Here is a 66,995-nt window from a genome sequence, read left to right on the forward strand (position 1 = left end):
GTAAGTCCTTCTGCTTCATGCTATGTGGGACACCACCTCAGCATGGCTTGATGAGCGGTGCCATGTCCCAGTCCAGGATTTGAACCAGCAAAACTCTGGGCTGCCAAAGCAGAGTGCTTGAACTTAACCACTCAGACACAGAACCGTGCCTACTTTCTTTCTTCTTTATATCTCTGTGTGTATCCACACCACCTTTATTAGCTTTTATATGCAAGAACATTCAGCCTTTCATACTTATGAATTAGTACCGAAGGTCCATATGGAAGGTCTCCAGCTCAGCGTTGCTGCAGTTCCTGAGTCCTCTTTTCCTCCTGGCGGCTCATGATGTGTAAGCTCTCCATATGGCAATATGGGGAGAATTCCTTTCCATGCACATAGGTGAAAGAGTGGGGGAAATAGTTTGGAGATGGGAAAAATCTTTCTTCAAGTTGCTTTCAGTCCAATTTCCCTCACCTCAGTGGAACGAAATTCAATTTTGACTAATTTAGTTTAATATATCTAGATGAGCTCCATTCAATAAACCACTATTAAATCTGGCCTGTAATAGGTTTTGCCAAGTAGTTAGATTCACAATTGAAGGCTTAGGGTCTCTCCGTAGGACACTGAGTCTAGAATCTTTAGATTGAGAACAGGATGCAACAAGATATGAGAGCAGGAGAAAAGAAAGAATCAGAACATCAGGTATCAGGAAGAATTTTGGGGGCTTAAATTATGCTTGAAATCCTATGGGAGGAAAAGTATATTCTGTCACTCTCAAAGCTGAAAACATCGTTCTCATTCCTTTGAGTGGCTACATATTGTAAGTAGAGCTGTTACTGGAGCCAAGGACTTCTGAATAAGAACTTTTAAGTAACTGAAAATGGGGCAGGGGATAGACAGATTATATTGATGCTAATGAGAATGCAGTAACAAGGCAGAAGTAGAAATGGCATGCACATTTCCTGGGAGTCCAAAGATAAATAGTCATAGAGAGGACATCCACAAGGAATCTGGTCTGTCACAGTGAGAAGAAAAATTGCTTGGAGCTTTTGCTCAGTTTTGGAGAGTTGGTACTAACAATGCCAAGATTCCAGGTCATAACTTTATCTTACACCACTTTCATACATTCCTTAGGACATAACCAAAATTATGAGTAAGAGTGATGGTTGAAAGAGTAAAGGGCTGGTGATCTTTTTCCTGGAAGAAAAGTGTGAGGCATCTGGATATGAACCAGCTGTGGAAGTGATGGCCCTGGCTTCACTTCTAGGATGACAACACAAAGCCTACACTTCTGTGGCAGAAAATAGGGAAAAGGGCAGAATGCTAGGAATCTCTTGGAGAAGAGTGGCACCCTGGAGATTTAGAGGGAAATCAAGAAGGGGTAAAGGATGGCTCCCTGAGGAGTTCAGTCAGCATCTCCTCAGTTTGGACAAGGCACAGTTGCCCTGGGCTCTGGAATCTTGGCCTAGTTTCACCACAACACCTCATCACTGGGAGAGCAATTGTTTCTTTTTCCTTAACATTCTTGAGGTATTGGTGGACTGTATTTGCAGAATCCCACTTAAAACCTTCTCTCATCCTTAGAGAATTTTGTCTCTAAAATTTTTTACTTCAGAATGATACAAACTCATTAAAAATGAAATAGGCTAAAATTATGCATTTGAAAGCCAAGGAGTGAATCTGGATGACTCGGCACCTGATCACAAGAGAAGGAGCCTAAAATTAGCTTCACCAAAGACTTTGATGAAGGAAGGATGATAAGTTTGGACTTTGATAACTAAAAGATTAATAATAATACAGAGGACCAAGGGAATATAGGATCTGCACAGACTTGAAGAAGGCACCAAAAATGTCTGAACAAGTTTTAATGACCACTCTTGCTTGGCAAGGAAGCAGCCTCTCTGGTAGAAGGAAGAAAGGAGAAAGTTAGTCTGAGGGAACAAGAAATAAACCTGGGGGAAATGGCTTTGCCTAAAAATAATTTAATAAAACAGTTTAAAATGGCTTTGCCCAATTCTTCTTCTGGAACATTGGACTGTCACTATCTAAAAAAGAAAAACCTACAGAGATAACCATAAAGTGATTATCTTAGGCTCTATTTTCCAACCCATCATCCATAAATCAAGTGGTCAAGACACTACAAAAAATTCCTTTGGTTTTCTATATAAAGTGAAATGGCCATTTCATTTTTCTTTTAAGAACAAATAAACGGTACAGACAATGATATTGTACTATAATTATCAAACTTGCTAAGAGACTAGAACTTAATTATTCCAACCACTAAAAAGAAATGATAATTATGTAACATGATAAAGGTGCTAATTATCACTACAATGTCAATCATATTACAATACATAAGTGCAACAAATTTTAAAAAATTCAATGAGACTCTACTCTATGCCAGTCTCTGTTACATTTTAGATATACAGCAATAAGTGAAAGAAATATGGTCGCTGCTTGCAATCCTGACTTCTTTTTCAGTTATATCATTTTTGTGTTCAGAGATATAATAATGCATTTCTTATACAATTATAGCCAGACAACTAAATGAGGGTCCAACTGACAAGAAGCAGGTGGCTTCTTCAAAATTGAATTTCTGAATTGGCTCTGATGGTGTGGTTGTGTGATTGTGTGGGAGGGAATGTAAATATTCACAGTAGATCCTATCTCTATTAATAAAGAAAGTTATAAGGTTGAAACTTAAACAAATAAACAAACAACAACAAACAATAGAATAAAAAATTTATTGTAGATGTAAATTGGTGAAAAGAGTCACTGGATACATTTCCTCTTACATATTATGATATTGTCTTCAAATTTCTCAGTGTCTTTCTGTTAAAATGCATATTTTATAAACAACAAATAATTGGGCCTTCTTTATCCAATCTGGCAATTTCTCTCTTTTAATTAGAATTGTAGTTTTTTGGTTTTTGCTTTTTTTGTTACAGTTAATGTAATAATTAACAGGGTTGAGTTTAAGTGTACCGTTTTGCTATTTGTCACTTTTGTTCTTTGTCCCTCTATTCTTCCTTTTCTGTCTTCTTTTTGAGTTAATTCTCTCAGTTTCTAGTATTCCGGCTTCCCTGATATCCACCTTCCTCAGTCTAGCAATATTGCCCCTTTCTCCTTGAGCTCAGTCCACTGTACACTGAATGAACTGGTCTCCAGGGGGAAAGAGCTGTGTAAATGTAGACATAATCCAGTGCGCTTCCTTCTATTGAGTAAAATTCCCTCCGTTTTCTTCCAGCCTTTGGTCACTCACCAGTGGTTTTTAAATAGTTTACATTTTCTTCAGGGTTTTAATTATTATCAGCAGGAGAGCTCATCCAGTACAAGTGACTCGATCATGACTGGAAGCTGTAACTCCTACACGTAGATTTTATCAGATGATTAAAGTGAACATCCGTAGAACCACCAAAGAGGGCAAGATGGAACATTATTACACCCTCAAAATACCCTGTGTCTTTTTCCAATAATAATGTTCCCTCCAACGGAAGTAATAATTATGTATTCTGATTCCCATGGTAATCACATCGTTATCTTTATGATTTTACTAATTTAGTATGCATTCCAAATATTATAGACTTATCTTGGTTGTTCTTAACCTCAAATACGTTGTCATACTATACGTATTTGTTTATGATTCCCTTCTTTTTGGTCACTATTATACTGATATGATTTTTCATATTTTTGCTTTATCTAGTTCATTTATCTTAATTGTTATACAATATTTCATTATTTATTTATTCTATTAATTTATTTTCTCATGTATATGCAGGGGATATAGAGGAGATGTAGTAGTGAGAATAATCAACACTGGCTGCTGAAACAAACATCTCCAGGATTTCTATGGCTTATCTCAATGCACAATAAAATTTATTTCTTGCTCATGCAAAGACCAATTCAGATAGTATGGCTTTGTTGGGTAGCCCTTCTCCATGTGGTAACACAAGTATCCAGGCTGCTTCTAGTTTCTATATCCTTTACCTCTTAGTGCTTCACTTCTATCCATAATGATTCAAAAACTTAGGGAAATCACACTATGCAGAAGATTCTTGGCCTACAAGTTACTCATATCACTTCTATATATATTCTATTGGCCAGAACTAACAATGTACCCAAAGGAGGCTGGCAATTATGGAGGCACATGTGGATACTGTTGAGCACTAACAGACTCTGCCATTTGGATCTTCAAGTCTATTAAATAATACCTCTCTGTTTTCCAAAGTAGTTGCACCAATTTAATTTTCACTACAATATATGTGAGCTATTGTTGTTCTAAATTTGTAGCAATAAATTGTTTTGACAGAAATATTTCTTTTTCTCATATGAAGTGTGTACATTGGTATGATACTGTGATTTTTAATTCCCATTTTATTAATTGCTAATGAGTAAGCACCTGTTCAAATGTTAGTTTTCCACTTGGATTTCATTTTGTTTGAGGTGCTTGCGCAGGACTTTTGTGTATTTTCTATTTGGTTATTTGCCTTTTATCAGTAATTTTTAATAGTTTAAAATATAATTAACATAGTCCTTTGACAGTTATATGCATTGTAGATATCTTCTCTATCTCTGCAGTAACTTTTTATGGTGTTTTTTGATAAAAAGAAAATTTTAAATTTTAGGTATTTGTCTATATTAATTCTTCTAATAATACTTAGAAATGTTTGTACCTTTGTTTAAGCAAATTTCCATTGCCGAAGCCAGAAGTTAATTTTCCTACAGTCTCTCTAAAATCATATGCCTTTCACATTTTATTTTTAATTCCTCTTTCTGTAAGATGAGCTCTTGAAACATTCGACGTAACAATAGCTGTGTAGTAGCACTTAAGGCTCTGGAGATTAAACATTTGAGCATTGCAATATAGATAATTAGTAAAAGAAAGATTTTTGTCAGTGTTTGCAGCATATTTTTAAAGTTATGAATCATATGTATCTAAATTAAACCAGGAGAACAGACCTCAACCCAATTTGAAGTGTTCACAAAGTCAATGTGGACATAATAGCTAAACTATCTACTTTTTATTTGTTTATTTTTTGAACTTTTAATAATATTTGTGATCCCAGAAAAGTCTATCAGGATGCAAGTATAACATCCTTTGCCTGAGACAGTACTTGTTTCATGTCAATGTCAGTATTATATCAAAAGTGGCTCTATTTCTGCCCAAACTTAGGAAAGCTAAATCCCATGAAAAGTCACCAGTGGTGTTTGATGGAGATAGAAATCTCCCTTTCTGGGTATAATGTGACAGGGAATTTGGGAATTTTGTTTATTATCTAAAAGGTCACTTTGTAGTTAAGTCCAAAGTTCTACGGAACCTCGTCCTATATCAAAAGGAGCAGGCACCAGAGACGTTGGGTGGGATCCAAAGGAAAGTGAGTACAAATTCAGTAGTTGGTTTAATTGTTTTTTTTAGCTGAATTATAAGCAAGTTGTAGCCAGAAGCCATATTCACACCAAGAAGTTAGTCAAGCTACAAAGAGTAATATTAAAGATAGGGACCCTACAGCTTTCATAGTTAAGAGAACATGTCTGTTAACAACTCAAAATCTCAAACCAACAAAAAGAAATAAAATATCTTAGAAAATAAATAACAACAGTACACAATGCAAAGCATGCCAATCTGTTGCTTTCATTAATTTGTTTCATGGATCTTAGGAAGAAGCTGTCTACTTCATATAGTTATCAGTTTGGTTCAGCAGTTTTGGGTGGAAGCTGTTTCCTTTTCGTAGTCATCTGCTTTTCAAAGATTCCTAAGAATCCAGAGTTGGAGGTCTCCAGTGGAGACAGTCTTCTAGTGATTTAAGGGTGGGATTTAAAACAGGATGACGTTTCACAGGATGCTGTAGAAAATATTTCTGGCAACTGTTGAATATGAAACTGTCTTCTGTGTATGTCTCTTGTAATATTTAGCAGTGTTATCCTGTAATAAGGCAGAGACTGGGACTAGAGCAGTAGTCTCAGATTCATGGTATTCAGTTACTGATTCATAGGCAGAGCAATGGGCTCCCAGAGAAATTTATCTCACTGTTATTAAAGCCAAAAATAATATTAAGGCTAACGAAGTTTAAGAAGTTCTGAAAGTTTGGCAAGCTTAAGTTTGAAATTTTCACTTCTCCTTTCTATCTTATCTGCAGAACAAGGACAATACGGGCAGTGGAGAGTAGGAGTAAGCATTAGCATCTTACAAATCTCCTTAGTAACAATTCTGAGAAATTGAGTCTACCTCACTAAATAGGTAATACAGATTTCATCAAGTAGGAAAACTGAGTCATGCAACATTCTTGCTATTGTTAAAATTATGGTTTTTTGACAAAAGAAAAACTTTGATCCACTTGAAAATTGTCACATAATGACCCAGCATATTTATATCCTATTTTTAGGGACAATGAAATAAAATTAATTTGTAGGATGTGCAAAAGGGACTTGAGGCTCTGACCCCAGCATCTTCACAGTTTTGAGAGGGTTACATTGTAAGCAGGTCAGATAAGCATTAGAAACATTGTTGGCTGCACCTTTAACATTTTCTTACCAATCCTGGTTTAAGATTGTTGTCAACTTATCTATGGCATAGTTGTAAGACTACAGCTCCAGCTAATGTATTAAATAAGTCAGCTCTAGCAGAATTAAGATAGTGGGATCATCTCTTGTAGCATAACACAAATAATTTGTGAGGTGTAGCCAAAGATTATCCTCTGAGTAGGAATAGAGCATGAGCAGTGAGGATCTTTTGATTTACATCATAACATATATTACAATTGTTCTTGATTGACAATCACTTTACAGACAATTATTATAGCTGTCTTTGTGTTTGAACATGAGCATGTTCTCTGTAAGCTGAAAAGTAAAAGATCATTGAAACATATTTATATTAATATATTTTACTGTTATGAATTGAATTGTTCCCCCTGCCACATATGTTGAAGTCATAACCCCTAGTGCCTCAGAGTGTGACCTTATTTGGAAATAGGGTCATTGCAAATGTAATTAGGTAAGTTAAGATGAGGTCATTAGGATGGGTCCTAATTCAACATGACTGGTGTTCTTACAAAAAGGGGAAATTTGGGCACAGAGACAGATACACATAGAAGGAAGATGATATGAAAAGCTACAGGGGGAACACTATGTGAACATGAAGATGATCATCTGCAAGCCAAGGAGAGAGGTCCGGGACATATTTTCCCTCACAGCCCTTAGAAGGAAGCAACCTTGCCAGCATCTTGATTTGGGGTTTCTAGCTTCTAGAACTGTGAAATAAATTTCTGTTGTTTAAACCACTCAGTTTGTCATTGTTTAAGATGTTAAGATTGTGTAAGCCACCTCCTGTGATTGATTGTGTTGTTTAAGCCACCTGGCTTGTTTTGTTATGGCATCTGTAACAAACTATACTCTCAGGCATAATTAACCTAGGAAGATTGTTTTTCTCTTTTGAATTTCAATCTTGGTAAATAAAAGAGTTCTCAAATATTTCTGAGTTAGTCAAAATTTGAAAATGACTAAGTAAGCCTAATTATTTCTATTGTTCTTCTTTTTTTTTTTTTCCTGACAATCCTGGGCCACTGAAGCAGAACATGTGAACTTAACTGCTGTGCCACTGGGCCAGCCCTGTTCTTCCTTTTTATAAAGTGGAGGAATAAATCTGTGTGTTACCTGGAGGCCATTCTAGAAAACCTAAAGAATTTAGGCATAAAAGACATCTTACTTTTCAGTACTCTGAATTTAAGGCTTATTTTTGGGAAAATCAAGTCAAGATGAATTGTCATGGGAGACAAGACATGAACACAAAATCACTTGAAGCAATGTGTGGTTATTTGAAGACAATGCTAATAAGTCATAGTATGCTGCCTAATAGTCATCATATTTTGGAAAGACTTGAAGCATTGCTAGCTTGATTCAGATGGACTTAAAAATTTAAATGGATTAGAAATTACATGGAATTTCTATAACAAACATTATCCATATTGAAATTAAGATATTGAGATAGAAATTGCATATTGTATTATTTTTTTCTTCCTAAAACTCACTGAAACTATAGTAAAAAGATTTTTTAAAGCACAAATATAGGAAGAACAGAAAAGAAGATAAAAGCAAGAAATTTCAAAGCTAAAAAACAGATGGACAAATAGTAGTAGATTTTGCAGAACTGACCTGATTTATATAAAAAGTTCTTCAAAAGGCTCAAGAACTGAGAGCACTATGTACTGGAGGCTAAAGGGAAACTTAAACTAAAGCAGATTGTCTGAAATCTGAGAAGGTGTTAAACCCCTACATTCTCTGTACGTGTGTATTAATGAGTGTTTGTCCTTCCCCCACCCAGGAAAAAATCTGGAGATTTATTTTTCAAAGATACTAAAGAATGGGGTTAGACTGTTACAGTTGAGGATATGAGTACCATAATGAGAACAGGAGAGGTTAAGCATCCAAAGAAATATGAATGCTGAAGGCCGAAATCCTCACTCTTTCCCAAGCCCTACTCTCAGATCTCTGCCACATAGGCCTTTACCCTGCTGACAGGGCTGAAAGAAAAACTCTGGAGATAATGACCAGTCCAAAATGAATGATCAAAATACTGAGAACATATGTGTAGGGCAACCAGTGTAAATTGGGAGAGTATAACTTAAAAGATAAGCATATCAAGAGTTCTTTCCATCATTCCCTCAGCTTTTGAGTTGTTTTTATAACCTAAAAACCCCTTTAGAATCCTCTCCACTAAAACAGTGGAGAAAAACAAACAAACAAAAAAGATGAGACTTAAGAAGCAGGAAATCAGCTCAGGAGAGAGATACAACACACTATGAACAGAAGAGCAAAGAGAAGTTCAGAAGACAGCTGTGCAGCAGGCCAGCAGAGGTCAACTGGAAAAATATCTTCAAGAAAAAATACTTGGGCTGATAGATTACCTGATTTGATTGATCTTGTGGCAAAATTCTACTGAAAGCTATTTGGAAGTTAAGGCAGAATTAGCAATAGATGCAAACGATCCTAGGCACATTAAAGTTCTCCTTTTAAAGTTTGCCTCTTTGCTCCCACCTGTCTCCTGCTGGGACTCCCATTGACCTAAGCAAACTGGAACCCAGAGAGCATGAAAACCCATACAGGTGGGTTCCAAAGGCCTAGATCAGCGTGGAGTAGGGAGAAGAGTGAATCTGGAGAGCCACAAAAAAAAAAAAAAAAAAAAAAATAGCATGAGCACAAAAGGAATTGACAGTGTGAAAAACAGTGAACAATACAGAGGACAGAGAAGGAGAAGCACAAAAACAGATCTAAAATTTCAAAAAGGGTTAGACAGACAAGGATAAGTAAAAAGAAAAGCAAAGGAATCCAACACAAGAATTACTAGATTTGCCATCAAAGAAACAAAGCAGAACATGTATTTAATAAATACTTTGGGCTCTAGTAGGCAGAGCCACCCTTAGGGTCAGTGAGACACAGGCAAATTTCTTTTTCTTTCTTCCTTTTTCCCTTTTTTTTTTTTTGCAGGGCTTCTGTCTGCAAAAATAACTTAATTTTAAAGTGTGTTGAAAAGTTATGGGCCAGTGTGAGGCATAGTAACTTGATGAAGATTTAGAATAATGGACAGAGGTGCTTACATATTTGTTTATTGTCCAATTGATGCAAACGGAGAATTTTAGGGGGGGGGGCAGGCACCATCTCCTCCTGGTCAGGACCGAGAACTACCCTTCACATGCTTTATTGTCAAATGCACTGTTCCTGACTAATTTCGTATTTCCTACCAGGACAAAAAGTTTGCTATTGCTACTCACAATTCAACAGCTTGTCTATTTGTAGTTAAACAACATAGATCTCTTCCTCTGCATTTCCTTAATATCATTTACTTAGTGCTGGTTACATCGTTACTCGAGACACTGCATCATCGATCTGTCACCAGTAAATGCTAGCTTATGGTGACTCAAAGTTCACTGTGCTTTGTTAATGAAGACCACAAATGCAAGTCTTACTCAGAATATGCAGGATAATGTGAATATAATGCCTTTTTCTGGTCATGTTAAGTTTATCTCTTTTTGGAATTGTAATGAGAAAATGAAGAACAACATTTTACACTCCTAAAATATCATTGCTTTCTATGCTGATTGCGTTGCACTATGCATTCCTCCATACGTTGCCACCATACAGAAGGTTAGGCAAAGGTCTTGTAGGTGGAGGTTAGAAGAGGGTCCTGTTCATGCAAAGAATGTCTGTTCCTTGTCCAGAACATTGATTGGAGCCAAGAAGGGATATCAATCACAAGGGCCTGTTGGCGTTGTGAGACAATGGCTTCGAGAGTCGCGGAGGAGAAAGGTGTTGCTACTCCCCGACATTGACGTGGAGTGTGCGGAGGGGAAGTGTTGACTGCCTTTGGGGCCAGCGGTGGGAGTGGGAGCAGAGAACAGGATAAAGGATGCCTGTTATCACCCCCACTGCCCTCAGGCGCTGCAGAGCGGAGGTAGCCTACTGGTGAGAACACGGACGGGCGAGCCCAGAGACCTAAATTGTGTCCGATGTGAGTTGCAGTCACCCCAAATCGGCGTATCAGCACCATCTGGCGGCAAGATTTCTCAGGATCCCATGTAAGGAATGCCACACCCATCAGCAGGAGCTGTTCGCTTCCCAGGTGGGTTTTTTGGAACCGGTCTCCTCTACACTGCACGACCATCCGAAAAGGCTGGACACAGTCTCGGACTTAGAATTCTCAGGAAACCTCGCCGGGCCTCCTACGGCGACAGGCCGGAGCAGGAACCGGGGTTGCCAGGTCCAAGAGAGGTACTGCTGGAAGGGGAAGGGCAGCTGCTTAGTTAGAATCTTCCGGATTCCTCATCCGGAGACCGTAGTGAGCAATAAGAACTCATACACAGAAACAAAATTCCCAGTGAATTTACGACACATTAAAATCTGACACTGCAAAATGCACTAAGTGCTGCCTTAGAAAGCCAAACAGGAGTCATATAGGGAGTTAGGACAGGCCCTCAGGGCAGAATAGGGATGCAGAGGAATCCCAGAGGGAGCAGGCCTCAGAAACATTGAGCTCTAATCTCTCCTAGAAGTAGAGAACCAAACCTGAGCTGAAATCTCTGCAAATAGAACTAAGATTATATAAGACACTGTCTCGGGTGAAGGAGGCTAAGAAGGCTGAGAAAGTGCTTGTGTTTGACTTGGGAGCATCTAAACGACTGCCAGGAAAACACAACTTTGGAAACTGAGTACTTCACCTTAAAACATCAAGGAAATACCATTCATCATTTCAGTCCATGAAAAGAAGTCCAAGTTTTTCAGAGCGATGGATAGAAATCCTCCTGACTTGGGCTAGGTTCTGCGAGCCACGGGAAGCATGATTACAGAGGGACCAAAGCTCATGCCTTCACTGAAGCAGCATAACAGGGAATCTTTCAGACCTGAAGCCTGGAAAGTTGGTTACCCTGCTTCCTCTTTTATCTCCAGTAGCCTCCTGCTACTGTTTCAGGGAAATCTATCTCATTTAGATCTGAATAGAAGTATGCTGATATCCATGAAAGCTGCAATAAATAGAAATATAAAAATTACAGCTTGATCTTCTTCTATACCTTATAAATTTGTCAACAAAATATGGCTACAAAGAATAATAACAAATAACTTATCATTCCACCATTAATTTATAAAAATCATAATGAAGCATTAATAGCTATGAAGAAAAAACCACAAAAGAGAAATACAAGAATTCAGGGAATATAGTGCCAGAAATAAATATTTTGTGACAAGAAAATGAAGGTTGCGAAATGGGGAATGAGATAACTTATAAAGCAGAAGCAAAAGACAAAAATATGTCAGATTTATGGGGCTGGTGTCATGCCCGAGTGGTAAGTTCCCATGCTCCACTTCAGTGGCCCAGGGTTTACCAGTTCAGATCCAGGGTGTGGACCTACACACCACTCATCAAGCCATGCTGTGGCAGCATCCTACATAGAAGAACCAGAGTGACCCACAACTAGCATATACAACTATGTGCTGGGGCTTTGGGGAGGAAAAAAAGAGGAAGATTGGCAGCAGATGTTAGCTCATGGCCAGTCTTCCTCACCAAAAAAAAAAGTCAGAATTAAAGACTAAAATTACAAAAACCACAAGGGGGAATTGACACCAGTGATGGCACATAAATGGATAGTGAGAATAGAAATGAAAATGGAAAAAAAGAAAACCCAGAAAAATGTGATCAAATAAATTATAAAAGTAACTATAGTTGTAGGACAGAGGTTGCTAATCTATAGCTAGGGGCCAAATCCACTCCACTACCTGTTTTTGTATGGCCTCAAGCTAAGAATGATCTTTACTTTTTTTTTTCTTTTTTGAGGAACATCAGCCCTGAGCTAACATCTGCCACCAGTCCTCCTCTTTTTGCTGAGAAAGATTGGCCCTGAGCTAACATCTGTGCCGATCTTCCTCTACTTTGTATCTGGGACGCCTGCCACGGCATGGTTTGACAAGCAGTGCATAGGTCCGCACCTGGGATCTGAACTGGCGAACCCCTGGGGCCGCCAAAGCAGGACGTGCAAACTTAACTGCTGCACCACCAGACCAGCCCCCTCGATCTTTACATTTTTAAATGGTTCAAAAAATCAAAAGAAGAATGATCTTGGTAATACATGAAAATTGTAGAAAATTCAAAATAAACTTTATTTGAATAAAGTTTTAGTGGCCATGCTCATTCATTTATTATTGTCTACGGCCACTTTCATGTTACTCTGCTCAATACCAGAATTGAGTCGTTGCTATAGAGACGTGATGGCCAGTGAGGCCTGAAATATTTACTCTCTGGCCCTTTACAGAAAAAGTTTGCCAACTGCTGATATAGAATATAGGCAAGGAAGATTTTAAAAAATACACATAAATGGAATTCCCATGAAAAGAAAAACAGAGTCTATATTATTATATGAGAAAATATTCATAATCTAAAGGAAGAATATAGATAGAATATATCTATTTGAAAGGTCATAAAGCATACCAGGGAAAATTGATCCAGAATGGTCAGCAACAGCATATTTTCTAGTAAAGTTATTTGACTTTGAAGATAAAGAATCTTTTGGGTAGCAGCTCCAAAGATCAAGTTAACACTGGGGCAAAGAAAATTATATTGGTGTCAGATTTCTCTACGATAACATCCAATGCTGGAAATATTGATGTAGAGAAACATCCACAATGCACTCAAGGACATATACTGTGAGCCAAGGTTTTATATATTCAGCTAAGCTCTGTTTTGAGTCAAATATTATGGATTAACTATTTGAAAATGCAAGAGGTCTGGAAACATTGATCATATAGGCCTTCCTTGAAGAAACAACAATAGGAAGTATTCTAGGCAAACAAAAAAAGGGGAGAAATTCCAGCAAAAGAATTGGGATGGGGTACTGGATGTATTAAACTGAAGATCTAGCCCCACAACAATGAGAAAGTTAAGGATAACCAGAGAAAATAGAAATGGTGTATGCTATAACATCATAACTAAAAATTTGAAAGAGTATGGAGCAATATCATAGAAAGTATAATAAACTTACTGTATGTTTAATCTCTCATAACTTAGAGAAAAAAATATTATTTAATGATGACAAATATTCTATGCATAAGATTGTTAGGGGTCAGCCCCGTGGCCGAGTGGTTAAGTTTTGCTTGCTCCACTTCACCAGCCCAGGGTTTTGCTGGTTCAGATCGTGGACATGGACCTAGCACTGTTGCTCATCAAGCCATGCTGAGGCAGCATCCCACACAGCACAGCCAGAAGGAACTACAACTAGAATATACAACTATGTACTGGGAAGCTTTGGGGAGAAGAAAGAAAAAAAGAAAGAGGAAGATTGGCAACAGATGCTGGCTTAGGTGCCAATCTTTTAAAAAAAAAAAAAAAGATTATTAAACGCTACCAAAGCAAACGCTAAGAGATGTAGTATTGACTAAAATTTGGTTGGAAATAAGATGGACAGACGGAGAGAAGAGAAGGAAATCCTACGAGTTAATTCCAACAGTAATCTAATTAGCCTTCTAATAGTTGATAAAGGAGTTGAAAACATTGTGAGCAATGCCAATAGTTAATTACAACAAACAAGGCAAATGCTTTTCAGAAATTTTCCTTGGCTTTTGATGTGTGGATAGATGTTACCAATTCTGCTTAGTTTATTTGATGATAGAGAATACTAATTTTGAATCTCAATTAAGCAAAACATTATTTCTCCAAAAAGAATCCATTCTTCTCATTAATAGGCCTATATTACAAAAAATTTTACTCAATTTTGTAATTATATTTTGAATTTGGTTAAAAATTTTGTTTTCTCTTTCATTATGTAAGTATCTACATAACATCCTTGATTTTGCCTCTTGGCAAAATCTGACCCTTTACAGAAAAGATTTGCTGACCCGAGATGTAGAGAATGTTGGATTCGGGTTATCTGAAGTAGGGCAGGGATATTTGAAGTCTTCAGCTACTGGAATTCTAGGACATTTCTGGAGACAAGAAAATCCTACCTTTTAGAGAGGGCCAGAATTCAAACTCATATATGTGCTTGACTCAAAGTCCTTCTAATTTTACTTTTCTACATTGCTTTAAAATAATATTCTGGGTATTCTACCTGAGGACCAAAACAAATATAATTAAGCAAACAACAGCAAACAAAACAACACTCCCAAATCATCACCCACACATGAAATAGGTAACCTTAGATAACTGACCACCAATTGTTGCTTATAATATTTGGATTGACTTCCATAGGAATTAAAATTTTCTGAAAGCTATTAACTAGAGGACTAATAAATATTAGTATGAAGAGCGACCAGTGCATGAAAAACTCTCACCTTCACTGACTCAGGAAAGATAGAAGAAACCATTTGTGGGAGGCTGAGTAGTGGCACTCCCAAAGATGTCCACATTCCAAGAACCTGTGAATATGTTACCTCACATGTAAAGGACTTCGCAGATGTGATTAAGTTTGGGATGTTAAAATGGGGAGATTATCCTTGATAATCCAGTTGAGTCCAATGTAATCATAAGAGTCTTTATAAGAGCAAAGCAGGAGGGTCAAAAAAGACAGAAAAAGAAGATGTGTTGATGGAACCAGAGGTTGAAGTGATGTACTTTTGAAGACGGAGGACTGAGCCATGAGTCAAAGAATGCAGGCGGCCTCTAGAAGCTGGAAAAGGCAAGGAAACAGATTCTCCCCTGAGGACTCCAGAAGGAACACAACCTTGTCTAATCTTAGCCTATTGACCTCCAGAACTGTAAGAAAATAAATTTGTATTGTTTTAAACCATGAGGTTGTGGTAATTTGTTATGACATCCATGGAAAACTAATACACCACTTATGAATCAACAGTGGTTATAAAACAAGGACAGAGTTTCCTTCCAGTCCAGGGTTTCCCAATTCTGGCGTTATTGACATTTTAGGCCAGATAATTTTTAGTTGCAGGGGCTGTCCTATGCATTGCAGACTGTTTAGCAGCATCCCTGACATCTTCCCACTAGATGCCAATGCACCATCCCCCAGTGTGACAGCCAGAGATCTCTCCAGACATTGCCAAATGTCCATGGGGGCTGAGATGGGGAGCAAAATCACCCCTGGTTGAGAATCACAGTTCTAGTGCTTCTGCCTATCACGTTTCTTATCTTATGTCATAGAATATATCACATTCAACCTCTTCACTTCACAGCCCATACCCCTAGGCTAGCAGAGAGAAATGAGGGGGAGAAGGTGTGCAAGAAAGGAAAGAGGAAGGCCCACAGAGGAAGAAAAAGAGAGGATCAGTCGAGGGCAATGGAGAAGGAGGGACATGCAGAAGTGTGGAACGATGCTCAAAACACCTGCCACTTACCCTCACAGAACTGTTAAAATACTGAAAATAGGAACTTCTAACCTTTACTTTATCTGTACCTTGGCTTATATTTTAATGCTGATATATTACAGTATTATTATGATTATATTACAGTAATCTACATGATTATTCCATGTAGATAGTCATAAACATGTCATTTCTAGCTAAAGGAAGAGAGGAAGAAAGAAAAGATAGGAGGGCAGGCAGGTAGGCATAAGGGAAAGACATCTAAACCACTCTAAGAAGGGTGAAATATGGGTGATAACGGAGGGAGAAGGGTAAAATTCGGTAATGCCACCTAAGGAGGAGGTTGTGATTCAACCAGAGAGGTTGCAGAATGTGAACGTGGTAAAACCAAAACAGCATCCTGTCAGAAGTGGGATTCGAACCCACGCCTCCATTCGGAGACCAGAAACCCCGAGTATGGGAAGTTGAAACTTGAGTCTGGCGCCTTAGACCACTCGGCCATTCTGACACGCTCGTCTGCAAAGGTTGTATAATCAACTACTGTAGTCAACAGCTCGTGAGACCTGTATTACATCCAGAACATATAGGGTCAAACACAAGCTCTGAAGCGATTGCCTGAGAAAGGGAAGGCGCGAAAAGACAAGTGTTGACGGAAGCTAGAGGCTGTCGCTACGGCACAAAGTTAAGGCAGCCCCAGAGCCCGGGAGCCGGGAGGATGAGAGGCCGCTTCCGCCACCCCCCTAGCCCATCCCCCGCCCCGAACCGCGCTCCCCTCCTCCCACTGACCCGCCAGCCACACGGCCCGCGACGGTCCCCGTGGCGTGGGAATTCTGCAAATCACATAAAAGGGACCGGTAGATCATGTTAGCGCTGCCTGCGAAGACCGCTTCAGGCAGCTTCCCGCGGTGCTCACGCTCTTTCCTTCCCACAATAAATTTAAAAAGCATAGGAAAGGAGAGAGCCAGTGAGAAGAGCTTAAACTCCCCTTTTATGACCCTATTTGTCCCTCTAAGAGTGCGAGGCGGGAGTATTGCACACTCTTCCCGGTGTTTCTCCCCACGACCTCCACTTCTTCCGTCTCTGTTCTTCATCCACTGGCTTCAAACTCCCTCATTTTCCTTCTCCTATTAATTCCTTCCCAATAGTCTAGGGAAAGGGGATGAAATAATATTACATGATATATGACGGTGGAGAAAAAAAGTGAAAAGGATTGATGGCCATTACCAAGTAGTAAATAGTTTCTGTCTCTCTCTCAATGGTGAAGGTGAGAGGTTTTAATCTATTGTTTATTTTTCATTTTGTGACATAATGGTTCTGGCTAGTTCACACTGTCCTTGGTTCCACTTCCTAAGGGTAGGGCTCCCAGCATTACAGACACCAACTGTAAATCAGTTACTGCAGGCTACTTTGTGTATGGACAGTGGCCACAGGGGAGTTGGTTTTGGTTTTGCTGTTGTTTACTTGTCTGTAATTTTTTTGTCTGACTAAGCACCTAGAATATTATTTTAATGCCTTGTAGAAAAGTGGAAAGAATGAGATACTTGATTCAGATATAAGTGGGTTTGAATTCAGGCTCCATCCTCAGGAGAACATTGTAGTAATCCAGGCAGAGATGATGATGGTTTGGACTAGGAGAGCAGCAGTGCAGGGTGTGAGAAGCACCAGATTGGGAAGATGAGCCAAGAGCTTTATCTGTAAGGAAGAGTGAAAGGATGTGATCCATGGGCAAGAAGCATATTTAATAGAAATAAACTTGGTACTGCCTCATACAAGGTCCATCATATGATATTAGATCACAATTTGTCACTCACATGTCCATAATCCAAAATGAACACATTAGAAATATAAAATCAATGTGGAAATTCTCACCAGTAAAACAATTGTTAAAATACTCAATGATTCCCCCCCTCCCCGTTCCAATACAACTGAAGGCAGTCTTTGGATGAACTCTAATAAAGTCTAAATGATGGAAGGTAGTTTGAGATATCCAAAAGGATTTTGAGCAGGACTATCAACAAAGTTATTTCCACAGTCTGCATTTAAAGGAAACTGTTCCATTTAGAAAGGTAACCTATTTTTTTCTTTAAGCAGTAATGCCCATAATCTATAGGATAGCTCCCTGACACTCATATGAAGAACAGAGATGACTGGATCAGAAGTCACAAATGCAGTCAATCAAGTGACCTATGAGCAGTGTGAACAAAAGCTTCCTCAATAGGATGATGTTTATCAGGTAGATCAAACAGATTTTACCTTTTTTTGGTCTTTAAAGTGGGAAATACTTAGAGATATGGTCACATGGTAGAAGGAAGAGACATAAACTGATAAAAAAGCAGGCATGGAAAAATTTACTGACTTGCATTAGTCACCGTTTATTTCGATATAGGTCAATAAACTCTAACTATTGATGAGGTTGGCAGGATAATCCAGCATGGATCCTGACAGATGAAGAGAGCTTCCCGGTTGCAGTATGGTTGATTTAATTTTAAAACTCCCACTCACACCAGATTTTGCTTGGTAACGTAAGGAGGGAGTGGAGGTGCAGTGAGTATATATATACTACATGGATTTGCCAAATAAGAGCTTGCCAAGAAGGGCAGCATGCTACTCTGAATGAAAACAGCTAGCTTTCTTCCAGCTATACTGATCCAACCTTTCTGGAGAGCCAAGTATATGGCAATATCTGCTGCTTTCTTGACCATCCCTTTCTAAGAATGTTACCTTTTGCTTTGCTGTGGATAAAGCTGACTTTATTTCTTTAAGAGATATTTATTGGTTGTAGACTCAGTTTCAGATTCCATAGTTGGTACTGAAGATGCAGAAATGGAACAGTGGGGGGACAGACGGTACACCAAACTAATGAATGCCAATGCTCTCCTACCAAAGACCCCCCAGGGACACACCTGTAGTTGAACAAGTTAGTTTTATTACATGTTGCAGTGAGGGAGAAAGCACACCAGGGGAACCATGGGGGTCTCAGTAAGAGAATGTTAGAAAGAACCGATGACAGGATTTGGACTTAGGTTACTGATACTGACTCAGCACAAGGTTGACATAAGGGAAGCCATATTGTAGAAAAGAAACCATACTATAACTTTGAATGAGCTGATTAATTAACCCAGCTGGATATGCATTCTCCAGGAGATATACATGCTCTGTAGGTTTTATGGCCCTTCCCAGCTGCTATAAGTAGACAACTTTGTTCTTTTGAGTTCCTTAGGAATGTGATGACCCCCTAGGCAGAGCATCTATGCTGATAGCCATCATCAAGGACAACTGAAAGATCTGGGTGTGGGGCATTGCTCCCGTCTCTGATGCATATCCAGTAAAACGAAAGACTATCAGGAACTAAGACCAGATGTCTCTCCCACCTGGAGATCAGATGGATGCTCCCACCCGGAGAGGTGGCCTCCAGCCCCCTATATAACCAGCCTGTAGTTTTTCTTCTGTAAGATAGTTCTTTCGGACATTAGTCAGCCATCTTCCCACTTGCTAGCAAGCAGTAATAAAACCCATTCTCTCCTACCACCTTGCTTCCTGACTATTGGCATGTCTTGCGGTAGGCAACCTCCCTTTGGTGGTAACATTAGGCGATTTGGGGGAGGGTTTAAGGAAGTAGTTTTGCTTTGGTCTGTATACTGTCAGGAGGTGAGGGCAATTCTATGATTGGATATCTTTTTTTTTTTAAGTTATGTTTTGTTTGGTGAGGAAGATTGGCCCTGAGCTAACATCTGTTGCCAATCTTCCTCTTTTTTTTCTCCCTAAAGCTCCAGTACATAGTTGTATATCCTAGTTGTAAGTCACTCTGGTTCTTCTTTGTGGGATGCTACCACAGCATGGCTGGATGAGCAGTGTGTAGGTCCATGCCCAGGATACAAACCAGGAAACCCTGGGCTGCTGAAGCTGAGCACATGAATCCAACCACTCACCACAGGGCCAGACCCTATGACTGGATATTGTAACAAATCTTGTCTAAAGGGAGGGCAGACTAGAGCTAACGTAAAGCTGAAATTGGTAAAGAAGCAGAAATTATTTATATTCAGTGGGAGAGGGAAATGTTTGGTATTCTGTGGCTTGGACAATGTTCATGTTTTGTTTGCATTCAGACATGATTATGGAGTGGTCTTGTTTTTGTCTTAATCTATTAAAGAGACCTCATCTGATATTGATGTTCTGGGAAATTGTTTAAATTCAACAATAAAACATCAAGACCTAGCTGTAAGTGCCAGGTCAGCTCCTAGATGTCCAGGGCTGCTTTTCTCCTTCTCATAATTAAAATATGTAGACAGCTAGATGGTGACAAATGCCATAAAGAAACAGTAAGGAAGGAAGACATATGGGATTTGAGAGAGATTTTCACAATATCAAATAGTGTTGTTTATGAAGGCCTCCCTGAGAAAGTGACATTTGAACAAAGACCTGAAAGAATGAAGGGATTGTGTCATGTGAATGTCTGGGGTAGATATTTCCAGGCAAAGGGAATCGCAAGGGCAAAGTTGATGAAACGGGATGAAGTCTGGTGTTTTTGAGTAAGAGCAAGGAAAGCTCGAATAGAAATTGTGCAACACACAATCTCATTGCCTAACCTGTCTCCACTCTTTCCCAACCAAGATTATCATCCTCTCCAGCCCACTGCTCCATCTCTAGTCCTCACTTGATCTCCTATCCCATCCTTTCTTCCACTTCTGATTTTTATCTTATCAATGACCTTGAGAGTCAGAACAAGGTGCCTAAAATTGTGCAAAGCTCAGAGACAGAATGAAGATGTCTATTTCATTCCTTTCCTGGACAATAGGTGAAGTCAAAATGATCTCGGTGATACTGTGATTTATAATAAGAAATATATATTTGGTCTTTGTCCCTGTTCTTGATATAAGCTCCTAAAACCCTTGGAATTTCCTGTGATGAGAGTGACAAGGGTGTCTTTTATTGTGTTAATAAGGTAACTTTTGGAAAGCACCTAAGGATGGTGGAGTGGGAAGGCTGGTTGCGAGGGGAGCCAACCAGGTGATTAGAGGGCTAGAACTCTAGGTGAGGGTCAATCACCACTGGTTAATGATTTAATCAATCATGCCTATGTAATGAAGCCTCCATAAAAACCCAGAAAGGAGCCAATTGGGAGAGGTTCTGGGTTGATGCATACGTGGAGATTTGGGGAGAGTGGTGTCCTCAGCGAGCGTGGAAGCTCTGTGCCCTTTCCCCATACCTTGCCTTGTGTATCTGGCTGTTTATTTGTATTCATTAATATCCTTTGTAATACATCCATAATCTAGTGAGTAAATGGGTTTCCTGAGTTCTATGAGCTGCTCTAACAAATTAATTGAACCCAAGGAGGGGGTCTGGGAGCCCCCTCTATAGTTGTGAGTCAGAAGTAACAACCTGGACTTGTGATTGGTGCCTGAAGTGGAGTGCAGTCTTGTGGGATTGTTAAGACCTGTGGGTGGAATCTGATGCTATCTCCCAGTAGATAATGCTAGAGTTGAATTGTAGGACACCTAGCTGGTGTCTGAGAATTGCTGATGTGAGGAAATCCCACACACAAACACACATTGGAATTTGTGACCAGAACATTCACCTCTGATCAATATTTAGTAACATCTAAATGCTGCTCCCCCAGGTATATATTTCTCACATTATTTTTAATTCCCGAAATTCTATGCACAACATATAATGCAATGACATATACACATATATTACTTTGTAATAGTTGGTATCATGGGTAATGTGTGACTTTTATGGATTATTTTCTTCATATTTGGTCAGGATTCCATTTCTCTTCATTTATAGAAAAACCAGTAAATAATGTCTTAAATGATAGGATGATTATTCATTCAAAAGTAAGTCGTCTTGGGTTAGGCAGTTTTGGGCTGGTGTGGCTCCTCATGGAGCTAGGCTCTTCCTATCTTCCTCTTTTGCCACCTTTGCTGAGGGATTTTTTCCTGTGGGGGATCAGAATTTGCCACCCCAAAGTGCATCTCTTTGGCTTGATTACTTTTTAAGTGCTAAAGATTCTGAAAGAAACTTTGACCCCTAACTGCCTAAAAGAATTTAAGGTAGAAGGCCTGTCCCCAGGCCAGACCATCACCATAGATAACCCTGGGTATGATAGACTGGGAGAGGCCCTTGCTAAGGGTCACATTGTCTATAGATAGCCCAACAAACATTTGTTTATCAAGCATTTGCTTTTTCAACTCCATATAAATTGCCTTCCTCCCTGCCTCCCCTTTGTAGTCCCAAACCACTACCCCCAACATCCTCCTTTGTCTTTAGCTGGAGATGGTATTTAAGGTGGTAGCTTCAGCCATTTTGGCGAGTTACTCAGTTTTCCTGGGTTTCTCCTATACAAGTTACATGTATACATGTATAATACATACATGTATAATATACATGTATAATAACATGTATACATGTTATTAAACTTTGTTTTTCTCCTGTTACTCTGTCTCACATCAATTTAATTCTTAAACCAGCAGGAGGACATAGAGGGTAGAGAAATAGTTCTTCCTCCTCTACAGCTCCCATGGGCTCTCTCTGTAGGTGCTCCAAAAAATGTCTCATGAACCAGTTGATTGGTGATTAAGCCACACTTTGGGGAGACCTTGACAGTCCCTGAAGCCGTGGATTCTTCCAGCTCTTCCTGGGAATCTTATCCTTCCACTGACCGAATTAGGACTCAAGAGCGCATGGGCCAGAGATTCAATTTGGAGAACAGCAGACTTCTTATCTTTTAATAAATCTTTCTGTGGGGGAGCTACCTGACTTTTTGTCAGGCGCATCCAGATGCAGAGGATTCCTTCTGCTCTGTCTACTGGAGGATTTCTGAGGTCCAGTTTAAGGAGGTGGAAAATCCCCCATAACTTTTCAGATACCTGTTTCTCACACAGGAATCCCTTCACTCCTCTTCTCCTGGGGACATGCGACATAGTGGAAATAAGGGAAATGATTATAAAATAAATACAATCTTGGGGCTGGCCCCGTGGCCAAGTGGTTACGTTCGCGCGCTCCGCTGCAGGCGGCCCAGTGTTTCGTTAGTTCGAATCCTGGGCGCGGACATGGCACTGCTCATCAGACCACGCTGAGGCAGCATCCCACATGCCACAACTAGAAGAACCCACAACGAAGAATACACAACTATGTACCGGGGGGCTTTGGGGAGAAAAAGGAAAAAATAAAATCTTTAAAATAAATAAATAAATAAATAAATAAATACAATCTTGCTTTGCATGCACAATACCTACCAGGTGAAAATCTCAACTTTCTGTCCAAAAACCATTTAAAGTCTTACAAAAATCTATAGCATTGTACGCAGAAAAATCCACAAATGCCCATTTCCAGAGTTCTTACAGATTATCTAAATCCCAGGGTAAGGAGAGTAACTGTAATGAAAGCACAACGTGCATGGCTAACAGTTTCAAAACATGTTTGGATTTTTGTTTATCAGCTGTGTTTTGCAGTGTGGGCAAAATTTCCGTGTCTACCACTGCGTGTAAGACCTGGGGAACCTCAGAGATCAAGGAGATACAGGCCACTGCTCTCAGAGAGTTAATATTCTAGTAGGATTCAACCAAATTGCACTCCGCCTTCTAGAATAAAGAGCGTGGTGTTACAACCACACCATACGAGGGAACTTTTAAATGGCATAATTCATAGTAATCCAACCACGAATTATTTTCGTTGTTATAATACTCTTTTTCCTATCACCCATGGTTCCAAATTTTCTTGCAAAATCTAGGAGTGGTTCAGTTTGTCCTTAGAAAGAAAAATTAAATGAAGCTAGATTACACTTGAAACTGTGTAAGGACAATGAGCTCGACTGGGTAAAGTACAGGGTCCTTCTTCTATAGGTGACTGAAATAAAACTTGAACTTTATGCCTGAACAGGGACTTGAACCCTGGACCCTCAGATTAAAAGTCTGATGCTCTACCGACTGAGCTATCCAGGCCCTGACTATGGCTCCAATTTGTCCCATAAATAACTAAACTCCATAAATAATTTTGATCATTGGGATAAACTGGAGCAATCCATGGCTTCAGGAAATCCTAAGGTCTTCCGAAAGTGTGGCTCAACCACTTGGGTCATTTAATCACTGAGCAGATTGTTTAACCTCCACACTGTACATTCATTAAGCAGCTGATTAATGTGTACAATTGCAGGGAAAATGATTATTCCTAGAGTCAATTATTGCCGAAGGGAATTCTTCGGTTTGGGCAGAAGGACTGTTGGAGACTGCATTTACTCTTCAGATGTGTTTGAAGAGCAGACACACAGGCCACCTCCCCAACCGGTGAGCGAGGGCGAGGAGATGATCATTTTTAGCAACGATTGCAATACATAATTGAGGAGAATCTTCGAAGTAGTGGAAAGATGGAGAAAGAAGACGAAGCTTGTAACTTTGACACAATGCAGAGGAATCAAGTCCAGTTGTCTCCTTCGATGTTTTCCCCGCAGTTGCAGAAATGAGATGTCTGGGTTCTTTAGGGCTGGGGTGGAAAAAATCCAGGGCCTCCTCTAATTTTCTCCTCCATGTTTTATTTTGAACCCCAAATCATTCAAAGACAAGAATGACCTAGCACTTGAGGAAATAGTGCTTATGGTTCATTCAGTGTTTATTGGTTCATGAGACTTTTTTGGGCACCTATAGAGAGAGACCATGGAGACTGCAGGGGAGGAAGAAGTATTCCTCTACCCTAGGGCCTCCAAGTTGCACAGGAGCCTTTTATCACTGTGCAGATCATTTAACCCCCACACTATACATTCCCTAAACAACCAATTAAAGTGCACAATTGCAGGGGAAATGAAGACAAAAGTCTAGCTCAAAAAAGGGCAGGATCCATTTGGGAGCATTTTCGCTGGAGTCAGTCAGGGATTGGAGAAAGGGGGTAGTTGGCCAGAGCAGAGCCCTGGAAGATGGCAGAAGACAGGATAAGAGCAGGACATGTAGGTTCTTTTCTGAACTTGAGTAGAAGATGTGTCCAATTTTGTAATGACTGGAGGAAACAAGGAGGAACCTCAGGAGAATCAAAAGACAGGGAATGAAGGATGAAGGTTGTAACTTATAAGACAGGAGATTTAAGTCTGTTTCCCTCTTTGGAGTCTTTTCTGTACTTTCATCATTGGGATTTCCTGGATTGTTTAGGATCAGGAAAAAAAAAAGGGAGGTGACATACTTCTAAGGGCTTCTTCAGTTAGAGAAGACCATCTCTCTCAGAATCTACTTCCCTCCTGCTTCTCACTTTTCAGCATGCCTGCCCTACTACTGGCTTTTCCTCCTCCTTCCTTTCCTTTTCTTCTCCCCAGTACCCTCTCCTCCTTTCCTCTCTTCTCTGCTTCCTTCTCTGTTACCCCTGATTTGCCACCTAAGCCCTTCCTTTCCAGTCTATAAAGGCCAAGTGGAACCACTTGGTAATGCACCATTTCCAATACCTGGAGATTCCACATGACTCCTGGTCTTCCTCTAATGTGTTTCACCATATCTTATCTTGAGCTCCACTTCATTCAAAGACAGGAATTATCTGACCATCAAAAAAGTTAATATGTAGGGACCGGCCCAGTGGCATAGCTGTTAAGTTCTCAGGCTCCACTTCAGTGTCCTGGCATTTGCTGGTCCAGATCCTGGGAGCAGACCTATGCACTGCTTATCAAACCATGCTGTGGCAGGCATCCCACATATGAAATAGAGGAAGATGGGCATGGATGTTAGCTCAGGGCCAATCTTCTCCAGAAAAAGAGGTTCAGGGCTGGATTAGTTAATCAGAGGTCATTCAAAGTTACAATATGGTTTCTTTTCTACCATATGGCTTCCCTTATGTCAACCTGTGTTGAGCCTGTATCAAGACTGTCTTGCCTCCCCCGATTCAGATGACAATCACAAGCCCAGGCTGTTGCTTGTGCTTCTTGATGAAGATCAAGGCTGCCCCAGGGAGAGAAGCCCAAGGAGTCCTGCCCTACATACCAATCTATATCATTCTCTGGGAAGCACAGGACATCCTGACCTGGAGCCAATCTGATTGTTATCTAAAGTTATAGGACCACCCAATAACCAGACCCCACCTATACTGATACCATTTTAACAACTTTTTAACGTAATCTTTTCTTGTCTTGTAATGAGGTAACTCACATACCTATGCCTTATAAATTTAGCCCCACCTTCAACTCATGTTTGCAGCTCTTCACTGCCCGTGGGTCCTGTCCCCATGTTATTCTCTGAATAAAGGAGCACTACTACTAGACCTTGAGAGTCCAAGAAATCTTTCTTTTGAGTCCTTGGCTCACCCAGCCCACATCACTTCTGAGCCACACGCTACAAATTGGAGATTGCTTTGACCTCCTCCTTGGACTTCAGATGCCAGTTGAAAGTCCAGGTTATTACCTGTACTTCTGACCTACTGGCTATAAATCAGAGGCCCCCACAACCCCCTCCAGTTCGGTTAATTTGCTAGAGCAGCTCACAGAACTCAGAGAAACATTTTACTTACAAGATCACAGGTTTACTATAAAAGGATATAACTCAGAAACAGCAGATGAAGAGATGCATGCATAGGGCAAGGTATGGGAAAAGGGTGAGGAGCTTCCACGTCCTCTCCCAGAACCTCCACATGTTCGCCAACATGGAAGCTCTCCAAACCCAGGCCTTTTGGGCTTTTATGGAGGCTTGATTACATAGGCAAGATTGATCAAATCATTGGCACTGGCCATTGGCGATTGATTCAACCTCCAGCCCCTCTCCTCTCCCAGAAGGTTGTGGGCAGAGGGGCAAGACCAAAATTTCCAACCCTCTAATCACATGGTTGGTTCTCCTTGTAACCATCCCCCATCCTTAGATGGGATCCAAAAGTCACCTAATTAACATAACAAAAGACACTTTTATTGCTCTTCTCATACCTGGGAATCTTTAAAACCTACTGAAGTCTGACTCCCACTCCCAAACATTCTAATTTCATTCCTATAGGGTGCCAATACTCCACCAGGGATTTTAAAATCTCCGAAGTTACTCTAATGTGCAGCAAAATTTGGGAACCATTGAAAACATTCCAAGGGTGGATCTGCAAGCACGGGCCCTCCAGGACCAGTTCAACAGACCCTATGTCTTATCAACAGAGTGATTAAAAATTGCCTTTCAGAAAATCTGCAAAGTCACATAGCCAGGGCATGCACAAAAAGAAGAAATCATGACCTGAAATGACCTCGGAACCAAAGATCTTCTTTCCCATGTAACCCAAGGCCTGGGACATGACCAGAACTTGAAACTTGGACTCTTATCAGAATTGAGGGGTCCCTCATTCAGGAAGATCTGGTGCTGAAATTTCTTCCCTACTTCATAAAAAATGTTTAGAACCCTGTCATAAATGTTTTAAACCTTACCATAAATGCTTGAAGCCCCCCAATCAAAATCTGTCTGGCCAGTGTTTCCATGTGCCAGGCTGTTCTCCCTAGCCTCTTAAATTTTTCTCCAAATGCTGAATGGGGGAGACAGATCTGAGGGCACATGTCCCCTGTTTCCCAGCAGATCAATCTCACAGAATAAAGCTGATCTCTTTTCCCAAATGCTGATGCCATAGTTGATTGGCTTGTTTATGCACATGTAGCAGAGAACCCCAATTTTGTGCAGAAACAGATCCTGTACCAGCAACATCTCCATCACTAGGAGCCTTGTTAGAAATTCAGAAGCTCTAGATGTACCCCAGATCTACTAGAGAAAAATCTGCATTTGACAAAATAACCAGATGATTCTGACACAGTTTAGTGTATGAGACATGCTGGCTTACAGCAGTGTTATTCAAAGAGTGGTCAGCTGTCCAGCAGTTTCAGCAGCACCCAGGAACCAGCTAAAAGTGCAAATTCTGAGGGCACAGTCCAGACTCACTGAATCAATATCTCTGGGGCTGAAGCCTAGGAATATTTGTTTTAATAATTTCTCCAGGTGATTCTTATGCATGTCACACCTACCAAAGAAGAATCTTCATTTTAACCAGATTCCCAGGGATTTGTAAACCCATTAAAGCGAGAAAAGCTCTGGCCTAGAGGACTTAAGAATAAAAAAGCTATTGCTCCAAGATGCCTCAAGGAGCACATAACTTAGGCATGTAGACTAACTCTACATAATGTATGTTTCTTTCAAAAGATTTTTCAGTCTTTCAAAATTAAAAAAAAATTTAATTCCAAGTTTGTTTCAAAGTATAGTTATTTCCCAAACAAAATTGCAACATTAATCACTTGCAGAAATTTTTGTTCCCTTGGGCTCCAGTTTATGAGTCAATTACATGCTGTTATGCAAAGTAGTTGGCCATACCAAAATATCTTTTTTTACAGAGTAACTTATTTCAGTTGCACAAATAAACAATTTTGCTGCTTCCCATCTTTCAAAAGACAACTTTGATGTAAAAATGTTACTAAACCAAAGTGAGTTTGCTTCCTGGTGAGTCAAAATCAGACTCTCCACCAGAAGTAGTTGTCACAGAAAGTAAAGTATATTTGCAGCAAATAGGAGACCATGAGGAATCATTTCCAAAGTTGTGGTTCTCCTTGAACAAAGGGAAGCAGGTCCTTTTATTTCAGGAGGGGACTGAACATATTTAAAAGGGAAATTTTGTCATCACCTGTGGAGGCAGGTATTAGCTTGAGCAGGTGCAGTCCGAAAACATCCTCTCACATACATCTCATATTATGCTAATAAGGCTAGGGTCCTCCTAGGGTGGAGGTTTTAGTATTAAGGTGAAGTAAAAGGCATCTTTTGGTCGTCTTCAGGTCATCTGCACAGGTGCTGCGCTTGCAGTAGGGCTTGACTCTTTCAGGTGGGGTGACCCTGGGATCTCTTCCCAACATAGCTCTGAAAAACAATCTTGAGAAAGTGTTAAGCACCTTTAAACTTCCTTCAAGCCGTTTAGGGCATATGCCAGTGACAAAAGCTTAGAAAATTCTCCTGAAAAGATTGACATATGGAGTGAACTATCTCAGTCACTTAGACTGTAGAGCCTCTAATGACCTTAGCTTTATCTCTGGTCTGCCAAGTTTTGACCATCTCAATTGACTCAGACTTTTTATTGCCCTGAAAAACAAAAGTAACCTGCATTCTGGAAATATTAATGCTGTCTGCTGATCTTCTCTGCTGAAGCCCCCTCATACCACAAACAAAAGGGATTCTAAATGAAGGTGAGCGAGTAGGGAGTGATGGAAGGAAGATTATGGAGAATAACCTGAGAATGCCTTTGTTTTCAATCATCTTCATTCAGATGAATGAAACAGCGTAAACTAAGGAAAGAATAAACGACTTAGAAATGCTTTATCCAACCACAGCACTAAAGTTAAAAACATATACTACTAGATTTGCAACTGGATAAACGGTGACCTGGTCAAAGGTATTTCCATCTCTGCTAACACGTCCAGATTAAGCCAGTTTGAAACAGTATATAACAATTTATATAAAGGTTCACTTCTGTCAGGAAAAAATTGTCAAAGTCTTGGAAAAGGGCAACAGAAAATTATTAGGTGACCTTTCAGTGACGTGTTGGGCATTGTCTAATGGACTTCTGGAAATTATTTGATTCTATCTGAGTGTGTGTGCTTAACTGAATTTCTATTTACTAAACCATTCTAGAGCTTTGTATGAAAAATTTGACTGGTAGATAATTTATAGTAATGCCTGTGATATTTGTCCATACCAATTCAAATACATTTTGCCCAATAAAAAAGATAATCTCAAATTTTACTTTTTATTTTCCTATAGATTATTAACCAGTTTTCCACTAATCACTCATTCATGAATTTCCTCAGGAATCATGAGGTAGGAATTGTTATCCTAAATGTACAAGTGAAGGGAGGGGATTGAGGGGGCAACATAACCTAAAACTTTATCCAATATGTAAGTTATGGAGCCTAAATTCAAATATGTATATACTTGATTCAAGGTGCTTATGTTTTCCTCAAGTCTACATTGCATTAAAAATAGTATCTTGTGCTGACCCCATGGCATAGTGGCTAAGTTCCCTGCTCTCTGCTTGGGAGGCCCTGGTTCCAGCTGGATCCCAGGGCGGGGACCTACACCATTCATCAGCCATGCTGTGGTGGTGACCCACATACAAAATAGAGGAAGATTGGCACAGATGTTAGCTCAGGGCAAATCTCCCTTAAGCAAAAAAAAAAAAAAAAAGAGAGAGAGAGAGAGAGGAAGATTGGCAACAGATGTTAGCCCAGGGAGAATCTTCCTCAGCAATAATAATAATAATAATAATAATAACAACAACAACAACATAATATCTTAGGTTGTTTGGTTTCATTTTTTGACAGATCAATCGATGCTCATCCTTTCCCGTCGTTCCAATTCACAGACAGCTGGGAATTGCTGCTTCCTCTAGTCTCTCTCTTTCACTTTTTAAAATAAATCTATACTTCCTGAAAGCGACTTTGATCAAGTGTTGCCCGGAATTTTGGCTATGCCATGGGAAAAGATAGTCGATAGCAGGGTGATCTAGTGATTTTCAGCGCCAGCATCTTTGTTTGCAGCGTTCCAAGCTTCTGATTCCTATACGGAGGCGTGGGTTGGAATCCCACGACTGACAAGCTTGTAGTTTTGCTCCTGTGCGAACAATTTAGAGCCCCTTTCACCTAAGATTTCTTTTCGCTCTTGCCCCCTCAACTCTTCTCCCGCTCTTCCATCCACAACGGCTCGCCCTGCCCTGCCCACACCGCACCATCTTGGGATCTCCCGCTCGAAGCATCACCCTCCATTAGTTCACCTTCTTCTCCTGCCAGTAGTGCCTCTCTTTCTTCCCCAAAGATACCTACTGCCCTAGCCCGGCCCCTTACCGACCCTCGCCCTGACCTAGCGTGCCTGAACACGCTCCAGCAAAGAAAGACGCAACTCTCACACTTCAAACAGTCAACAAACGAAAATTCCCATTTAAAGATCCTGGAATATTGCCAGAGCCAAATGAGCACACACTGAATCCCCGCGCCGTTGGTGACTTCTTCCAGAGAGAAGGCGGTAGTGGATTTGCATCAAAGGCCGTCGCTTGCTCAGTGAACGCATTCCTAAGCTAACACGCGGAAATTCAACTTAAAACAATTACAACAAAAAGAGAGAGAAATAAGGCAGAAGGATCTCTTTCCTGGAGTGCAACCACGAGAAAAATTGCTACTGTTAAGACCCAGGCAAGAAAACCACACTTCCAGTCTCCCCGTCGGGGAATCGAACCCCGGTCTCCCGCGTGACAGGCGGGGATACTCACCACTATACTAACGAGGAAGACGTTGTCACATCTTAAAAAAGACTCTCAGTTGAAGAGGAACCCACAGGTTGGGTCCTGAACTTTTTTTTTCTGGGCAGAGAATTCAGTCCCACGACAGATTATGACATTGCTATAAATAATTTCATCACTAATAACAAAGAAATGTTCATTAACAGCAAGGAATGCATTAAACTTAAAATAAAAGTTCCCTCCGCTCAGAATAACTTCTCTCCTTCTTCGCTTCAAGTTTATTCGTTATTTTAGATTTACCTCAAGGGTCACCTTCCCCTGGGAATTTTTCTCAGACCTCCGTGAGTTAGATGTTAGAACCGAAACTTCCTCTGTTTCAGTTCGTCATAATAGCAATCACATATATATATGTATGAATTTCTACATGGAATAAAGGTACAAGCTGAGTCTTAAAATCTAGGTCTTAGATTTTGCAGCATTGGCATTCAGTAAGTGTTTGTTCCTGTATGGCCTTTTAGTAGCAGAAATTTCACCACTAGGGGTATTCCTCAGTGAAATTCCAGCCCAGTTGCATAGGCAGCTTCACAGAGGATAGTCATTGCAGTAATTCAAGGCAGCAGGGAATTGGAGACAACCTGAACATCCATGACTAAAATGAATGTCTGTACTGAGAGAAAACTGGTAAGTTTCCCAGGACTGCCAGAACAAATGACTACAAATTGAGTTAACTTAAAACAACAGAAATCTATTATTTCTTAGTTCTAGAGACTAGAAGTCTGAAATCAAGATGTTGACAGGGTCATACTCTCTCTGAAGGCTCTAGAGAAGAATCCTGCCTTGTCTGTTCCTAGCTTCTGGTGGTTTCCACAATCCATGGTTTTCCTTGGCTTGTAGCTGCATGATTCCGACTTCTGCCTCTGTTGTCACATGACATTCTTCCCTCTGTCTGCATCTCTGTGTACCCTCTCTCATAAGGACACCAGTCATTGGATTTAGGGCCCACCCTAACCCAGTATGACCTCATCTTAATTTAACTAATTACATCTACAGAAACCTATTTGCAACTGAGGTCACATTCTGAGGTTCTGAATAGACACAAATTTCGGGGGACTAATCCACTACAATAAAAATGAAGGACAAGGTGTTATGCTCATAAACTTAGTCAACCACACCACAGCATACATTAAAAGTTGTAAAGGTACTGATTAAAATTGGTTGTGGGTGAGAGAGAAGGGAGGCGAGGAGGAAGAAGACACAGTCTTATGGTATTGTTGCTCAGGCTAAAGAAACGAAAGAGATTGTCTAAAGAAAGAGAAGAACAAAGCTCTTAAATAATATAATGATAACTAATAGATAAAAAACACAAAGTTTCTAACGATATTAGAAGAGGCAGGATGACAAAATAGCCTATTTTCAAAATAGACATTAAAGACCTAAATAAATGGAGAAATATATCATGTTTATGCATAGGAAGACAATAACTCAAAGACATCATTTCTTCCTAAATTGACCTATCAATTCAATGGAGTTCCAACATAAATTCTAACAGTGTTTTCTAAGAACTGATAAACTGTTGTAAAATTGTACGTAAGTGTATAGGGCCTATAAGAGCAAAAATACTTTTACTAAAGATAAGGAATTGCCAACAAGCTTGCAGGACTTATTAGACACTCCAGTAATTCCTATATTACAATACAGGCACCGGAATAGAGGCTCAAATTGACAAAATAGGATAGATGGCTCAGAAAGAGATCTATGCTTATACACAATTTGGTATATTGACAGAGGTGCATTTCAGATCAGAGGAGAGTTGAAACTATTTAATAAATGGAGATAGGAAAAATATACTATACCCATGGGGGGAAAATATGAAATTGGATAAAGATTAACATGAGAAAGATCAAGAATGTAAATGCCAAAAACACAATTTAAAACTCTCAATAGCATATATATGAATCAATCAGGAAGCTGTGTATACTCTTCTAGGTAATAATATGGAGAAATTTATTATAGTAAATTGGCTGTGGTAATGATAGAAGAGCTGATATAACAAATAGGGTAGAGATCAGCAACAGCAGGAAGCCACTAAAAGCTAAAAGATGGGGCTACCTGGAAGAACCTGAAACCATAACAGATTTGTCCTTTAGGCATTTGCTGCATTGAGGAGATGCAGCCAAGGCCAGGCAGTGGTGGGTAATACCCAGTTTTCACTCATGCTTCTTCCCTCTAATCTCCATCCACTGACTAACGTTGGTTAAACACAATCAGAAGCCATCTGAGAAGGAGTCTGGGAAATGCAGCTTACACACTCCAGCATCTTTGTGGTATACAGCACAAAAAAAGGTGAGGAATAAATCTGAGCACAAACAGACATGTGAGGCCTACCCCTTTTGCTTCTCATTATCCAATCTCAGCATTTTACCAAAATTTAACTCACACTCAAAAAGTTAATGCTCTGTACATGTGAAGATGTTCTCAAAGTCTCCCAAAAAAGAAAAGCAAAGTACCATCATACCTTCAGGAAGAGACAGGAATTGAAACTATCCAGACCAAAAGTCTAATCATACTAGCCCTATTCTGTGAGAACTGAAGTCAAGAAGAATATGCAGCTATTTCCGTAGATGGTGCCCAAAGTAAAGAGAGAGAGGAGTGGAAACTATCTGGCTACTTGATCGCATTGGTGCTCTAATCTCCCACAGTATATTTTATTTACTAAACTAAGCTGCAGACAGGTGGGAAGTCAGCCTGGGAAATGCAGCCTAAGCAGTTCAGCCCTCTTGAATATAGATCGGTGCAGGAGAAGGGTGAAGAAAGAACACGAGAATCAATAGGCAAGTGACTACCACATCATGAGAATGTATACTGGAGTAATAAAGGTTGGAAAGACTGGCTAAAAATAACACAGAAATGCTACAGGTTCAAGAAAACCTTGATGTATTTGTGCATATGAAATGAATAGTTTTTCTTAACCAAATTATAGCTTAAAATGAAAACACAAGTTACACTGAAAAAGATTAACTGCAATTCAAATAGTTGAATTGAATTGCAAGAGATTAAAGAAAAACAAAAAATGTATCAAGAACTCCTGTGTATTAATAAGTCAAACACATCAACCCAATAGAAAAATGGGCAGTCAAATAGATAAATAACTAGTATTCAGAAAAAAAAGTCAGATGTATAAATCCAAAGCTAGGTAGAGATAGTCAACCTCACTGTGATAAAGCAATGCAACCATGACCACAACAAGATGCCATTTACCTCCACTTGATAGAATAAAAATTAAATGTACAAAAATAACAACACTTGGAGAGAATTTGAATATATGGTATTTCTCATGCATTGCCAAAAGGGACTGTGTTAGTTAATTTTATGTGTTAACTTGACTGGATCACAGGGTGCCCAGATATTTCGGTAAACGTTATTTCCAGGTGTGTCTGTGAGGGTGTTTCTGGATGAAATCAGCATTTGAATCAGTGGACTGAGTGAAGCCTTTTGCCCTCCCCAGTATGGGTGGGCATCATCCAAGCTTTTGAGGGCCTGAATAGAACAAAAAGGCAAAGAAAGAAAGAATTCAGATCTTCCTGCCTGATTGCTTGAACTGGAGCATTGATCTTCTCCTGCCCTTGCCACTCCTGGTTCTCAGGCCCTTAGATTCGAACTGAATTACATAGGGCAGAATGTTATGGACTGAATGTTTGTATCCCCCCAAAATTCATATGTTGAAATCCTGATCCTCAATGTGATGATATTAGGAGATAGGACCTTTAATAGGTGATTAGATCATGAGTTAATCCCTCATGAATAGGATTAGTACTGTTTTAAAGGAGATCCCGGAGAGCTCTCTTGTCCCTTCTGCCACTTGAGGACACAGCAAGAAGACAGTGGTCAATGAACCAGGAAGCTCGCACCACAAGGGAATCTGCCAGCACCTTGATCTTGGACTTCTCAGCCTCCAGAACTATGAGAAATAAATTTCTGCTGTTTATAAGCCACCCAGTCTCTGGTAATTTGTGGTAGTAGCCCCAATGGACTAAGACAGAGGCATACATTTTTACAACTTTGAAAAACAGTTTGTCATTACCTCAAAAAGTTAAACATTTATGTAACCTAACAAATCAACAGTTTATCTTCCAGGAACATACACACAAGAAATATTTGTACCTCTATATCATGCGGTATGTGCATAAGTGTTTGTAGTAGAATTGTGTACAATATTAAACATCTGGAAACAACTCAAATGCTCATTGGTTTATGTGTGAATGGTCTGATGCATAGATTCCAAAGTCTGCATCTTGAAATGAGAAAATTGTCCACCACATATTCATGAAAATTCCTCATATATTAGCTCCCCCTCCCCCAGAAAAACTTAATATATTCTAAAATGTAGTAATAATAGAAACAACATTTTCTTAACCACCTGAAAATTATAAAACTTTCTTTTAACATCTAGGGCCAAAGGAAAAAATAAACAAAAAGTGTAGAATTTCTAGAAAACAAAAATACTGATAGGCGAATCTGATAGGATGCAGCTAAAGCAGTAATCAGAGGAAAACTTGTAGACTTAGATACTTCTGTCAATAAAAAAAGAAATAACATTAAACTCAAGACTCTGTCTTAGAAAGAGACTTAGTTTGGGTTCCCAGGAAGCTGACTCTGAGACAGAGACTGTGCACAAAGTGTGTTGGAGAGTACACCTGAGAACAACATCAGATCTATCAGTGACCCACTGGACCTGGGCCCAGACTCCATTTATTACTTGGCTTTCATGCATCCCCATTGTAGCAGGGAGGCCCTGATAATGTGTTGGAACCTTAGATATCAATGTCAACTTGGATATTTGACCAGCAGTTCCTTGAAATTTCTGGGCATTCCCCTTTCCCTAAAGGAAAGGCCTTTATACCTATAAAAATATGTCCAAACTCCCTAATAGATAAAGAAATGCATTGAAATCAACATAGATACCACTTTTCTGCTATCAGATTTGCAAAAAATAAAAAATATGTCAAGGCTATGGGGAATAGGCACTCATTTATTACTGGTGGGAATGCAAGTTGATAAAAACTTTATGGAGGGGAATTTGGCTGTATCTAACAAAATATCATATACATTAATCATTTCACCCAACAATCCCAATTCTAATGATTTACCCTGAAAATCTAGCTCCAACAAAATGAAAATAGACATGTACATATTCATTCATTGCAGCATTGTTTGTAATTGCAAAATATTGGAATCAACTCAAATGCTCATATATAAGAGAATAGTTAAATAGATCACTACTTCCACGCAATGGAGTACCTATGCAGCCGTGAAAAAGAACAGGGAAGATCTCTATGAGCTGACATGAAGAGACTTCTAGGATATAGTGTTAAGAGAAAAGATTAAGTGCAAATTAATATCTGTAGTATACTATCTTTAGTGTAAGAAAAAAGAGGAAATAAGAAAATTATGTACTTGATTGTTTGTTCAAAAAGAGATACAGGAAGGATAAGCCAGAAACTGGTAAGATTGATGGAGGATAGGTAGGAATGAGTCGAAAAGGATGGAGGGAAGAAAGGGGAATGACCCAATGAAGCAGAGTGACATTTCTTTGAGAATATCTCTTTGCACGCACAAAAATAAGTAAAATAAACAAGGATGGGACAGAGATTCAAAACGGTGTGGACCTCATTATTTTACATTAATAATATAACCAAAAAGAAAGAGTGAAAACTAACACAGTGAACTTTTAAGTGTGTTATTTTGACCTAAGGTAAAGAAAAAAAAATTATAAGTAACATTGAACTCTCAGTACTTTTGTTTCACACTGCCCATAGTAGTTATGCACTACTATGATTGGGGTTTTTAGCCATAATTCAAATCCTGGAGTAATGACAGAAACTTTTTAATGTGAACTCAAAAAATAGCTCTAATACAGTTTCAAAATGTGTTTGGGCATAAGTTTTTCAATCAGTATTTTTTGCAAGGTGCTGCAAATTTTCTATGTAGGAAGAGCTGTTCTAAACCATGTGGAACCTCAGAGACAGACTATGCAAAATCACTCCTCGCTTACATTCTATTGGGGTCCACCCAAATTCTTCCCCCACACTCGCAGATTAATGAATCGTTTCAAGGGAATTTTACATTGGCTTACTTCTCTGTAATTCTATCGCTGGTTTATTATTTTTATATGATACCCTTTTTCAATTTCTCTTGAAAACTTGGGGAAGTGTTTCAATGAATATTGGGAAACGATAATCGAAGACTAGACGTAAAAGCTTTTGGGGCAATGCCTCCGTCAGCTTTGGCTGTTAGGTTTCCTTTACCTAGACCTAACCGAAATAAAACAAACAAGCAGCGCCTGAACAGGGACTTGAACCCTGGACCCTCAGATTAAAAGTCTGATGCTCTACCGACTGAGCTATCCAGGCCCCGCAATGCCTATTTTAACTCTCTGTATAAAATGACTATAAGCACTAAGACGTGCTAGTGATGTTGACGATCTCGGAAATTATGAGGGTCTTCCTAGGGTGCTGGTTACATGCCCAAGGACTCCGCGTTGGAACCGAGCTTTATTGTATTGAGCATTCCATTTAACCCCCCAAACTGTTTTTTCCGTACACAAACAATTACTGGGTGGTATTTATTGCAGAGGGAATGACAAAGAAAGTCTGGCTCAGAATAGGGTGGGATCCGTTGGGGAGCGAATATTCCTGCAGTTAGCGATTGCGGACAGAGCCTAGAGGCAGCACCTACTCGTTAGAGGCGGCTTTAGAGCGGACGCGCGGGCTCCTTCACCAGCTTGCCGAGTACCCGTTGCGCCAATGACATCAGTAGGTGGGAAAACACTTCAGGAGAATCAAAAAGTGGGTAAAGAAGGATGAAGGTTATGGCTCAAGGCAGGTATTTCAATTCCCGTTGTTTCCTCTTGTGTTTTCTTTCAGAGTTTGGGCTTGCCTGGAATCTTAATGCTGGAGCAACAAATAAACAAACGTCACGCCCGCTCCCAAGAGCTGTTTCCGTCCAGGAAACTAACTCCTTGAAAACCCACTTCTCCAAAATTTTCGTCCATCTCATTTTTCAGCACGCCCACCTTCCTCACCTTTCCTTCACGCTCCTTTTCTTCACTCTCTCTCTAGTCTCTTTCCCCCTCTTCTCTCCACTCTGTTGTCCTCTCATCTCTCCAACCTGTTTGCCAATTTAGCCATTTCTCAGCCCATCCGTCCTTCAGTGAAAGTGAAACCACTAGGTAATACAACGCCCGCCTCCACACCAACACACGGAGTCCACATTTATCCTTGTCCTATTCTATTTTTCAACTCCACATTTTATCTTGAGCTCCGTCCTATTTAGAGACAGAAAGGACCAGGCAGGGAAACAGTGTTCACGGCTTCTGTCACGGAAGGTCTTCATTCGTTCATGAGACACGTTAGCACCTCTGCAGAGGCAAAGAAGCAGAGTTAGGGCGACGGAGAAACTGAAGGTGTAGCGGAAGAGTAGAAGGAGACGCAATATCATTGCATATAGGTAATAAATAATATGTTGCATTGTTTCCCAATATGTTATGATCTTTAAAAATGTTATAAAGACACAATTTTGATAATGGCCAATTTTCAAGATTCAAAAGAAAACACGAAGTGTAAGGCAACAGTGTCACTGTTATTAGTGTCTGGACTTAGTTTCCTTTGCCTAGTGTTCTTGTGGGAATCTTGGAATTTGACAAGAGAATGTGTTGATCCAGCGTTGTGGAAAAACAGAGCTCTTAGCAGAGGATGGTTTCGATCCATCGACCTCTGGGTTATGGGCCCAGCACGCTTCCGCTGCGCCACTCTGCTCCCTGCCAGGTCGTGTTTTCTTGTTTCTTATTAATTTGTGTACATGTTTTAACACGAACGTCCAGGTACTGTCAATACTTTCTCTCTTTCCACCCAATTTCCTCCAACCTCCGTCTTTCATTCTGGGTCTGCCCTACATTCCCTTCTCGATATTGCTGCCTATAACCAAATCTCTAAGACGTCTGCTCCTTTCCAACTTACTCAAGAAAATCGAAGCTCTGAAACTGGATCTCAAGAACCTGGTATTCAACCCATTGGAGTCTCATACACTGATTTCTAGGGATGGATTTAGAACTGATTTTTTTCCCCGCGTCTCCCACAACGCATGTACTGACGCTGGAGTTGAAACGCCTTGACTCCTCCGCGTCCTTGGCAAGGCCGAGGTCAGGGCAGGGGCGCTATGTGGTCGTGTGGCCCTGTCTCCGGCCAGGCTGGAGTGACCAAGTAGAAACTGAAGATGTAGCGGAAGAGAAGAAGGAAAATAAAATACTTCTCAGAATTGTAACTCACAGAGTTGAGGGAGACATGGAGACTGCATACAGACTCACAGGAGGTTCGGTTCTCTGTTCCCCACCACAGTGAAATTGCCTTCACAAGATTGTAGCGGTTATTTCTATATATAAGACTGAATAAGTTTGTGTGTCTGTCTGTACGTTTTGACCACTTGGTCTGTGGACGTTGGATGAGGCTTGGATCGCTTTTTAGTTTTGTGTGTGGACCTGTTTTTGTCTGCAAATCTTAATTCTTCCAGACAGGGAATCCTGGAAAGCCATTTTTAAGCTTTTCTGTCTCGTCATTTGTTAACTAAGGCCCTTTCCCTCAGCTTTCCTTCTTGTTCCTCTCGTCCACTGGCTCTCTTTCTCCCACCTTCCAAGGTTGCTACTACCCCTTACTCAGACATATTTGAAATTGCCTCCTGGTTCACACAGGTCATTTTTCCTTTTCTTCTCTAAGCACTTGGCCTTATAGTTATCAAAGTCCAAAGTGATTTTCCCTTGCTAGAATCTTTGTTCACACCTGAACCCATGGCCAACTGCTGCCCACTTCTCCAAAACCAGACTTCTCTCCTTTCAGCTTCACGGTTATGTGCCACATTCATTTGTATGATTTGGATTGTTCTAATGTAGGGGGAAAAAAGCAAGTCTTGGACATAAAGGTGCTACTGGAAAGGTGAAACTTTTAAATGGAGTTTTACAAAGAGAGATTATCAATATTCCAAACTTCTTGAGGAACCAGAAATCATTATTCTCCAAAGGCAGAGAGAAGGCCAGTTTTTACGAGGAACCTGGCCACCAATATCTCAAATCCAAAAGAGTGATTTTTGCTGTATACACTCCAACCTCAGAAGATGCTGACTGAAACACTTTCTGAGCTGTTCTTTCCATCTCAACTCCCCTCTGAATTCTGCAGGGCCCTGGGTCTACTCTTTTTCATTTTCTCTGCTACAGAAGCCACAAACTTCGTGTTGACCTCCTTAGACAGAAGCCATGAGGTCATCAATACCCCCGGCTGATTTCACTCCCAGTAACTTCCCCAGCTGCATTAAGGGAATAAAACTACAGCCTTCTAAAAGAGAATCTCTGCCTTCTGGTCTTGTGAGCCAGTAACTTTAAGTTCTAAGCGAGTGCTCCTCCAGGAAAACCTTGAAAGGAGGATCTGGAAATGTGATAAGGTACAGTTGTGGTCCAGGCTTTGGCGTGGTTAGCGGCCCTCTGTAAGACTGTTCAAAAGCTCAATGCAAATGTTCTTAGTCCAGCAAAGCTAACCTGAGTACTTGCGGTTGCTCCCTCTTTGTGGGCCTTTGTTTAGCTTTGGATTCCAGGGGAAACGCTACACATATTTCATTTCTATCACTCCTTACTGCCTTCAAAATTATCTTTCAAATGCTATTTAGCTGCTTAACGTACGTATTTAGGAGACTCATGTTGCAGTCACAGTTCAGCCACAGGTTAGAGCTGCTAGAGGAGCTGTAGGTGACATTTTCATCACCAGAGGGACCAAGCCAGTATCTTTCCCACAAGATTCTGAATCCGATTTATTCTCCCCAAAGGGCCAGCTGTATGGTCCTGAGACCTATGCAATTGCACAACACAGCTCCCCTCCACGCAAAACCTGCACTCAGAGGGCCCTGCTCTTGGGGTTTAATGCTCTGCAATTGCCCTATTGAAACTCTTAGTAGTTTTATCTTTAAACATGTATTTTGCAAGTGACGTCCAACAGGACATAGAGCAAGCACAGGAGTGGGGCTTTAGTTGAAGCCTCTGTTCTCGCAGGTCTTGTCTCTCAGAGATGAGTTTTCAGCAGCCAATTTGCTGTGCCACTGGTACCTTGCCTTACTTTCCTTCCCAACCCCCTCCCACACCTGCTTCCATCAGTAAGCCCCCTAGGAGATCCAGGGGAGAGGGGTCAGGGACCTGCAGCCTAACCTGGTGCCTATCAGGCTGTGGCAGAGTGGCTGTCTGTCCTCCCTGCCCCAGGGTAGCAGCCTGGCAGTACTGGAATAAGTTGGGTAGGAGTCTTGGTGGGAGTCAGCCTCAAGCCCACTTTTATATGTGTACACTTTCATAATTTTAACAACACTTTCCTCCTTCTCTTTGAACAAGGGGCCCCCATTTTCATTTTCCCTGAGTCCCATAAATCATATAGCTGGTTCTGCTCCCCAAATTTTCATGGTATCTCATCCTCTTTCTTGGCCTTCCCCCAGCTTTCTCTACTATCTTGCTCTCAACTTTGAAAAGTCAGATCCTGGATCCTCAAAGGGAGAGCCTGATGTCTCAAGGAAAAAATATGGAGGCTTCATCTTGAAATCCCACTTGTTAAACACTCACCTGCAGTGCTCCCTCAGTAGATGTTTTTAATGGGGTCATCTGAATTGAATTGTACTAAACTGACCTTGAAGTGACTTTCATTCCAGGGGAGAGAGAAAATACAAACATTTAGAGGATACCAATGAAGAATATCTTTAAGAACTAAAGATAGAAAAGGACTTTTAAATAAAAGAAAATAATTCCAATGATAAAGACAGATTGACAAGTTTGACTATATTAATATTAAGAACTTTTCATTAAAAATATCATACTTATTAAACACTCAAAGGTTAAATAAGAAATTTGATACAAATGAAGAGAGACTAAGTAGAAGAAATATATCTAAGTGAGTATTCCAGAATTAATATAACAGATTTTAAGAGAGGAAAAATATGAAAGACTAATAAAGAAAGATGAAAACTAGATTAAAATTACCAAATGAGAAATAGAGAAAATAGATTTGCTTTGACTGCAGAATTGTAACCATGGACCCATGTAGTCAGTTTGAACAGACCTCACCTCTTATCAACAGAGTGCTTAAGAACCATATTTCAGAAAATTTGAAGTCATGTAGCCAGAGCATGTACAGAAGAAGAAATCTTGACCTGAAATGACCAGGGAACCAAAGATTCTCCTCCCCGTGCAACCAAAGGACCAGGACATGACTGGAACTTAAAAGTCAGACTCTTATCAGAAGCAAAGGGTCTGTTATTCAGGAACAACTCATGTTAAAATTCCTTCCCCACCTTACCATAAATGTTTAAAACTTTACCATAAATGTTTAGAGCCTTATCATAAATTTTTAAAACTTTACCATAAATGCTTGAAGCCCACCAATCAAAATGTATCCTGCCAGTGTTTCTGCATGCCAGCCTGTTATCCCTAACCTCTTAAATTTCTCCCCAAATCCTGAATCAGGAGACAGATCTGAAGGCACACGCCCCCTGTCTCCCTGCAGATCAATCTCACAGAATAAAGTTGACTTCCTTTCTCAAAAGCTGATGCTATAATAATCAGGGTTTTTAAATGATCATCAAGGAAGAGAACCCCAGTTTTATGCAGTAACAGAATCACCAGTGATTGCTTGTATCTAGTCTATAGATCCTGGAATTAAAATATTCTATCATAGATATTCTTTGTTAGTATAAAAAGATAACAGCATGTCTCTTAAAAGAGAGAAAAAATTTTAATCTCCCTAAAGTTAGATGTTAAAACCTAAAAGAAAAATAGAACTCAAATATGTTAGTTGTGTTTTATGCAATAAAAAGGCAAGATGATGAAAGAAAGAATACTAGAATCACAAGCCAGTGAAGTTTGGCCTATAGGTCCCATAAAGTAAATTTTCCCTGATGCTGTAGACATTATTTATCTTTCATTATGGTAATTGTTTTAATCAACAAACATTTAATGAGCACTGTAGGGAAAATTTCTTGAGTCAATGGAAAACAACACATTGTCTCAAAGACTCCTCTCTGGGTTATTTAATTCTGATTTGATTTACAACTCTGCAAATTATAAATACCTGGAAACAATGCAAAATAATTCTTGTCTATAGACACGCAAACTGTCTTGTCCTGTGGAGGTTCAAATGATTTCCCTGCCTTACTGTACAAGAAGCTAGTTTCATATCCATTTTCACACTTGTTTCAATTTTCCTGATGTATAAATGTGTCTGTTCTTTGGATTCTCCTTTGGACTGGCTACAAAATCTGCTTGATTCTCATATTATGAGTTAAACAAAGTCTTCAATATGTGCTAATTTTTATATCTGGATGAGAGTCATGGTTTTATTTTTATTGAAAATCATCTTTTCATCTACTATATGCCATACACAGTCCTAAGCAATGAGGATAAAAATCTTATCTTTGTCCTCAAAGAGCTTATTTTCTAGCGATACATAAATTCAGTGTTGAACAATTATTTTTTAAAAGGCCTTTAAATCAATAAAGATATTTATTGTCTCAGTACTAGATTAGCCCAACTTTTAAAACCCATTAGCTATGTTAGTAAATGTAATTGTATTAACATCAAGAGCCATCAGTCTTTTAAAATTTCACCTAAAAGTGTAATGAAACAAATTTTTATGTATTTCTATCATTATGTTATCTAGGTTTTACATAATTCAAATCAGAAAAGATGCCAGCCCATTTTAATTATTAACATATTCAGATAATGTGTATTAACTAGTGTCTAATAACTTCATTATTTATCAGATATTTTTTGGCCAACACCATCTAGGGGAGGAAAAACTTTCTTTTCTACCCTCTTATGCTCAGTAGTTAGGGCCATGCATATTAAACGGACAAAAGGCAGGTTAACAAGAGAAAAAAACTGATTTTAATTACACACATGTGCATGGAAGTTCACAAAGAAATGTGGCTTAAGGATGTGTTTAGAATTGGGGGCTTCTATACCATCTTAATAAAGGAAATAAAGTGTGGAGAAGAAGCTAGCCAAAGGAAAGGGGGTTTGGGGCTTCTGGGGAGAGGTAAGTTGTGGGAAGGTGATTGATAATGGTATGGTAAGTAAGGGTTGTTTAGTAGGATTTGTTATGCAGATAAGAGTAGTCTCAGATGGCAAGAATTGTCTCTTGAGTAGTTTTCTCCGTCTTAAGGGAGAGGGAGACACCAGGACAAATGGAAATTTATGCCCTGCTTTTAGACAGGAAGAAGGGCAGAAAGCTTGTTGATTTCAGTTCAAAACAATCCTTACTCTTAAGTGGCATATTTTGGGATGGCATACTCTGATCTCCTTCAACTACCTGTTTTGCTTTTTACATATGAATAAAATATAATTTAATAATTAAAGGTATGGAAGATACCGATGAAAATAGTCATATTTTTATAAGAATTAAAACATACCATCTTTATTGATGAGGATCAAGGCTGCCCCAGGGAGAAAAGCCCAAGGCATCCTGCCCTACGTACTAATCTACATGATCCTCCAGGAAGTATAGGAGTCCTGACCTGATCCTATCTGATTCTTATCCAAAGTTATAGGACCACCTGATAACCAGACCATTGATACCATTTTAACATAATCTTTCCTTTGTCTTGTAAAGAAATAACTCACATACCTATGCCTTATAAATTTAGCCCTACCCTCAACCCATGTTTGCAGCTCTTCACTGCCCATGGATCCTGTCCCCATGTTACTCCATGCTACTCTCTGAATAAAGGAGCACTACTACCAGACCTTGAGAGTCCAAGAAATCTTTCTTTCAACTCCTCGGCTCACCGAGCCCACATAATTTACCACATATTTTGGCATCCTGTGGTAACTGCCTGATGTGGAGGAGAATCAATTACTTTTATTGTTGTTACATAGTGAATAGTGTTAAATCTGTTTTATGTTAAATGATAGATGATGCGGGGTCGGTGAGCCGAGGAGTCGAAAGAAAGATTTCTTAGACTCTCAAGATCTGGCAGTAGTGCTCTTTTATTTAGAGAATAGTGTGGAATAGCATGGGGACAGGGCCCATGGGCAGGCAGAGCTGCTGCTGCTGCCCCAAGTTGAGGGTTAGGGCTAATTTTATAAGGCATGGGTATGTGAGTCATCTCTTTACAAGACAAAGGAAAGAACATGAAGAAAAGTTAAAATGGTATCAGTGCAGGTGGGGTCTGGTCGTTGGGTGATCCCATGAATTTTAGAAAAAAATCAAATCGGGTTAAGTAAAGGTTAGAAAGGTTAGAAGCCACCACCCTAAATCAGTTACATGAGATTGCCAGACAGCAACCAACTTAAGTTCTTGCCTTCCCCATTAAGAGTTTCTAGGGATAGGTCATCTCTCTTCTTCTTCCTGGTACAGAGAGGGAGGCACCTTTTACAGATAGAGATTTACCTTACAAATGTAAATGTGTCCCAACAAGGGCAAGTTCCATTCCCCAGAGCTTCCCTCCCTGTCCCAGTTTATCAAAAGAATCAGCCCAAAACAACCCCGATGCCAAAGAGACACATCCTGGGGTGGCCAATTTCAGGTCCCTACAATGTCATCCCCCTTCCTTCACAAGTGCAAATGTCTCTCAAAAGGGCAAGCAAAATTCCAGTCCTCGGAGCCTGCTTCTCATCTGTAGTTTTAAAAATAACCAGCCTAAAATCCTCATCATAAACCGTTTTAAAATTAAGCAGCCTAAAAACGCTCATCAGTGTTACTTAGAGTGGTTAGCTGATCTGCAGTGTCAGGCTCTCCCAGGAGGCAGCTAAAAGTGCAAATTCTTGGGCCACACTCCAGACTGACTGAATCAGTATTTCTCGAGGGGTGGAGCCCAGGAATCTATGCTTTAACAATTGCTTCAGGTGATTTTGATGCAGGTCAAACCTACTAAGTAAGAATCAGCATTTTAACCAGATCCCCAGGTGATTTGTAAGCTCATTAAAGTGAGAGAAGCACTAGCCTAGAGGACTTAAGAAAAGAAAAGGTTTCTGCTCCAAAATGCCTCAACGGAGACTTGAAGATGCTAATTCCACATTATATATTTATCTCAGAACCTGTTCTATTTCTAACCACTTTGAGCAAGTGGAACTCACTTGCAGAAGAGTCTTCATTCCACTGACCTCAAGCTTATAAGACAAATTCCATGACTTTACGCAATCAACTACCATCACACACTACCTTCTTTCTGCCCTAAAGGGTCCCAGTCTCTGTTCAGGAGCTCTTAAAACAACTTCTTTCAAGTGCACAGATATAATTTGTGGCAAATGTATTTTTACTGCTCTTTATCCTAAAAGACATCCTTATAAGTGAAATCTTCAAAAATTTCCCTGAAGAAATTAATATGGAGTTAGTTACTTCAATCAATCCAATTGTGGAGTTTTTAATGACCTTGGCTATATCTCTGGTCTGCCAGATTTTGACCTTTTAATTGACTTGCACACTGTATTGGGCTTGAGAAACAAAAATCACACGACTTCTGGACCCTGCTGATTTTGACTTCCCTTTGCACTACGTATATCTGATATTTTTAAATAATGAAGCAGGGAGGGACAGAAGAAAGTTTCAGAACAAAAGCAGAATAATACATTTGTTTTTATTCACCTTGGAAAAGTAAGTGTCCATTAGAAAGTATGTAAACTAAAGAAAGCGTAAGAGATTTTGAAATGTTGCATCTGACCACCACGCTGAAATTAAATATATACACCTCCCAGGCTTATATATAGGTAAACTAAGACAAGAGTCAGAACTAAGTGACCTGATTAAACATGTATCCATCTCCACTAACACTCTCCTAACTAGTTTACTGTTAAACAACTTCTATAAGCTGTTATATGTATCAGGAAAAATTGTCAAAAGCTTAAAAATAGACAACAGAAATTACCGGGTCCTTGCTTTAGTGAAGCACTGGGCATTGCCTAGGAGACCCTCCAGGAATTATCTGATGTTATAGGGGTGTGCACCTTTGACTGACTTCCTATGCACTAGGCTGTTCTAGAATTTGATGGTGGTAGAAGTTAACTTACAGAAAAGTGATAATAATGCAAGTGATTCTTGAGTACATCAATGCAAAGGATTTTGCTCAATTGATGATACAATTCTGCCCAGCAGAAGAGATAATCCCAAACATTGTTTTTCTGCCCTATAGGATATTAACCAATTTTTCATCAGTTAGCAAATTTATTTCAGCCTTTCTGGTTGTGTATTGTCTATTCTTCATAGTCTCCTTTGAAGCAGTTTGATCAGCTTACTCACTAATTAGTGAAATATTTAAAACTGTGTTCATATTATAGTTGTTCGAAAGTCAGGTTTTCAGCTTTTCATCTGATCGATAATACCAATATGTTTTGGGAGTTCCAAAGAGGGAGAAGTCCTGACTGGGATGTCAAGGGCTGAGTAACAGAGCACGTGACCAAGAAGACGGGGTTGCTAAGTTTGAAAGAGCATTAACTGGCAGAAAAGAGGGTCTCAGAGCACAGTTTCTAAGTGTTTGGAAGGTGGAACACCACAGTTCAGAAAAGGCAACGGAGCAGGGAATTTGGGTTGTGGCAAAACTGTCTGAATGCCGGAAGTAATAAATAGAAACTTGAAGGTGGATGGTCTCTTGAGCAACTGTTACTTGTCACATGGTTTGCTAGGGAAAATACCTGCATAAATTCTTTTTTAATCTCCCAAGATTCTTGAGAATTCTCTAGGAATTTTCCCCTAAATATACAGATGAAGGAAATGTTCACAGATGGTCAAAATCATAGAAAACATCACATATCACACTTTTGTAAGTGATGGAGATTGAATTCAAACATACTCGTCTGATTCAAGATCCTCAGGTTTCTACTACTCTGCATTACCTTTAAAACAGTGTTTCAGGTTCTCTGTATGAAGAGAAAAACAAAACAAAGCAAAACAAAAAACGAACACAACACAACGCGGCCCAGATTGTTGTACACACCAAATAGCATCTTGCAATAGCTGTTTGCCAGTCCGTGCATATATGTTTGGATTGTCTTCCGTAGGAAATGAAAAGTTTCTGAAGGCTATTAATTTGGGGGACTAACTAAAAACGTTGCTATGGGACAGAACGCAAAGTAAACATTGGATGCACACCTGTCATCTTAGCGAACACAGGAAGGACTTAAAAAACTTTCTTTTTTACTCAGTAGAGATTTTAAACCAAGAGGAAGACCTTCTTTTTAGTCCTACCCTCTCTCATATTTCTCTTTTTACATGTCCTGTAATAAACCACGCCCTGCCTCTTCACTTCACATCCCTTCTCCCATCGCAGGCCGAATGAATGGAAGGGGGGAGATAAGCGAGAGAGAGAAAGAAAGGGGCAACGGAATGAAGGGGAGGAGAGAGGAGGAGGGGGGGTGGAAAGGGGAGTAAAGAGGAGAGAGGTGCGCGTTGGGGGGGAACCTTGAGGAAGGAAACGGGAGCATTGTGCAATAATATTCAAGATCACCGCGTACTCTTGCAGGAACCGTTAAGATGATGAAAATGATACTGTACAGGGAATATTTAAGTCCCACTCACAGGCCTAGCCCCACTAATAAAACTTAAGATTAAATACTGTGAGCATTGGGTAAAGCTGCTGAAAGACGGTAGTTACAACACGGCGCCGATAAAATCTGTTCTCCCAAATGCCCTGCTCCTTAAAGTCAGTCGTGTAACTCGCAGTCAGCAGGGGCGAGGCGAGGGGTCGCTGGGAGAAAGAGACTAAGATCGGTAGTGCGGGATCCTGGTCTTTAGAGCTGCATTAATTCTGTCGCCCAGCGCAACTCCCAGCTTCACTGTAAAACTCATCCTTTTCTGCCTTTAGTTTTTGCAGATAGTGCTGAAGACGTTTGCTTCTGTAACTTCTAGAATTTTTTCCCTCCTTTCTGGATGGAGCAGTCTTCAGTTCATTAACATAATTATCACTTTTTACAAGCTGCAGCTGTCATGTCAGGATGGCCGAGTGGTCTAAGGCGCCAGACTCAAGCTTCCGCTTCCCGCACTTGGGACTTCTGGTCTCCGCATGGAGGCGTGGGTTCGAATCCCACTTCTGACATGGTTCAACTTTTGGTCCTGCCTTAGTCGACCCAAAATTTCTTCTTTCAGTCTTCTCAAAGCCTCACTCTTGAAAGCTCAGCTCTCCTCTCGCTCTCCCAGTCACAACTGCTCTCCCCGCCCGCGTCGCCCCATCTTGGGGTCCCACGGGGCACTAGAGCATCAATTTTACTTCGGAGTTCAGCTCTTTCTAAAAGACACCCCCCACTGTCAGCTCCACCCCGGCGGATGCTCGCCCAAGACTTGGCGCACCTGGAACACACTACAGCAAAGAAAAGTCCTCTCTCTTACCTCTAATCAAGCAGTTGATAAATGAACTCCCAATTAGTGAACCTGGAGTATTTCTGCAGCCAATTCTGCACATTTGAAAATCTTGCCGCCGCTGGTGACCCACCTTCCCAGAGAGAAGGTAGTGGATTTCCATCAGAAGGTCATGTCTTCCTGTCACCCTATTGACTGTAACGAAACCTGGGGGTTTGACTTAAACAAAACTAAATAAAAATACAAAGTAACCAGAAAGATCTCCCTTTCCAGGGAACGATCTCAAGCTAGATTCTTGTGGGCAGCAGAAATGTTTGCATTGTCTGCCTCGCCAGAGGGAAATCGTTGAGAAATCAAAAGCCAGTCTCCTGTATGACCACACAACCTAGAGAAAGATCTAGGCTTTCTTTAGTGGTAACTCAGCTGGAAGGGCTCTCACACATCTGTCCTAGGCCTTTTCAGTGGATAAAGAACTGGAAAATTCACTGCTTTTCCCCACAGGGAGAAATTGAAAGCAACAAAATGGAAACAATTTACAACCGCCAGAATTGATTTGCAGCCTTTATGTTTTTGCATTAGTGAGAAAGATATACTATAGGAGCAAACACATACATTTTCTGGTTTTACTTTTTGCATTTAAAAATAGCATCAGAATACCTTATGTTGCCATTCTCCAGGTTAAGTAAGAAATGACACATTTGGGAAGGTGGCAAATTCTCAGAACATTGCTCCCTAAGTTTCTGTGAAGCTCCGTAACAGTTTCCTAGCTGGAGGGACCCCCAGATCTGAATACTTAGCATCCTAAGCATGTGTTGGGTACTTTATAAAGGGAAGGAAATGTTGTAAAATGATTTTTATTTTATTTTACATTTTAGGTTTCCCCATCTAGCCCAGAACATACTGTGAATACTTTGAAACACAGAAAATGAAATCAGTAAAAGGAAAATAAACAATCCCAATTCAAAACAATGGTTGGAAAAGATGAAAGTGAAGAATGGGGAAAAATAATTTGGAATTTCATCATTTCAAGGAGAATGAGGGGGGAGAAAGAGTGGTGGGTGCTTATAAATCTGTAGGAGTGAGAAGTAAAGTGTCAAAAGTGGGATTTAATCATGGGGGAAGGGGAAAAGAGCCTTCAGGTTCAGAGGTAAGGTAATCATACTTGGCTGTCCATGGCTTCTTTGTGTTATCAGCCCATGAAAGGTCACTCTCAGTTCTACTTTGATCCATAAACATGTTTTCCCCTGTCCTGCACTGTATCCAGCCCTTTCTCCTCCCCCAACATATAAAGTATTTAATATTCTTTAGATCCTCTCTAAAGTATTTAATATTCTTTAGGAAAAAATCTACTCTCGAAAAACGTTGGTTTGTGTGATTGTAATTTTCGTTGGCACTGTTAACCTTGATTTTTTTTCTTTTACTCAACACAGTTTGAAAAATCTATCTTGCTACATGCACATCTGCTTCTACCTATGGCTGCTGCATACTACAAAATCCACACACAGCCACTGAGATACGTGTGCCCAATGAACATCTAAGTGGCCTCTAATAATGTGGTCCCTCAAAAAGCTACAGACCACACTAGGCAAGGCCAACCATGAGCTGAGCTGGAATTTCACTGAGGTGCATTGCTAGGAGAGAAATTGCTGCGTAGCAACTTAAAAGCTATACAGGAAGAAAAATTTATTTAGTGTCAAAGCTGCAAAACATCTAAGATCTTAATTTTAAGACCAAGATCTTAGTCTATGTAGAACTTCAGAGAACACATTTTTTGCTGTCGTAAAACGAAAGGACGGACATCTAAATCACATCATTCTGAGAAGAAATCTCAGAGGGAGCACAGCGTGAACATTTCTTTGCCATTGATGATCTCCAAATGTTTTCAACAGTGTCATAATCTTGAGGGACCTTCCCTCTTACAGTTTAGGGAACTGTAACACAGTTGCAGGTGACTAGGAAACTTTTAGATACAACTTTATGACAGATTCTTTTCCGCGTACAAAAAACCAGTGAAGATTTCAGTAATTCTCTCCACAGTAAAAACCCAGGACCCAAGTGTGGATGACTGATCGGTGGAACCACTAAGGAAAAAACCACAAGTTGTTACGGTACTTTTTTCTGGGAAGAGATCTCCGACGGCGCTGGAGGTTGTGTCGGCATGGCTCTGAAAATATCCCAATATTCTTTCATTGGGAATTTCCGTTTCGCTTCGTTTGCTGAGCGTAGGTTCGGACCGTCAGGGTGAAATTTTTTACTTCACCGTGGCAAGAACAAAAGAAGAGTGTGTCAGAAGTGGGATTCGAACCCACGCCTCCATGCGGAGACCAGAAGCCCCAACACAGGGAAGCAGAATCTTGAGTCTGGCGCCTTAGACCACTCGGCCATCCTGACACGCTGTCTTGAAGTTCTTAAAGTGTTATATTGTAAACTCCAATGGATCAGAGCTGAACTGTGTCGCAGAAAAAAAAAATTATTTCTGGAATTTGTTGGATTAAGCGGGAGCTCCGAATTCACTGGAACAGAAAAGCAGGAAAGGACAAATGTTAAGAAGTGAGGAACTGAATAATTCTCCAGCCTTTGAGACTTAGGTGCCCTCATCCTGAGGAACACTCCCTCCTGGCGTCTCCGCCTCTCACAGTACTCCCAGCCCAGCCCAGCCAAGTCCCCCGCCCTCGGCCCCGCTGCTCCACCAGACCAGGGCCTCAGGCCTCGGACAAATCTTCGCCTATGTCTCTGACCCCACCTATGACGCCGACCCCAGGGCTACTGTGTTCTTTGTGACCCAAACCCTCATCCAGCTGGTCTAGCTTCATGCTGCCCCAGGATCTGTGGAAACTTTCAGGGAATAAACGGCCAACCCCCTCCTGCTCTGGACGAGAGTCATTCCCATTGTTCTCAACCCCTCCAGACTGTGGTTTCATTGCCTGAAGCCGTAGTTAACATCATTCATTTCACTACACAGGTCAATACCCAGCACTGTCTTCTGTTCTGCAGGATTGCTTGTGCTCTGCAGTAATAATCCTGTCTCTACTGCCTCTGGGGCTCTCAGACGCTTTTCAGTAAATATCACCAAATTTTTATAATTAGGCTGTAAGCATCTAAATCTATAGTACACTTAAATTGGAGAGTTATCAATTTTAAATCTGTGATTTCCTCATCTATTACTCTAAAATTAAATGAGAAACATTTCTTTTAAAAATTATGTTATTATTTATAGATTTTATTGTTTTTATTGTGGCTATATTTTTTCACTATACCAACAGTGCAATTCCAACTGTATGCAAGATTGACAGCGTACATTAATATATGCATATGTTGAATTTTTGCATGGATGGTTCCTATACCTTGAAGCTGTAGGGGAGGAAAAATAATTTTCCCTCTATCCTTCTGGAGGTCTTGGCTGACATGTCCCTTGGAATCAAGGACAGATTAACAGGAGGAAAACATATTTAATTCTTATGTACAGGAACCCCAAAGAGATGAGGCTCCCCAACAGTCAGGCAATTGAGGCTTATATGCCCTTCCACGCTAAGAAGAAGTGGCCAGAGGTCTGAGACTTCAAAAGGGAGGAAGACAATTCATTTGTGATGCCCTACAGAGACAAAGGGATACAGAGAGGACTTTCAACAAGCAGGCCTTACTACGTTGCCCCCAGTCTACCACACCTAGGTCATATTCTTCATAGTTATCTCTGGTGATAGCTCTTTTCCTGGAACAGACCCTCTATATAAATTCTTTTAGGTAGTTAAGGAGGAGGTAAAAAGAAAAACTTCCTGAGTCTTCTGTTTCTTAAAAGTAACCAGCCTAAAATAATCCTCATACCAAAGAGACACATCTTGGGGTGGCAGGTTTTGCTCCCTTACAAAGCACGGGTATATTCCTATACTTCCTTAAAGTCTATGTATACTTTTTTTTCATAGAAATGAAAGTCTCTGATATAGGTTTAAAATATTTGGGGGCTGGCCCTGTGGCCAAGCGGTTAAGTTCTCACGCTGCGCTGCAGGCGGCCCAGTGTTTTGTTGGTTTGAATCCTGGGCGCGGACATGGCACTGCTCATCAAACCATGCTGAGGCAGCATCCCACATGCCACAACTAGAAGGACCCACGACGAAGAACATACAACTATGTACCGGGGGGCTTTGGGGAGAAAAAGGAAAAAAATAAAATCTTTAAAAAAATTAAAATAAAATAAAATAAAATATGTGGGATACCTGAAAATGGATATTATCAAAATGTAATGTGAATACAGAATTGCAACTGAAATATGCCATAATCCAACTGTCTTTGATGGATTGATGCTTGCAGGGCTCAGCACAGTCAATATTTAATGAACTTCTGCATAGTATACTTCCTAGACAGCTCTTTAATATTTAATATTAATTTATTTTATTGTCTCAAGTTTTTCTTTACAAGTTCAGGGGAGCAGTGAAATTGGATGAATTGAATGATGAGTGTTGTTTAAGTTAAGCCATTAAGTTTTAGTATGGTTTGTTATGCAGCAATAGTTAGGTATGTACCAGTCTTGGTCTGGTCAGGAGAGAGAAACCACACAATAATTTGAACAGGGCAAGTTTATGTAAAGTATTATTAACTAAAGAGGGGATTGGAGGAACAAGGAATTGGCTAGTAAAAAAGTAAAGAGCACTCTAAAGACTATGGGAATAACAGATATAAAGAGCAGTCACTACCCCTAGGGTTGATATAAAGCACCTTAGGAAGTGACCCCCTAACCCATCGCTGAGATGAAGCGCGGAAGGGAAGAGCCCTCTACCCCTCACCCCACCCCTAGCTAAGATCCATGCCTTGGAGAGGGCACAGCTGTGGCTCGCTGAAGAGCAGAGAAATTGCTGTGGTGTTGTGCAGGCAGAACTTGCTTGAAAGCTACCCTCTGGAACTTGCTGGAAATCTATCTTCTAACGTTTCTTGGGAAGCTCTTCTTGGAGCGGTCTCTCACCGAGGGCACTCCACTACAAAACACTCAAGGGAGATGCCAGGGGAAGTGAGTGGCTGCTTGTTGCTGCCAGGGGTTGATGCAGGGGAAAGCCACGCCTGGTGTAGGTGCCAGGCCCTGGGGAAGCAGCAGGCCAAGTAATACATGGTAAGCAGGAAAACCCACTCCTTCTAATGACTCTCCACCATCCTCTACTGACAAAACTTCAGTGCCAGTTGGCAAAAGAAAGCTATTTAAAGATTCATAGCCATTTCCACAAAGCAGGCAAAAAGGGTGAATTTGGGACTGAGAGGTAATAAGTTCATAATGGCTACAAGCCAATACAGATTTTGTTACCTCATGGTCTCAAACACTAAACTATGTAACTTTGGGACTGGACACACGGAAACTGGAAAGACCTTGAGGAGAATGTTTCTTCCTGTCACTGGTCCTGCTGCCCAGCTCTAAACTCAGTGATGCTTAAAGGAGAATGAGGAAAAATGTATTAGAAACTGGAAGAAAGGAGACCTTTGTTATCTAGTGGCAGAAAGTGTAGCAACACTGTTGCCATGGTAACATGGAAAGTGGACATATACCTAATGAATTTCCTGATTTATCCAAGGACATTTCCAGGCAATGTGTCAGCCGGCTTTTCCTAGGTGCCTATAGTAAAATGGAAGAGGAGAGAGAGAAACTAAAGAAATATTTCTTAATTATAAAGGAACCAGGACTTGCTAGATATTCAATAATGAAACTATTTCTCATTACCAGCCCCTCCAGATGACAAATGATGCTACAATTAAGAGAAGGCTTCTGGGGAAACATCACATCGAGGGTATTGTCAGGAAAACATGGTCTAAACATGAAGTCAAGGACACAACTGTAAAGCCTTTGGTCAGATCTCAGAAAAATTTAAGGTGATCATTTAAGTCAACAGACTTGTGAGTAAGCAAGCATTCAGAGATCATAGCCTAGCTTTCAAGCCATGCTACCTGAGTGGAGTCCAGATAAGCTATCACATCTGAGCTAAAACCAATGTTGTGATGTTTAAGCCCTTGATTTTGGGGGTAACTTGTTACACAGCTGTAGTAACTGCAACAAAAATAATGGCAAAAAATAATAATAGTGTTACAAATAAAGGAACACTATAAAAGGGGAAAGAAAATAAATTCAAATAATGGAACTCAAATTTCAAACAAGACTTTGAGAGCCTATATTCATCTATATGTGACATTCTATATCTTACTCTATTTTGGGAGTCAGCAAACTATGCCCCATGGGTCAAATCCCATCCACTGCCTGTTTTTGTATGGACTGTGAACTAAAATTTTACATTTTGAAATGGTTGAGGAGCTGGCCCAGTGGTGTAGTAGTTAAGTTCACATGCTCTGCTTCACGGGTTCGCAGGTTTGGATTCTGGGTGCAGACTACACATCACTCATTGAGCCATGCTGTGGTGGTGTCTCACACACAAAATGGAGGAAGATTGGCAAAGATGTTAGCTCAGGGCCAATATTCCTCACCAAAAAAAAAAAAAAGTTGAAAATCTCAAAAGAAGAATAATATTTCATGACCTGTGAAAATTGTATGAAATTCTAATTTCAGGTGCATAAATAGTTTTATAAGAACATAGCCTGGCTTATTCATTTGAGTGATTCTTCTGAACATAACAGACCTGTATTTCACTGAGGTCATACATTTCTTTAGGTGCTAGAAAATAGGAGGTGAACACTGTACCTAAACCCAGCATGAAATCTGCCAAAACTGCAAATCATAGGCTTGCTGGGACTTTTCGATCCCTCTTGGGCCAGCATCCCCTTCTCTGATATTGGGTGATGAGGAGGAGCTTCAGGAGATAAGATTCCTTCTGCAGAGGCAAGTTTAGAATTTTGGAGAATCTGCACAAACTGGCTCCTCTGGGAGGCAGGAGGCAGTTTTTAGGAACTTCCTAAGAAGTTCAAGAAGCTGCGGATGGATAACAGTGATAACGTTGACCTCACGTCCCCTTCACTCCCCTCACTCTCAACTTCATTAATCTGCCTCTTTCTTGTTTTGTTTTGTTTAACTGTCATTTGCGTTTAGGACACTCCAGGTGACAAGGGCATTATTTTGCCTGTGTATGACTTTGGGGAATGGGGAGTGGAGTGTGGGATTGCTTTCCCCTGTGAGATCTTTTGGAGATCTGGCTGACTGACCTGCTATTGGTAGATTTCTCGGCCTCCCCTCTGGAAGCTGGGAGAGCTGTACTCCAGAGTTGGGACAGACGCGCAGAGCCTTCCTCACTTCCCAACCGGTGAACCTTATTTTGCTGAGTTGTTTAATAATTTACTTGTATTCATCAGGAGTCGAGGTGTTTTTTGGTTTTGTTTTTTGTTTGTAATTAAGAGCTACTATTTCTTTTCGAGCCAGCTATCAAACCATGAGAGTAGAAAGGAAAATGATCCTTGCTTTGTTTCCGTGCGCAGGGCCCTGGGACGGGGGACCCAGGATTTGTGGTTGAGTTTTCTTCTCTGCCCCGGTCTCCTGACATTATGGTCGTTGCTTGTCCGAAATGAGCCCCCAAACAGCTTTTTTCATGCCCCTCACAGCCCCTTTACCAGGGTAAGAGTTAACAGTCTTCTGATATCTTTGTCACAGCGCCTTCGGACTGTACTCTTCTATTTGGGTTTCAGCGACGCCCGGTGGCGAATGAGAAACACGGCCCTGGTCTTTACTCCCGGGACCGAGGCTCCAAAAGATATTTCAGCCTCAAAGACTAGGCTTCTGCTTCTGTCACCCGGAGGTCGCTCCACTTCCTTCTTCCAGCTGGCCTCATCTTGTCCCTCACCTCTCAGTCTGTCTTTTATGATATCTGATATCGGGGAATCTGAGACAGATTTCGCCTGTTTTTCTCCAAGGCAGTAAGAACTGGAATACCTGGGCGTCAATCCGTGCAAAAAGTACTGCAGAGCGGAGGGCGTGGCTGTAAATAAACTCAAGCTCACCTTCGTCCTCACCCCAAACTCCACATCTCGGCAAATGGGCAAGCTGCTTATTCCCCACTATTGTCAACACGCAACCTCTGACCCCCGACTGCCCTGGATTCAAAGCAAAACTATACCTCCTTTGACAAAAGCCAATTGAAGGGGGTGTTAAAACTATCAGAGACTGCAGGAATTTGACCACAGCCTAGAAAATCGGAAAGGGGGTGAGAGCGGAATGTCAAATTTGTTAGAAATCAATAAAAACCAAAACGCAAACCCTAAAGATTTGAGCATATCACCTAGAAGACAGGGAGGTAGGGCTCCGTAGCTCAGGGGTTAGAGCACTGGTCTCGTAAACCAGGGGTCGTGAGTTCGAATCTCACTGGGGCCTTAAGTTCTTGGTTTTTCCATCACTGATAGATGGTTTTAAGGGATGTGTTTCTTGACACCATAACCTGAACCAGAAACGAACTCACTACACCCTAGTTTCTCAAGATACAGGAAACTACTGCTAACAAAGGTAGGAAATTTTGTAAATGAGATTCTTTGTAACAGATGGAAATGAAGATGCTGTGCCATCTAAAATCTTGAGGATACATGAAATTCAGGTAGGAAATCTTAAAGTGCCAGCAATACAACAAATAACGCCAATATAAACCAGCTGATAAACTAATTTGTCACAATCACTTGGAATCTAAAGAGTCCTGACTAATTTAGCTGCTATAGGCCTAAAGAGATTATACTATAATTATCAATTTATTGTACTTGCTTAAGGGACTCTAAGCTCCCCTGAAGACAAGAGTCGTATCTTATTTGACACTGTATCTCAGAACCTTGAAGAGTATGGACCCCACCTGGTGCTCAATAACCGTTTATTGAATGAAGCCCAGCTAAAAAAATGTAACCAGAGTGTGGTGAGTTTGTAAATACCTTAGGAGGCACATAAATTACCTGAAAGCCAAGGAACCAAGGTCACCTAATAGAGAAGACCAAAGAAAGCAACATAGCCCTGATGAAGAGTCTACCTAAATATGAACTGACTAATCCTACTGGTCTCAATTTATTAACTCATAGCAGGAATTAGCTGCCCACAAAAACAAACTCTTGATAACATCTGAATGGCTAACATAAATTGCTATATTTGATAATCTATATCAAAGATCAAAATGGTAGAATTTCCCTACACCACATTTGTATTAAATAATTAATAATATAATAATATCCATCAGCCACAGATACATTCCTCAAAAAGTACTTTGGATTCGTGAAACAATTCAACACAATTTACACTGTACCATGTTTAAAAAATTTACTGTAAATTGCTAAAGACTCAGGACAGGCACAGGTGATTCATTTCCATTAAAATCAACCAGAACAGCTTTCTACTGCTTGCAACTTGGCACTCTAGTTCTTCCTCAAAGTCTTCAAGGTTTTTTATGCTTTCGTGACTCATGCATACTGCTCTCTTTGCTTGAAATATAACTCCATCCCTCCTTCTAGCCAAGTCCTACTCATCCTTCAGAATTCAGCTTGTGTTTCACTTTACCTTCAGTCTAGGTGAGAGGTGCTTTTTCATAGCACCATTCACTCACCTTTATTATAGCGTATATTGCATAATATCTAGCAAATAATTGAAGTACTTTTTTCTCTTTTTCTTGCTACAATGACACTTCTTGATAATAGGAACCAAGCTCTCTTTAGGACTGAATCACCACAAATTGGTCAGAATTCGAAAATGTGTAATGAATAATATTTTTTAAATGAATGGATGACTGCTACATTTCCAAACCTGCATGTGCTCTACAGTAAGATGAAGTTATCAGGAAACTATTTAGCCTGTTGTTAAAAGAAACTAATTTGGAAAACTAAAGTCATCTTTGTAATAATTTTACTGTGTTAAGGTCTATAGTATTTGCAGTTCGTCCACTGAAATTCAGGTGCTGTGATTTTAACACACATTGGTAAAAAGCTGTTATTTACATGTCACCATGTTCAGTAATTTAAAAAATGCAACACAGGGTTTCTGGTTCCTCAGGTAAGGAACTTGGATGTTGCCACTCCATCCTACAATTAAAAAGCTGAATAGACTGAAAAGTCAACAACTCTTCTTGAATCTATAGGAGAGGGGAGGACACAGGGCAAAGCCCTTCCCCTGAGACTGGAGAGGCAGACAGGTGAATACAGAGAGTCACAGGCTTGCCAGAGCAGAGACTCACAACCGGAAACCACCAGGGAATCAGCGGCAGGGTAGAAAACCCTGAATTGATGAATTTCTGGAGGCTCAGTGTGAGCAAATCCAAAAGTTAAAAACTCCAGGGGAAGCCAGTTATAGCAGTTCCCAGTCATATTGTGAGATTTACCACCAGGAGTTCAACCAGATTCTCACAGTACATATTGAGGAAAAATTCTCTCATATTTCCAGCAGGAGAAAGGGACAAAAGGAATCCTTTTAAATACACCAGAGCATCCTGTTCTTAGCAAGACCCGCCCTTAGAAGAAACTAGGTAACCATAGCCTAACCTGCTGGAGTATTATCAGAGGCTAACAGACCTGGGGGAAAGAAAATACCCCACTCCAGTAAGCTCTTGCCTTCCATATTCAAGAAGGGAAATACCCAGCTCCAGCCCACTCTAGCCATCCTTACCACCTCACGGGGGCAAAAAATCCTCTGAGAAACTCTTGTAAAGTTAACAGTCCAGAGGCGTAGGTTCATTAAAAGACTGAGACCTAATCACAGGACTATAGAACACTTCCCCTCCCCCGACACCTCACCACATTACTAAAGACCTATTTACAGCAGTTCCTTTTACTTAGTACATCATGTCTGGCTATCAAAAGAAAAAATTACAAGACATACAAAAAGGCAAAAAAACACATTTTGAAAAGACAGAGCAAGCAGCAGAAACAGACATAACAGGAATGTTAGAATTATTAGACTGGGAATTTAAAACATCTATGATTAATATGCTAAGGGCTGTAATGAATAAACTAAACAGTATGGAAGAACAGATGGGCAATGTAAGCAGAAAGATGGAAGTCTCAAGAGAGAAACAAAAGAAATGCTAGAGATCAAAAACACCATAACAGAAATGAAGAATGTCTTTGATGGGCTTATTAGTAGGCTGGACATGTCTAAGGAGAAGATCTCTGAGTTAAAGGACATATCAATAGAAATCTCAAAAAGTGAAAAACAAAGAGAATAAAGACTGAGTAAAACAGAACAAAACACCCAAGGACTATAGAACAACTACAAAAGGTATAACATATGAATAATGGGAATACAAGAAGGAGAAGAAAGAGAGAAAGGAACAGAAGAAATATTTGAAGCAATAATGACTGAACATTTCCCCCAAATAAATATCTGACATCAAACCACAGAGTGAGGAAATTCAGAGAATGCCAAGCAGGGTACATGCCAAAAAAACTACACCTCGGTATATCATTTTCAAACTACAGAAAATCAAAGATAAAGAAAAAATCCTGAAAGAAGCCAGAGGAAAAAAAACACCTTACCTATAGAGAAACAAAGATAAGAATTATATCTGACTTCTCTTCAGAAACCATACAAGCAAGAAGAGAGTAGAATGAAATATTTAAAGTATTGAGAGAAGAAAAGCACAACCTAGAGTTCTGTATGCTGCAAAATTATCCTTCAAAAATGAGGAAGAAATAAGGACTTTCTCAGATAAACAAAAGTCAAGAGAATTTGTTGCTAGGAGACCTGCCATGCAAGAAGTGTTCAAAGAAGTTCTTAATAGAGAAAGAAAATAATATAGGTCAGTAATTTGGCTCTACATAAACAAAGGAAGAGCATCAAAGAAAGAATAAGTAAAGGTAAAATAAAAACATTTCTTATTCTTAATTGAACTAACATACAGCAGTTTGTTCAAAATAGTAACACTAACAATGTATTTGATTATGTATGCTTGTTTATATATCATATGTATATATATTTGCTTATGTATGTTTATATGTAACAGAAATGAATGACAGCAATGATACAAGGACAAGAAGAAGGAGCTGGGATTATTTTGTTATTATAAGGTACTCACATTACCCGTAAAGTGGTATAGTGTTCCTTGAAATTGGACTTGGATTAGCTGTAAATGTATATTGGAAACTCTAGCACTACCACTAAAAAAAGCAAAAGAGGAAATATAACTGATATGCTAAGAAAGGAGAGAAAGTGGAATCATATACATGCTCGATTAAAACCACAAAAGGCAGAAAAAGAGGGCATGACAAAAATAGGAACAAAGACCAAGGGCAACAAATAGAAAACAGTAATGAATACAGTAGATATTAATCCAACTATGTGATTAATCACTTTGAACATCAGTGGTCTAAATCCACCAATGAAAAGACAGAGATTGTCAGAGTAGTTAAAAAAACAAGACCCAACTACATGTTGTCTACATGAAATCCACTTTAAATATAAAGACACATACAGATTGAAAATAAAAGGGTGGAGGAAAATGTACCATTCTAACACTAATAAAAAGAAAACAGGAGTAGCTATACAGTCACATACCACATAATGACGTTTTGGTCAATGACGGGCCACATATACGATGGTGGTCCCATAAGATTATGATGGAGCTAAAAAATCCCTATCGCTTAGTGATGTTGTAGTCATTGTAACAGCTGTATAATGTGTTTGTGTTTAAGCTAAGTGTTGTTAAAAACTTGAAAAAAAATTAAAAATTTTATAATGTAAAAACGTTACAGTAAGCTAAGGTTAATTTATTATTGAAGAAAGAAAAATTTTTTAAATAAATTTAGTGTAGTCTAAGTGTACAGTGTTTATAAAGTCTACAGTAATAGGAATGTCCTAGGCCTTCACATTCACTGACTACTCACCCACTGACTCACCCAGAGCAACTTCCAGTCCTGCAACCTCCATTCATGGTAAGTGCCCTACAAGGCTGTATCATTTTTTATCTTTTATACCACATTTTTACTGTACCTTTTCTATGTCTTGCTATGTTTAGGTACCCAAATACTTACCATTGTCTTACAATTGCCTAGAGCATTCAGTACAGTAACATGCTGTACAGGTCTGTAGCCTGGAAGCAATAGGCTATCCCATATAGCCTAGGCGTGTAGTAGGCTCTACCATCTAGGTTTGTGTAAGTACACTCTATGATTGCTACACAATGATGAAATTGCCTAATGACGCATTTCTCAGAAGGTATCCCCATTGTTAAGTGATGCATGACTGTGCTATTTTCAGACAGAACAGACTTCAAAGTAAGGAAAGTTATCTGGGATAAAGAAGGACATTACATATTGATAAAGGGATCAATTCTATAAGAAGACATAGCAGTCCTTAATGTGTATGTACCTAACAACACAGTGTCAAACTACGTAATTCAAAAACTAATATAATTGCAAAAAGAAATAGATAAATCCACTATTATAGTTGGAAACTTCAACACTCTTGTATCAGAAATGGACAGGGCCAGCCCGGTGGTGCAGTGATTAAGTTTGCACATTCTGCTTCAGAGGTCTGAGATTCGCTGGTTCAGATCCCAGGTGCAGACCCATGCACCACTTATCAAGCCATGCTGTGGCAGGCCTCCCACACATAAAGTAGAGGAAGATGGGCACAGATGTTAGCTCAGGGCCAGTCTCCCTCAGCAAAAAAGAGGAGGATTGGTGGCAGATGTTAACTCAGGGCTAATCTTCCCCCCAAAAAAAAGAAGAAAAAAGAAATGGACAGATCCAGCAGGCAGAAAATCAGTAAGGACATGGTTGAACTCAACAACACCATCAATCAACTGGATATAATTAATATCTGTAGACTACTTCATTTAACAACAGTACAGTACAAATTCTTCACAATCCCACATGGAACATTTGCTAAGATATGCCACATTCTGGGTCATAAAACACACCTTAACAAATTCAAAAGAATTAAAGTCATACAGTATCTGCTCCAAGACCACAATGGAACTAAATAGAAATCAATAATAGAAAGATAACTGGAAAATCCCAAAATACATGGAGATTAAACAACACACTTCAAAATAACACATGGATCAAAGAAGCAATCTCAAGAGAAATTAACCAAGCCCAGATGGGTTCATTGGTGAAATTTATCAAATATTTAAGGAAGAAATTATTCCAATAGTCTACAGTCTCTTTCAAGGGATCAAAGTAGAATGAATATTTTCTAACTCATTCTATGAGGCCAGCATTACCCAAATACCAAAAATCAAACAAAGACATCACAAGAAAAGCATAGAGCAATATCTCTCATGAATATAGATGCAAAAATCCTCACTAAAATATTAGCAAATTGAATCCAACAGAATGTAAAAAGAATTACACACCATGATCATGCAGGATTTATCCCAGATATGCAAGTCTGGGTCAACATTCAAAAATCAAATAACGTAATCCATCACACAAACAGGCTAAATAAGAAAAATCACTTGAGGGGCCAGCCCGGTGGCGCAGCAGTTAAGTTAGCACTTTCTTCTTTGGCGACCCAGGGTTCGCTGGTTCCTGGTGTGGACATGGCACCACGTGGCAAGCCATGCTGTGGTAGATGTCCCACATATAAAGTGGAGAAAGATGGGCACGGATGTTAGCTCAGGGCCAGTCTTCCTCAACAAAAAGAGGAGGATTCGCAGCAGATGTTAGCTCAGGGCAAATCTTCCTCAAAAAGAAAGAAAGAAAGAAAAATCACTTGATCATATCTGTATATACAGAAAAAGCTTTTGACAAAATTCAAATACATTTTTCACGATAAAAACTGTCAGTAAACTAGAAATACAGGGTAACTTCCCTAACTTGATAAAGAATATCTAGAAAAAACCTACAGCTAACATCATACTTAATGGTGAGAAACTCGAAGGTTTTCTACTAAGATCAGGTACAAGGTAAGGATGTCCCCTCTCAGGACTCCTTTTAAATATTGTACCGGATGTTCTAGCTAACGCAATAAGACAAGAAAAGGGGGGAACATGTGTCCAGATTGAGAAGGAAGGGATAAAACTCTCTTTTTTGCAAATGGCATGATTATCCAAGTAGAAAATCCAAAAGAACTGCCCCAAAAAAACACAAAAAACAAAAAACAAACTCCTGGAACTGTTAAGCAATTATGACAAGTTTGCAGGATGCAAGGTTAATATACAAAAGTCAATTACTTTTCTATACCAGCAACAAAAAATTGGAATTTGAAATAAAAAACACAATACCATTTACATTAGCACCCTCTAAAATTAGAATGTTTATGTATAAATTTAACAAAACTTGTGCAAGATCTATATGAGGAAAACTACAAAACTCTGATGAGTGAAATCAAAGAAGAACTGAGTAAATGGGGAGATATTCCATGTTCATGGATGAGAGGACTCAATATTGTCGACATTTCAGTTCTTCCCAATTTGATCTATAGATTCAATGCAATCTCAATCAAAATCACAGGAAGTTACTTTGTGGATATCAACAAACGGACTCTAAAGTTTATATGGAGAGACAAAACACCTAGAATAGCCAATGCAATACTGAAGGAGAGAAACAAAGTGGGAGGACAGACACCACCCAAGTTTAAGATTTACTACGAAGCAACAGTAATAAAGGCAGTGTGGTATTGGTGAAAGAATAGACAAATAGAATAATAGAACAGAATAGCCCAGAAATAGACCTAAATATAAATATAGTCAACTGATCTTTGACAAAGGAGCAATGGCAATACAATAGAGTAAATATAGTCTCTTCAACAAGTGGTGCCAGAACAATGGATGTCCACATGCAAAATAAAAGGAATCTAGCCAGACCTTACACCCTTTACAAAATTAACTCAAAATGTAAAACTTAACTGTAAATGTAAATGTAAAATGCAAAACTATAAATCCCAGAAGAAAATATAGGAGAAAATCTAGGTGATCTTTGGATTGGTAATGACTTTTTAGATACAACGTCAAAGGAACAATCCATGAAGGAAATAATTAATAACCTGGACTTCATTAAAATTGGAAACTTCTGCTCTGTGAAAGATAGTGTCAACAGAATGAAAACACAAGACAGACTGGGAGAAAATACTTGCAAAAGACATATCTGATAAAGGACTGTTATCCAAAATGTACAAAGAACTCTTAAAACTCAACAAAAAGAAAACAATCCAATTAAAAAATGGACCAAAGACCTTAACAGATATGTCATCAAGGAAATGCAAATTAAAACAATAATGAGATACCACCACACAGCTATTAGAATCACCAAAATCGAGAACACTGACAACACCGAATGCAGACGACGGTGTGGAGCAACAGGAATTCTCATTCATTGCTGGTGGGAATCAGAATGGTACAGTCACTTTGGAAAACAATTTGGCATTTTCTTATAGAGCTAGACATAGTCTTAGCATACAGTCTAGCAATTGTACTCCTTGATATTTACCCAAATGAGTTGAAAACTACATCCACAAAAAAACCTGCACATGGATGTTTATAGCAGCTTTATTCAGAATTGCCAAACCTTGGAAGCAAGTATTACGTCCTTTAGTAGCTGAATGGATGAATAAACTGTGGTTCATCTATACAATGAAATAATATTTGGTGCTGAAAAGAAATGAGCTATCAAGTCACAAAAAGAAATAGATGAACCTTAAATGCATACTACTAAGTAAATGAAGCCAATTTGAAAGGCTACATAGTTTGATTCCAGCTATGTGACATTCTGTAGAAGGCAAAATTATGGAGACAGTAAAACGATCAGTGGTTGTCAGGGCTGGGGTTGGGGAAAAGGATGAATGGGCAGAGCACAGAGGCTTTTTAGGGCAGTGAAAATACTCTATATATTATAATGATGAATACATGTCATTATATGTTTGTCTAAACCCAAAGAATGTACAATACCAAGAGTGAATCCTAGGGTAAACTATGGACTTTGGGTGATTATGATGTGTCAGTGTAGGTTCATTAACTGTAACAAATGTACCACTCTGATGCGGGATGTTGATAGTAGAGAAGGCTATGCACGTGTCAGGGCAGGAGGTATATGGTAGATCTCTGTACCTTCCCCTCAATTGTGCTGTGAACCTTAAACTCCTCTCATAAAAAAAGTCTTTAAAAAATCACAGCTAATGGAACCTACAAGGTAACTTGAACTCTGGTGCTTCACGCATGAAGTATGCTTCCAGAAATTTAAAAACAATGTGATTAGTCATTGAAATTTGGATTTGATAGGCAGAAACATTACAGTCAGTTTAAAATTTTTAGAAGAGTAAAATGAGGGAAAGCAATCTTCAGTACTGCCAAAAAAGAAGTGTTTTTTTTTTGCTCACAACAATGTAAGCCATTTTGTGCCTGAATTTATTTCTATCTTAATTTATTATCTAAGAACTTTGATATCTATACCTGTTTAACTCTGCTGGCAATACATCTAATTTCAACTGTTGTGAACACTTGTGTGGTGTAGGACAAGAAATATATAAACTTTTTCAATGGTTCGAACCTAACCAAATGCCTAAAAATTACAGATTTTAAATTATGACTTGGACTGTAACCTTCTGATGAAATCTTACGGCAACTTACTGAGACAATGCTTCTTAAAGTTCTGAAGGAGAGCAAAATAATTTTAACATAAATTAGTGGTAAGTAAATCAGAAGTTTATGGGTTCAACACAAGCAACAATCATGTTTTTAACATCAAGGATAATTGGGAGGTAAATTGAGGTCCAGGTTATTTATACTCTAACATATTTTTACACTGTTTTGAGACAATGGCCAAATGTGAAGAGATCTTGACTTCATTTATCAAACTGGAGAT

General features: G+C 39.7%; 8 non-coding genes across 8 annotated transcripts; 2 read left to right on the top strand and 6 right to left on the bottom strand.

Moving 5' to 3' along the window:
- Positions 1 to 16,169: 16,169 nt before the first annotated feature.
- On the bottom strand, positions 16,170 to 16,276 carry TRNAL-CAA (transfer RNA leucine (anticodon CAA)). The gene is made up of 2 exons: positions 16,239 to 16,276; positions 16,170 to 16,215 (listed from the first exon to the last, which is right to left on the bottom strand). It is a non-coding gene; the product is annotated as a tRNA-Leu (tRNA).
- A 7,362-nt stretch (positions 16,277 to 23,638) lies between these two features.
- Positions 23,639 to 23,711, bottom strand: TRNAK-UUU (transfer RNA lysine (anticodon UUU)). The gene has a single exon. It is a non-coding gene; the product is annotated as a tRNA-Lys (tRNA).
- Positions 23,712 to 30,938: 7,227 nt separating this feature from the next.
- On the bottom strand, positions 30,939 to 31,010 carry TRNAD-GUC (transfer RNA aspartic acid (anticodon GUC)). Its single transcript has one exon. It is a non-coding gene; the product is annotated as a tRNA-Asp (tRNA).
- A 6,290-nt stretch (positions 31,011 to 37,300) lies between these two features.
- On the bottom strand, positions 37,301 to 37,373 carry TRNAK-UUU (transfer RNA lysine (anticodon UUU)). The gene has a single exon. It is a non-coding gene; the product is annotated as a tRNA-Lys (tRNA).
- A 1,332-nt stretch (positions 37,374 to 38,705) lies between these two features.
- On the bottom strand, positions 38,706 to 38,777 carry TRNAM-CAU (transfer RNA methionine (anticodon CAU)). The gene has a single exon. It is a non-coding gene; the product is annotated as a tRNA-Met (tRNA).
- A 10,178-nt stretch (positions 38,778 to 48,955) lies between these two features.
- Positions 48,956 to 49,062, top strand: TRNAL-CAA (transfer RNA leucine (anticodon CAA)). The gene is made up of 2 exons: positions 48,956 to 48,993; positions 49,017 to 49,062. It is a non-coding gene; the product is annotated as a tRNA-Leu (tRNA).
- Positions 49,063 to 51,606: 2,544 nt separating this feature from the next.
- TRNAL-CAA (transfer RNA leucine (anticodon CAA)) lies at positions 51,607 to 51,713 on the bottom strand. Its single transcript has 2 exons — positions 51,676 to 51,713; positions 51,607 to 51,652 (listed from the first exon to the last, which is right to left on the bottom strand). It is a non-coding gene; the product is annotated as a tRNA-Leu (tRNA).
- A 5,820-nt stretch (positions 51,714 to 57,533) lies between these two features.
- TRNAT-CGU (transfer RNA threonine (anticodon CGU)) lies at positions 57,534 to 57,606 on the top strand. Its single transcript has one exon. It is a non-coding gene; the product is annotated as a tRNA-Thr (tRNA).
- Positions 57,607 to 66,995: the final 9,389 nt, after the last annotated feature.

The sequence above is a fragment of the Equus przewalskii genome, chromosome 19 (assembly GCF_037783145.1).
Source record: "Equus przewalskii isolate Varuska chromosome 19, EquPr2, whole genome shotgun sequence".
NCBI lineage: Eukaryota > Metazoa > Chordata > Mammalia > Perissodactyla > Equidae > Equus > Equus przewalskii.